This window comes from Salvelinus fontinalis, unplaced genomic scaffold (assembly GCF_029448725.1).
Source record: "Salvelinus fontinalis isolate EN_2023a unplaced genomic scaffold, ASM2944872v1 scaffold_0225, whole genome shotgun sequence".
In the NCBI taxonomy this organism is placed as follows: domain Eukaryota; kingdom Metazoa; phylum Chordata; class Actinopteri; order Salmoniformes; family Salmonidae; genus Salvelinus; species Salvelinus fontinalis.
The window spans coordinates 135,313-202,060 of NW_026600434.1; the positions used below are offsets into that span (position 1 = coordinate 135,313).

The following is a 66,748-nucleotide window of genomic DNA, read 5'->3' on the forward strand; positions in this document are numbered from 1 at the left end:
GACAGCAGATGATTGAATAATGCATAATTACCTAAGCCTGTCCATCATCCTCTTGGCACGTACTTGAGATCACACATGCATCACACACTCTGTATCTCTCACAAGACAGAACGTGTTCGTATACAGTAGTGTAGACCCTGCCTCTCTATTACACAGATATTTGACATTTGTACATTCCGGTTCATCCTATTTCCAAACACAGACATGACATTTACCTACCCCATGTGGACACATGCCATTTTTACATAGAGTATACCCTGGCTTCCACACACAGCACGTGAGGTGATATATTCACATGATATGACATATCCCTCACACGAAGACTTGACAATCAAACACAAGACATTTTGACATATCTCTCACATGGTATTTTTACACAGACCACTTTACCTATTTCCTACATGAAGGCATGTCAAATTCAACTAGAGAAGACCGTCTCTAGTTCATACATAAACAAACACAACCTACTATCATCCACTACCTATCCACATCACCCTTACCTATCCACATCACCCACTACCTATCCAAATCACCCTTACCTATCCACATCACCCACTACCTATCCAAATCACCCTTACCTATCCACATCACCCACTACCTATCCAAATCACCCTTACCTATCCACATCACCCACTACCTATCCAAATCACCCTTACCTATCCACATCACCCTTACCTATCCTCTATCCACATCATCCACATCACCCACTACCTGTCTACTATCCACATCATCCACTACCTGTCTACTATCCACATCATCCACGACCTATCTACTATTCACATCACCCACTACCCATCCACTATCCACATCATCCACATCATCCACTACCTATCCACTATCCACATCATCCACTACCTATCCTCTATCCACATCACCCACTACCTATCTACTATCCACATCATCCACTACCTATCTACTATCCACATCATCCACATCACCCACTACCTATCCTCTATCCACATCATCCACTACCTATCTGCTATCCACATCATCCACTACCTATCTACTATCCACATCACCCACTACCTATCCTCTATCCACATCATCCACTACCTATCTGCTATCCACATCATCCACTACCTATCTACTATCCACATCACACACTACATATCTACTGTCCACATCATCCACTACATATCCACATCATCCACTACCTATCCACATAACCCACAACCTATCTACTATCCACATCATCCACTACCTATCTACTATCCACATCATCCACTACCTATCTACTATTCACATCATCCACTACCTATCTACTATCCACATCATCCACTACATATCCACTATCCACATCATCCATTACCTATCCACATAACCCACTACCTATCTGCTATCCACATCATCCACTACCTATCTACTATCCACATCATCCACTACATATCTACTATTCACATCATCCACTACCTATCTACATCATCCACTACCTATCCTCTATCCACATCATCCACTACCTATCCTCTATCCACATCATCCACTACCTATCTACTATCCACATCACCCACTACCTGTCTACTATCCACATCATCCACTACCTATCTACTATCCACATCATCCACTACCTGTCTACTATCCACATCATCCACATCACCCACTACCTATCTACTATCCACATCACCCACTACCTGTCTACTATCCACATCATCCACTACCTATCTACTATCCACATCATCCACATCACCCACTACCTGTCTACTATCCACATCATCCACTATCTATCTACTATCCACATCATCCTCATCACCCACTACCTATCTACTATCCACATCATCCACTACCTATCTACTATTCACATCATCCACTACCTATCTACTATCCACATCATCCACTACCTATCCTCTATCCACATCATCCACTACCTATCCACATCACCCACTACCTATCTACTATCCACATCGCCCACTACCTATCTGCTATCCACATCATCCACTACATATCCACTATCCACTACCTATCTACTATCCACATAACCCACTGCCTATCCACATCACTCTTACCTATCCACTATCCACATCACCCACTACCTATCCACATCACCCTTACCTATCCACATCACCCACTACCTATCCTCTATCCACATCAACCACTACCTATCCACATCACCCACTACCTATCCACATCACCCTTACCTATCCACTATCCACATAACCCAATACCTATCTACTATCCACATCATCCACTACCTATCTACTATCCACATCACCCACTACCTATCCTCTATCCACATCATCCACTACCTATCCACATAACTCAATACCTATCTACTATCCACATTATCCACTACCTATCTATTATCCACATCATCAACTACCTGTCTACTATCCACATCATCCAATACCTATCTACTATCCACATCATCCACTACCTATCTACTATCCACATCATCCACTACCTATCTACTATCCACATCATCCACTACCTATATACTATCAGCATCACCCACTACCTATCTACTATCCACATCATCCACTACCTACCCACTATCCACATCATCCACTACCTATCTACTATCCACATCATCCACATCATCCACTACCTATCTACTATCCACATCATCCACTACCTATCTACTATCCACATCATCTACTACCTATCTATTATCCACATCATCCACCACATATCCAAATCATCCACTACCTATCTACTATAAAAATCATCCACTACCTATCTACTATCCAAATCATCCACTACCTATCTACTATCCACATAATCGACTACCTATCTACTATCCACATCATCCAATACCTATCTACTATCCACATCCTCCACAACCTATCTACTATCCACATCATCCACTACCTATCTACATCATCCACTACCTATCCACATAACCCACTACCTATCTACTATCCACATCATCCACTACCTATCCAAATCATCCACTAACTATCTACTATCCACATCATCCACTACCTATCTACATCATCCACTACCTATCCACATAACCCACTACCTATCTACTATCCACATCATCCACTACCTATCTACTATCCACATCATCCACTACCTATCTACTATCCACATCATCCACTACCTATCCACTATACACATCATCCACTCATTACATAACTTTACACCTACCTTGAAGAAGTTGCATTCTCAGAACAGTGAGACAGTGAAAGTATTGCATCTATAAAATGCAACAGACAAGACTGAGGGACATTATAATAGACTTCTCAAACCTGGGTTTCTCAGCCTCCATTAACCTGACGGAGTCTCATGGTTCCGCTCGGTAAATAGCAGCAATTAATGTCAAACCTGTGTGTTGTTTAATACAGACATAAATTGGAAACAAAAAGGAAATGGGACATATAACTTTCCTGGCGTGAGTTGTATGACGATCATGATATCAAACAGTGAAACTGTCATCTTCACTATCATTACACCATGAGTGGAATTACTGTCATTATATCGAAGAGGTCTATGAAAGAGATATCTGACATGCACGCACACGCACACACACACACACGCGCACACACACACACACACACACACACACACACACACACTTCTATTTGCATATTTCCTGCCTTTGTCAAAATATACACCCTCTTTTGGGTTTACCTAATTCTTGGGAAAACTTATCCCAGTCCCTAACTCCATAAAGTCAAGTCCTATTGTGTCTCCTCTCCACGTTCTAGTAAAAAATAATCCAGGAGAGGAGAGAGCCACAGCCTCACTCTCAGCAGTGACATTTCCCTGTGTGTTGCCGTTCTAATGATCTGTCCTCAGATTAAACGGCAGCAGAAAAGTAATATGAATAATAAATGATAAAGCCGCGGCGGTGTGCTGGAATGGATTTATTATTGAGATAAGGTGGGCGAGGGGACTGGCTTCTCTGTGAAGAGAGATCCCTGGGAGGTTAATAAGGTGGAGAGAGGAAGGCTTTGTTTGAGAATCTTGTGTCGAAATGACACAGTCTGTCGCCCACCGCTAATGGAATCTTATCTTCCCGTTCAGAATGTGACAGGAAAACTAAAGTCCTAAAGAGAAAGATCCTCTTCCCTTAGTTCACCTAACTCTGTGCAACCTCTCCTGCAACGTCAAAGCTGAGCCAAGGTTTGCTTACTTCAGGAAGCCAAGGAACATGTGTATCTGGTGGGCGGTGGTGGGGATGTGTGTGTTTGTGTGGATATTACATCTACAGTTCATTACCAATATTTTATCGTGGAATGATTACATTTTAATAAAGCCATTGTGACTGAAAGGTCTGCTTCCACTGTGGTGTGCCTTTGGCTTGGCAATGGATAAACATGCCTCTCAACTCCTACATTAGGAGGAGTAGTGGTTGTATAGTACAGTACAGTTCACAGTGGGCCCCTGCAACTCAACAGCCATTTACAATAATATAAATCAGACCTTGATTGCAGCAATGGATTCTCTTCACGTAGGGGCTGCCAAAAGCGTGGCACTCAAAACCCTTTTACTTCAGTCTTGAATTAGGCCGATGCAGACAGACCGAAGAGAATCCCTCAATTGCTGAGAGGCAAAGTTGCCCCTTGCGTATTTTGAAAGAGACAGACAAAAAAAACATTTATATCCCTTAAGGCACTTTCCATCAGATCATCCCTCTGGAAAAAACCATGAGAAATAAAAAGCCAGGGATGTGCACACTCGGACAAACCCTCTCAAATGGATTTTGCTTTTTATCGGTCTTGCGACTGGCATTTGACGAGCGGAGGATTGGGCTGCTTTATGAAGAAGAACTTTGGGTTTGACTCCCGAATGGCACACTATTCCCTATATAGTGCACTACTTTTGACCAGAGTGATTTAGGACTCACTCTTGGACACTTCTCCCCAGTAAAATAGACTATTAAATCAGATCATGAAGGCATTCCTCATATGTATTCAGTCCCTCTCTTTATTCACCGACAGGAGAGGTTTCCCTTCTTTAAAAACAACTCATCCTTTGCATTTGTAAATGGTGCCTCGTTTTTTACCTTTTTTAACTAGGCAAGTCAGTTAAGAACAAATTCTTATTTTCAATGACGGCCTAGGAACACTGCCTTGTTCAGGGGCAGAACGACACTTGTCAGCTCGGGGATTTGATCTTGCAACCTTCCAGTTACTAGTCCAATGCTCTAACCACTAGGCTACACGCCTTGTGTCTCCTTTCGTAAACAGCCTGCGTGACCGGGGCCTGTCCTAAATCCCCTCCTTCTGTCCTATGATAGAACCATAGAAATATAATAACTAGAATGAAGTAGAATAGAATTGCGTAATTGTATTTCTATGCGTAGCGTAGGACAGATGGAGGGGGTTTGGAATGGGACTTGCTCCTGAGGAGTTCAGTGGTTCATGAAAACAAAATGTGCCTCATTAAGTCAACCCCTTCAGGGAACATAAACAACCAATGGTGGGACAGTAAGGGAGGTCAGGATTTGGGACAGATGCCCCAACCCCTGAGTTTTTTTATTCAGCTAGTCATCTCCTTCAGGGGATCTATCCCTACGTGCCTTTGCAGGAGACACCAGGGGACACCATGTATCCTGGCAGCCTTACAACAGACTCGTAATTACCTCAAAGCGGCAGGATAAAAAACAATGGTTGTAAAAACAAATGTATGCAATTAAAGTGGGGCGTTCAATAGCTATTATTCCCCCGGCGCACAGCACTGACTGCTGTATCTGACTGCTGATCAAATACGTTCAGGAAATGAGAGAGCGAGCGAGAGAGAAGGGGGGGAGAGAGAGAGATACATAGAGAGGGAGAGAGATGAGACGAAATGTACAGAGTGAGGGAGCGAGAGAGAGAGAGGAACAGAGAGAGGTACAGAGAGAGAGACGAGAGGTACAGACTGAGAGAGTGAGAGAGAGCGAGAGAGAGAGAGACGAGAGGTACAGACTGAGAGAGTGAGAGAGAGAGAGAGAGAGACGAGAGGTACAGACTGAGAGATTGAGAGAGAGAGAGAGAGAGAGAGAGAGAGAGAGAGAGAGAGAGAGAGAGAGAGAGAGAGAGAGAGAGAGAGAGAGAGAGAGAGAGAGAGAGAGAGAGAAAGAGAGAGAGGGGTCTTGATGGAGTGTGCAGCTCTATGGGGTGGGGATAATACAGAGATTAGCATAGTTTTAATTTAGATAAGACAACAACTTGGCGCTGGTTAAGACCCTTGCACTGTTGCTAGGACCGTACAAAGGCAGGAGCGTGGTCGCTGACATCAAAAACACATGAGAGTGGCACGCTGCTCGCCATACCAATTAATTAGGGCCAAACAGCTGGGAAATCAGCCTAGACTTGGCAACGCGGGCACCTCAGAGGAACACAAACAAAAAGGGTCACTTATTTGGCAAATGATCACACAGATTGTTCAGATTGACTCAAAACAAACAAACCTCATTGGTTGACCCCCTCATTAAGATACAGATCTTGTCGTTTTTAAAAGGGATGTGGTATTAGTGGGACATGACTGGGCGGTGTGTGTGTGTGTGTGTGTGTGTGTGTGTGTGTGTGTGTGTGTGTGTGCGTGCGTGCGTGCGTGCGTGCGTGCGTGCGTGCGTGCGTGCGTGCGTGTGTGTGTGTTTGCATGTACAGAGAGTCATGGGGGTTTGGGCACAGCAAACACATTACCCTTTTGCTGGAGGAGTTAGCTCTTTACAGTGCAGAGTGGCTCAGCTGTGTCAGAGTGGGCTCCAGATTCTGTCATTACTCTGTAGGGCCTATGTCAGAGGGTGGGAAAGAGAGCGACTCGTCTCACTTTCCGGAACAGTTTTTCATTTTAGAAACACACTTTCCCATGAGGAAGAACATTAATGCTTAACTGATGTGCCCACAATAAGGGATTACTCAACATAATGTACTGTATCTAGATGACATCACTGTTAGGAGATAGAGTCACTGTAAGAGAGTTTAGGAGAGTTATGGTTGTTACCCAGGCCCTGAGACAAGAGGGCATCATTGGTTCATTGGTTGTCATTTTTGTCCCTCAGTCCAGAGCCCAACCAATCAGATGCTCTTGCGTCATGCAGACAGTACAAGACAGTATAGTGCACCTTCATTTCATATGCTCCATCTGACATCATCGCTCCATCTGACATCATCGCTCCATCTGACATCATCGCTCCATCTGACATCATCGCTCCATCTGACATCATCGCTCCATCTGAGATCATCGCTCCATCTGAGATCATCGCTCCATCTGACATCATCGCTCCATCTGACATCATCGCTCCATCTGAGATCATCGCTCCATCTGAGATCATCGCTCCATCTGAGATCATCGCTCCATCTGACATCATCGCTCCATCTGACATCATCGCTCCATCTGAGATCATCGCTCCATCTGACATCATCGCTCCATCTGACATCATCGCTCCATCTGAGATCATCGCTCCATCTGACATCATCGCTCCATCTGACATCATCGCTCCATCTGACATCATCGCTCCATCTGAGATCATCGCTCCATCTGAGATCATCGCTCCATCTGACATCATCGCTCCATCTGACATCATCGCTCCATCTGAGATCATCGTTCCATCTGAGATCATCGCTCCATCTGAGATCATCGCTCCATCTGACATCATCGCTCCATCTGACATCATCGCTCCATCTGACATCATCGCTCCATCTGACATCATCGCTCCATCTGACATCATCGCTCCATCTGAGATCATCGCTCCATCTGACATCATCGCTCCATCTGACATCATCGCTCCATCTGACATCATCGCTCCATCTGAGATCATCGCTCCATCTGAGATCATCGCTCCATCTGACATCATCGCTCCATCTGACATCATCGCTCCATCTGACATCATCGCTCCATCTGACATCATCGCTCCATCTGACATCATCGCTCCATCTGAGATCATCGCTCCATCTGACATCATCGCTCCATCTGACATCATCGCTCCATCTGACATCATCGCTCCATCTGAGATCATCGCTCCATCTGAGATCATCGTTCCATCTGAGATCATCGTTCCATCTGAGATCATCGCTCCATCTGACATCATCGGTGTGGCCTTCAGGCCTTGTCATAACACTGTCACAAAGCCTGAGCAATGCTGGAACTACCGCAAACGTCTGCGAGATATGATTGTGGACATCATTTCACAGACCCAATTACACACACACACACACACACACACACACACACACACACACACACACACACACACACACACTCCCGGACGATGCAACACTAATACAACATTACGGCGACGTCGCCGGCACATTATGGATATGCAGCAGTTTGCGGCAGCTGCCTTCATTACGCAAACCCGATTAAAGATGCCCCCAGGTGGGAGGGCTAATGATCCCACTGCCTTTGTTATTCACATTGACTGAGGGTCAGCCACTAAGCAGCCATATAGACAGCCTTGTGTGTGTGTGTGTGTGTGTGTGTGTGTGTGTGTGTGTGTGTGTGTGTGTGTGTGTGTGTGTGTGTGTGTGTGTGTGTGTGTGTGTGTGTGTGTGTGTGTGTGTGTGTGTGTGTGTGTGTGTGTGTGTGTGTGTGTAAGACAGATATCCATTTATAATACCCATTCACAGGCCTCATGTATCCCACACTCCACGGTTCAGTTTGCAAATTAGACACCAGGACGCCCCTTACCATGTCACCCCTCTGCAGATGGGTTCATTCCGTGATCGTATTAATGTCCATTTGTATGTGTGACAAGCCGACATATGTTAGCGAGCATTCATCGCAAACGATCAAATTGCCCTTGCGGATGCTCTCGGGCCCCGGCCCTGCGCTCGGCGCTCTCCCTCAAGAATCGGCAATGCACATATTTACATAATTCTGTAATGCAATAAAACAAATGAATAAAGGAGGGAGAATGGGTGGAGGGGGGAGAAAAGCACGTCTCTAACTTACCCGGAGGACGAAGGGAAGCAGCTGCAGCAATAGAAGAGTTTACAGCTTTTTTACACCTTACATGATGACACATTGCATAATTCAGAAAGCTTGACCCCTCGATATCCCACCATGTCTCAGTGATGGTGATTATCTTGCGGGTCACAATTTCAGTTCTCATAAATGGCAGCGCTTCTAACGGAATAGGCCATTAAAACGAGTGTCGAAGATCTGATTCCACAGCCCAGACTTTAAACCACATAACCATACTGTGTAAATCCTATGGAGCTATAAGGTGTGCCCCAAACCGCACACTATTCCCCATGTCGTGCACTAAATAGGGATATAGGTTGCCAGTTGGGACGTAGACCTAGTGTGAATACAGTGGATGTGAGTGTTTTATTCCTGGGCCAGTTGATGAGGGTCATCAGATCAGTTCTGCTTCCAACACCACCAATCCCTGCCACACTGCACTGTTGAATTCAGCCATGATCCATCTATCCTCCAGTTGATGCCCACACACACACACACACACACACACACACACACACACACACACACACACACACACACACACACACACACACACACACACACACAAACACAGGCACACAGAAAACACAATCTGCTGTGACACACCACACACACACTTACACACACGTCAGTTGGGTCAATCCCACCCGGGCACTGGACTCACAGACAATCAGATGGCTTGTGACTCACCCTGCCCACCGCCTAATAAATAATGCATCTGGAAATAAGTCGACATTAAAAATGTAATGATTCACAGAGTTTGGCTCTGTAGAACAAACCGGGGTTACAGAAAATGGGGGATCGATGCACACAGTGGATCTTAATATTTCAGCGTCTGGATATTCGACTAGGCGTGTTTTTAATTATAAAGTGCTTTTCAGAATACAGCAGGTGCTTATAGGAGATTTATGGTAGGCGGGGATATATACGTGTGTGTATTACAAGGAGAATAAGAGAGATGTCAGGAGATACGTCCGTTTCTTTGGCTGAAAGTTATGCTGCCATGAATGCAGATGGTCTGTACAAACTGTCCATTAGTCAGTGTGTGAATACTGATGCAAAGCCAGACTGGTATATGAGAGAGGGGGTTGTGGTGACATCAATCATGGAGGCGAGGGGGAATTCACATGTATTACACTCCAGTTATTACAGGCACCTTCCTGAGCACACACGGCATGCATGCTGGCACACACACATACACACACACACTCACTTTCCCACTAACTCACATAGAGCCTCACACACACACACACACACACACACACACACACACACACACACACACACACACACACACACACACACACACACACACACACACACACACTCGGCATGCATCTGCACCAAAGCAAAATGATTATAATCACTTATGATGTTGAGAAGTAAGCAGGCAAATGAAGACTGCCAACATACATTAGGCAGTTTACATAACCTAAGTCCCAGACTCAACCTCCTCTTCCAGGCCACGGCAAAAATGAGCTGTCACCATGTCACATGGACCCATAAATGTAGACATTCTCCTAACGATGGGCAGTAGGCCCTCCTGCTGGAGACACAGTTACAGACAGACAGCACTTTCAGAGACAGAGGCTCTCATTGAGAAACCCTCTGATGGGGATGATGATGGTTGATGGTTGATGGTTGATGATGAGGATTACGACAACGACGATGATGATGATGATGATGATGATGATGATGACGATGATAATGATGATGATGATGATGATGATGATGATGATGATGATGATGATGATGATGATGATGGTGATGATGATGATGGTGGTGGTGGTGGTGGTGGTGGTGATGATGACGGTGATGGTGATGATGATGGGGTTGGTGATGGTGGTGGTGATGGTGATGGTAATGATGATGGGGTTGGTGGCGGTGGCGGTGGTGGTGATGGTGATGATGGTGATGATGATGGTGGTGATGATGATGATGATGATGATGATGATGATGATGATGATGATGATGGTGATGATGATGATGATGATGATGATGATGATGATGATGATGGTGGGGTTGGTGATGGTGATGATGATGATGATGGTGATGATGATGGTGGTGATGATGATGATGATGATGATGATGATGATGGTGGTGGTGGTGATGGTGATGATGATGGTGGGGTTGGTGATGGTGATGATGATGATGATGATGGTGATGATGATGATGGTGGTGATGATGATGATGGTGATGATGATGATGATGATGATGATGATGGTGGTGGTGATGATGATGAAGATGATGATGATGATGATGATGATGATGATGATGATGATGATGATGATGATGATGATGATGATGATGGGGTTGGTGATGATGATGATGATGATGATGATGATGGTGATGATGATGATGATGATGATGATGATGATGATGATGATGATGATGATGATGATGATGATGGTGATGTGGTTGGTGATGTTGGTGATGGTGATGATGGGGTTGGTTATGATGGTGGTGGTGATGGTGATGATGATAAATATGACAACTACAACAACAATGATGAAGTTGCTGGTGGACGCGGACACTCACATGTTGTACCTCTAGGTTCTGCTGACTGGACTGGGCCCTCGCCTTCAGGGTCTCCAGACCACACCTCCCACGGACCCCGGCAACCTGCTCGGCCCAGGGGGAGAAAGTGTGCCTCGTTAAGGAAGGTCCTTGAGGATGAGAGGTCAAGGGTCGTATAACATTAGCGGGAGAGGTCATCAAACCTACTGAGTATCTGGCTGCATTCCAATGTTGAAGGACACCATAACAGAACGTTTGTCTTATGTTCTGAGTTCTCAAGTATCAAAGTCATGTCCTGCACTCAAACTAGTTGTGCATAATGACTGTTGATAAGTTGAATCTACAATGTCTTCTAGATGTTTCATTTCCATGTAATACATTTGCTGCTTGAGCATCACTGGATCATATGACATATTCTAGAGGTTGTGGTCTGTCTTTGATAGACACATACTGCACATTACGTAGCATGAACCTTCTGCCTGGATCACAAGTATTTCATATGATATTCAAGAGACACTGAACATTTTACACTGTAATGTAAGCCAACTATGGATAACAACGATCAAAATGGGAATCATTACCATTTCATTACAGCAATCTACATGTTGGCTCATATGGATTCATAAAGGAAGTCAGGTGCTTGAGTAAGTATCTGTACTGCACTACATGCTGTACTTGATCTATAATGCAAACACTTTCCATTGACTATCAGAACATCATCTCAGGTGTCGTAGTGAGACAGGGTGGCATGCCAGAACACACTCCTCCCTATCCTTCTCTCCCTCTCTCCCCATCCCTCCATCGCAGCTTCCTTCTCTCCCTCTCTCCCCATCCCTCCATCGCAGCACTACACCTAGGCAGAGTGGAAGCTACAAGCGAAGCAATAACCCTGGTGTGCAAATGACTGCGAATCAATGGACGTTTTAGTCAAGCAGAACACGTAGGCCCCGCACAGACAATTAGAGAAAGGACAGCAGCAAACACACCTCTGATACGTCCTGACCTTTAAAAACAAGAGCCGGTCATACTTTTTTCCCCCTCTCGTCAGCTATTTTCTCCCGCATCACAATTGCATCTCGGGGGCCGAACTAGAAACAGTGTGTGCTGCACATGAACATGACTGAGGGAGAAGAGGCTGGAGCCATCTTGAAATCAGGTAGCCTGGTCCCAGATCTGCTTGCACTGTGTTGCCAACTCTTATGGTCATTGTCATGTCCTACAGCACAAACAGAAACGCACACCTATTCAGACGAGGTGCTGGCTAGCGGAGTAGAACACCTATTCAGACGAGGTGCTGGCTAGAGGAGTAGAACACCTATTCAGACGAGGTGCTGGCTAGCGGAGTAGAACACCTATTCAGACGAGGTGCTGGCTAGCGGAGTAGAACACCTATTCAGACGAGGTGCTGGCTAGCGGAGTAGAACACCTATTCAGACGAGGTGCTGGCTAGCGGAGTAGAACACCTATTCAGACGAGGTGCTGGCTAGCGGAGTAGAACACCTATTCAGACGAGGTGCTGGCTAGCGGAGTAGAACACCTATTCAGACGAGGTGCTGGCTAGCGGAGTAGAACACCTGAAAAGTTAAAGGAGAGCCGCACACTCTAGGAGCTCAGACGTAATCATTTAATAACCAACGTTTCGACAGACAAGCTGTCTTCATCAGGATATAATGACAAACACTGCGGGGTGACTAGTTTATATAGTGTCAAAGGACACACACAGGTGTCTGTAATCATGGCCGAGTGTGGCCTGATATCATTGGTTAATCTTCAGATATAAAAATAACATGCCAAAAATATGAATGGATAGCATACGATCATAGATACAATTTGGCTGCATAGGCCTACAAACATTTACAATAGCAAAATCACAACAATCACAATAATGGCTTCAGATCAAAGCCAGCCTCTCGTTTTAACAAAAAATTGTCGAGGTCACCCCATCTCTTAGGGAGGGTGACATGTTCAATGTCGATATAGCGTAGGGATGAAATCGAGTGGTTTGCTTCCAAAAGGTGGGCCGCAACTGGGTAAGTCGAGTTTTTGCACCTAATGATGCTACGACGCTCCGAAATTCATTCTTTTAATTTGCGCTTTGTTTTACCCTCATAATGTTTACTACAAGGACAAGTTATACAATAAATAACTGCATTAGTGGAGCATGTGATAACAACTTTGATTGGGATGTGTTGCCCTGTTTGGGGGAGTTTAAAGGATCTACATGTATAAGTGCCATTACATTGAGCACAGCCATTACACTGGTAGTTTCCATCCAGTAACACTGGTTTGAGTGTATCAAGAACTGCAACGCTGCTGGGTTTTTCACACTCAACAGTTTCCCATGTGTATCAAGAATGGTCCACCACCCAAAGGACATCCATCCCACTTGACACAACTGTGGGAAACATTGGAGTCAACATGGGTCAGCATCCCTGTGGAATGCTTTTGACACCTAGAATCCCTGCCCCAACGAATTGAGGCTTTTCCGAGGGCAAAAGGGGGTGCAACTCAATATTGGGAAGGTTTTCCTAATGTTTTGTACACTCAGTGTATATAGCGTGTTCTGTAGATGTGCAGGGGGCTGCCACACTGGCCAGTTACCAGCCACACTGGGCACACTGGGCAGTTACTAGCCACACTGGGCACACTGGGAAGTTACCAGCCACACTGGGCAGTTACCAGCCACACTGGGCAGTTACCAGCCACACTGGGCAGTTACCAGCCACACTGGGCACACTGGGCAGTTACCAGCCACACTGGGCACACTGGGCAGTTACCAGCCACACTGGGCAGTTACAAGCCACACTGGGCAGTTACCAGCCACACTGGGCACACTGGGCAGTTACCAGCCACACTGGGCAGTTACCAGCCACACTGGGCAGTTACCAGCTCACTTCCCAACAGATTCTTACAGTCAGACCCAGGATTCAAACTGGCAACCCTCCGGTTGCTGGCTCACCAATCTAACCACTAGGATACTTGCTGTACCATGGAGCCTTTTGTGTTGAATCATGTGTTTATTAAAATAACTAACACTATCAAACACCGTTTATTTTTTAAAGGATTTGGCCAGACACTGTCAGAACTCTGAAAAACAGAGAAGATGGATTACCAGCGTAAAAAAGAGGGGAAAATATGGAAATAAGAGCCATTCAACCTCATAGACGTATGAGTCATAATTTAATGAAGCTCATTAAGTCAAACTGCAAAATATTTCTCCGTTAAGCAACGAGGAGCCATGGGTGTCAAAACAACAGTTTCTTCTACATCTAAAATGATGCGACACTCGAGTCAAAACTTGAGTCAAAATAGGAGTTGGCAGGTAAATCTATTATCGGGCTGTTATTATGCATTATTCAATGATGAGAGCCAAGGTCACAGTGCATGTGCCTGTGTAGTTTGTGACTAATAACATTTTCTGAGAGTTAATCGGTATATAAGAGGATGCCTTACAAGGCTTACTAAACTTTTTGAGCATCTCAAACACGTTAGAAGTTGTTAACACAACAAGTTTAAAACGTATCTGGGTGATGATGTAAGTTGAACACACATGCAGCAAAAAAGTATCCCCACTACTGAATTATCCCCTCAATCTCTTTATGGGAATGGAGGGATGGGGGGGATGAGTGGTCTCATCCCGAAGTCGCCCGCTGAGACAGGAGCAGAGCCCCATAAACCACTTGGATTGTTAGTGTCAGCCACTGAAGGAGAGGAGAGCAGGCTGGGATAGGTGTGTGAGAGAGCGAGGTGTTGGCATCTACAGTCTGTTAGTTGCTATCAGAGTGTTCCCCTATCTCCCTCCTCCTTTCTTTCTGTTACTCCCCTGGTTAGTTTGTCACTTTGCACCGTGCTCGGTCATTACACCTGCAGAGCTGAAATGTCACCCTCTTGAGCAATGGTCGCAGCAGTGACACTCGTGTTAGGGGCGCTCTGGTCCCCTCTCCAAGGCGTTAAATTAAGAGTTCACTGTGGAGACAGAGCGTGCCTCTTTCAGCTCCATCGAAAGCACTTGTTTGGCGGCCAGACATTTTGGAGCAGGTGCCAGGTGGGAACATCTGGGAGGTGTTTTTGGAAAATGGCATCACGGCAATCTGTCTCTCTTTTCCCTCTCTATTCCGCCATCCCCCTCTCCCTCCAGACCACCTCCCTGCTCCTTGCCCTTAACATCTAAGTAAAACCTGCAAGGTGTTTTTGGAAAACTAAACTGAACAAAAATATAAATGCAACATGTAAAGTGTTGGTCCCATGTTTCATGAGCTGAAATAAAAGATCCCAGAAATATTCCATACGCATAAAAAGCATATTTCTCTCAAAGTATGTGCACAAATTTCTTTAAATTCCTGTTAGTGAGCATTTCTCCTTTGCCAAGATAATCCATCCACATGACAGGTGTGGCATATCAAGTAGCTGATTATACAAGTGCACCTTGTGCTCTGGCCAATAAAAGGCCACTCTAAAATGTGCAGTTTTGTCACACAATGCCACAGATGTCTCAAGTTTTGAGGGAGCGTGTAATTGGCATGCTGACTGCAAGAATGTCCACCAGAGCTGTTGCCAGAGAATTCAATGTTAATTTCTCTACCATAAGCTGCCTTCAAAGTTGTTTTAGAGAATTTGGCAGTACGTCCAACCAGCCTCACAACCGCGGACCACGCCAGCCCAGGACCTCCACATCCAGCTTCTTCACCTGCGGGATTGTCGTTTTTTTTTTTTGCTGAGGAGTATTTTTGTCTGTAATAAAGCCCTTTTTTGTGGATAAATTCATTCTGATTGGCTGGGTCTGGCTCCCCAGTGAGTGGGCCTGGCTGCCAAGTGGGCGGGCCTTTGCCCTCCAAGGCCCACCCATAGCTGCACCCCAGCCCAGTCACGTGAAATCCATAGATTAGGGCCTGATTAATATATTTCAATTGACTGATTTCCTTATGTGAACTGTAACTCAGTCAAATCTTTGAAATTGTTGCATGTTGCGTTTAGATTGTTGTTCAGTATACATGGGATCATGGCATACTGGCTTTCTTCCCTCCATCCCTCCCTCCATCCACCATCTACAAGACCTGCCTCTGATAAATACTATCATGAATCTGTAAGTGGGGTTCATTCGCTACATGACATTGCCATTAAACAGGAGAACATCACCTGAAGGATGTAAACCCTAACAGAGGGCTATATATGCACTTAATAGCTGTTTGTCCCTCTCCTTCATCCCCTCTCTCTCTCTCCATTTCTCTCTTTCTCTCTATTTCCATGTCCAGCTCCCTCTCTTCCAGTCCTCCCTGTTTCCATTGACAACAGGAGGTGTGTGTTTGTGGCGGATAAAGGCAGGGCTTTGACTTGGTAGTGCATAACAAATACATGAGATACAAACCTCTCTCCAGCTCTCTCTCTCGCTCGTCCTTTCTGATTGGAAAAATATTTCCTCCATGTGTTCCATGCCAAGGACTTCTGTCTGAGTGAGGAAGGAGACGTGAAACAGAGAAAGAAAAAAAGAGACATGGAGATTAGAGATGATGACAGAAATGAATCTCTCCTTACAAGAGGTTACCACAGAAAACAATAACATTAGATTATTTGATGCAGCTATTTCTCCCTTCCTCACTCATAGTGATAGCTAATTTCACGGGGGAACATTGTGTTTCTATTCTGACGACTCAAATTCCATGGCCACTCGTGAACGGCTACATCCGTCATTATATCGTTAGATGTTAGACATCAACATAGACATGTTACAGGTGTCCACGTAGGGTTAAAGGAGACAAAGTAGATAGTTAAATAGAGTTTGTCTTTCATCTCTGAGATACAACGGCGGCAGGTAGGAACACTTTGAAGTAGGGCAGCCGTCTGGAAACGCTGTCCCTGGTGCAGAGGATGATCAATGGCATATCCATCCTCCATCCACTCATCTGTCTATCGGTGTGTCCATCTATCCACCATGTGTTCACCTCTCCCTCGACCCATCCTATCTCCCATTCAACTGTCTCATCCACTCATCCATCCATCTACTCATGTTCCTCAATGATCAAAATCATGGACAGATGAGGATGCTGGCTGATGCAGTGGTATAAGTTCAAGAGTTAAGACTCATGACTGTGGCCTCACCTTTCATTCACTCTTGTCCATGTTCACAGCTGTTACATAGAGCAGAATGTACAGGGCCCTATGTTTGGGTTAATCATGTAAAATGACCTGTATTTCTTGTGTTTGGGTTAATCATGTCACATGATCTGGATTTCCTATGTTTGGGTTAATCATGTCACATGACCTGGATTTCATGTTTTGGTTAATGATGTCACATGACCTGGATTTCCAATGTTTGGGTTAATCATGTCACATGACCTGGATTTTAACCTTTATTTTAAGCCTTTTTTTTCAAGAAACAGGAATTAGACCAAAAATGAAAGCAATTGTCTGAGGATGATGCTGGACCATCTGAAATAAAATAACATGAAAAAAGCTCAATAATAATGTGATGTAACACTATAACAATATACCTCAAGCTACAATGTAAAACCCATGCAAACTGATGTAGAGTGGATAAACTACAGCCGAAATACATTGTGCCATTTGCCTATCCAGAATAGCCCATCCTATTGATTGGATATCTTTATTTTGAACAGTTACACCGTGGATGTGTTAAGAACGCCCTGCTTATGGGCAACAGATAGATCAAATAGAAGGTGAAAAGTTATGCAACAAAGGAAAGTCACTCAGTACAGACGCCGTACATTCTGCAAGATCCAACAATAAGTTCTGTTTGCAATGCAATACAACTCCTCGAACATGGTCACAATGACCTAGACAAGGATTACAACAATCTGTAATTATTCTCAAAGTAAAATTGCACGCAAATATTGGTGTTTCAAATAAGTCAGTATGACTCTTTAGAGATGCTATTTCAGTTGTTCCCACTCAGCATTTTATTTAGTTTTATATGTGGTGCTTTACTGCCCCCTGTTGTTCATCAAGGGGATGACATTGCACCTGCTCCTCGAAAGCCGTGGGAATCTAACTTGACTTTGAATCTCATCCAAGGTCCTGGGAGGTGCTATTGGAAGACTGCATAGATGGTCAACTAGTTGTGATCCTGCTTGTTTTTTTTATATTTCCTGGGCAGACAACCTGATACAGGGCCTACTCATAGAAGAGATGCCCTACAATGCCTTCATATTAATCAATAACTCTTTTTTTAATGTAACCAGGCAAGTCAGTTAAGGACAAATTAATATTTACAATGACGGTCTACCGTGGCCAAACCCTAACGATGATGGGCCAATTGTGCGTCGCTCTATGGGACTCCCAATCACGGCCGGTTGTGATAGAGCCTAGAATCGAAACAGGGTCTGTAGTGACGCCTTTAGCACTGATATGCAGTGCCTTATACCCCTGCACCACCCGGGCGTCAGTAGGCTCGTAGGTAGGTTAGATACTGTACGATTCATATGGTAAGGCTATTATCTAATAAATCCTATAAGCATATGGTTATTGCGACGAGACAGAGACCGACAGAGACAGTGACCACGTTTGCATGCACACCAATCTCCCGTTATTATTCGGGATACTCAAGTATTCTGTTTTTTAGTTGACACATGTAAACATCATATGCCATTTACTATAACCCGAAAAAGCTTGTATGTCGGTTATGATAAACCCGGATAAGATGCCTGGGACATGCTGATCATAGACGGGATACTGTGGCATGTAAACATCTTATCCCATTTACTGTTGTTTTTCACAGTCTGCGCAGGCTCAGTTTCGCATATCATGGGTGCTGTGTGATGTTTTCATCTGATTGTCAAAAAAGTAGACCTGCGCAGTTCGTTCCAACGTAATTCCATACACATTTATTTTGCTGGTAGACCGTACTGGACTGTAGCCTACTGGCTACTTTCACCCCAGATTTAGACACTTCCGACATTTGGTAGGCCATATTATAATTTCCAATATTTGGTAGTCCATATTATAATTTCCGACATTTGGTAGGCCATATTATAATTTCCGACATTTGGTAGGCCATATTTTAATTTCCGACATTTGGTAGGCCATATTATAATTTCCGACATTTGGTAGAGCATATTATAATTTCCGACATTTGGTAGGCCATATTTTAATTTCCGACATTTGCTATGCCATATTATAATTTCCGACATTTGGTAGGCCATATTATAATTTCCGACATTTGGTAGGCCATATTATAATTTCCGACATTTGGTAGGCCATATTATAATTTCCGACATTTGGTAGGCCATATTATAATTTCCGACATTTGCTATGCCATATTATAATTTCCGACATTTGGTAGGCCATATTATAAATTCCGACATTTGGTAGGCCATATTATAATTTCCGACATTTGGTAGAACATATTATTTTCCGACATTTGGTAGGCCATTTTGTTTGTGAACTATAGTTAGATACATGCAGCTTCTCTTCTGTCATAACTTGTTGCCCGATGACTAAATAAAGTAGTGCTCACCAGAATAATGTCTTACATTGGTATAATGAATGCATTGGTAATCTATTTAACACTGCTAAATGTTAATTTTTATTTTATGTACGAGGGAGAAAAGGCAATAACTCCAAAACAGTGGAAAGGTTGACATTTTACACAGGACCATCAATTTGACTATTGTAAGGAAATTAAAAGTTGACAAAACGATAAAACACGTTTCTGATAAGACTGTCTGCTTGCATAAAAGTGTCAAAGATAACACATTCGCATGTTGTCAAGAGATGCTGAAAGAAAGAAATCATATTTCTCCACACCTGATCCCAAGACAAAATTAACATTTGTTGTATCATTTTACTGCAAGAAAGGCATAATTCTGCAAGAGTTAATATTATATTAAGCTGTAAGAGTTTATAGGCTAACAGTTAGTGTCCACATTTCAGTTACTATTCCATTTAACCCATATGAACTTAAATTAACAATATTCTGTTTACTCATGGTTACATGGATACTCGTGAGTGGGATATCAAAGATGCATGTAAACAGCTTATCCCGAATAAGACCTTAAGTGGGATATGAGCTACTATCCGGAATAGTGTGCTCATGAAAATGTGTTCATGTGGTCAGTGAGAGAAACTGAGAGACAGAGATTTCAGAGGCTATAACTCCTGTGGACATTCAACCCCCACTGGGCGAGCCTCAAACAGATAGTAAGACAGACAGATGGACAGAGCCAGACGGCCAGCCAGCCACACATACACACACACAGACAAGCAGCCAGACAGACAAACATTCAGCCACACGGCCAGACAGACAGATAGACAGACAGCCAGACACACAGACAGAGACAGACAAGAAGCCAGACACAGACAGAGACAGACAGACAGAGACATAGGCTAGCCTAGGACCCATTAACCCCAAAGCCTCTCCTTTCTCCGTCCTCCCCCCCTCACCTCGCCCCTGCTCGGCTACTGGCCCACACAATTACCTACAATTATCCTCACTTCCAGCTAAGCAATTACAGCTCTTATTGATCCCAGCCCCCCAGGCTGCAGGGCTTATCTACACCTCATCACCACAGCCCAGCGGAAGGGGATGGGTACAGGAACAGAATGGGTATTGACGAGGACATGGCTCATTCTTAAGTGTCATACCTTCACTTCAGGTGTGACGTTGAGCTATGACAGACAAACACTGTGTGCCCGAATTTCTGTGTTGGCTGATCTCAGTCGAAAAGTTGTAATGGATTTTTAGTGTCATATTGTACACATACACATTGGACAGTCTCTCTTACACTACTTAGGTTTCAACTGAGTATGCCATTTATTTCCAGTCCTGAATAACCTACTGTACATGTGTCCCTATAGGTCTACTACTGTGATGTGAGATGGGGAGGGGGCGAAGAGGTGCGAAGGTCACAGCATGGGGGCTGTGAAACGTTGAGACAAACTATGAGGCCTGCATCGGCTTTTGAATATGATACTTGCTGACATTTAGTGAGACACAAACATACGCTGTTGTCATCACATACTAATGTAAAACATCCATCATCTGGAATGGATGCCAAGGCACCTGCGGAGAGAAAGGTCCAATGGTCCTTTACTGCCATCTCCTGTTATTGTGAAGTGGAGATGCTGGACTCATGATGTGATTAGTGATGCAACACTGCCCTTTTGTGGGCATGGTAAAGAATAGCAACGCTCAGTTGTGAGGCTGCTTTGGGACAGTGAAAAAGTTGATCTCTTCAGTGGGTTCAAATTCATGGCAGTTATTAGTTTTAGCATGTTGAGACTAAATTTGTCAAACTAAATTTGTAAAGAAGTAAAAGAGTAAAGTTAGAGTTAAGTTGAGCCAACGTTTCTGGTAAGCCTATTTTTACATGTACAGTAACCTAGTTTCTAGGCATTTTTAGGCAAGTACCATTTGCCTTCATTGGGGAATAACTCGTGTAAAATAAAGAATAGAAGCAGGAGAAGGTTGTGTACCATATTAACTGTAGTAGCAGCAGGGTAGGTAATGTACCATATTAACTGTAGTAGCAGCAGGGTAGGTAATGTACCATATTAACTGTAGTAGCAGCAGGGTAGGTAATGTACCATATTAACTGTAGTAGCAGCAGGGTAGGTAATGTACCATATTAACTGTAGTAGCAGCAGGGTAGGTAATGTACCATATTAACTGTAGTAGCAGCAGGGTAGGTAATGTACCATATTAACTGTAGTAGCAGCAAGGTAGGTAATGTACCATATTAACTGTAGTAGCAGCAGGGTAGGTAATGTACCATATTAACTGTAGTAGCAGCAGGGTAGGTAATGTACCATATTAACTGTAGTAGCAGCAGGGTAGGTAATGTACCATATTAACTGTAGTAGCAGCAGGGTAGGTAATGTACCATATTAACTGTAGTAGCAGCAGGGTAGGTAATGTACCATATTAACTGTAGTAGCAGCAGGGTAGGTAATGTACCATATTAACTGTAGTAGCAGCAGGGTAGGTAATGTACCATATTAACTGTAGTAGCAGCAGGGTAGGTAATGTACCATATTAACTGTAGTAGCAGCAAGGTAGGTAATGTACCATATTAACTGTAGTAGCAGCAGGGTAGGTAATGTACCATATTACCTGTAGTAGCAGCAGGGTAGGTAATGTACCATATTAACTGTAGTAGCAGCAGGGTAGGTAATGTACCATATTAACTGTAGTAGCAGCAGGGTAGGTAATGTACCATATTAACTGTAGTAGCAGCAGGGTAGGTAATGTACCATATTAACTGTAGTAGCAGCAGGGTAGGTAATGTACCATATTAACTGTAGTAGCAGCAAGGTAGGTAATGTACCATATTAACTGTAGTAGCAGCAGGGTAGGTAATGTACCATATTAACTGTAGTAGCAGCAGGGTAGGTAATGTACCATATTAACTGTAGTAGCAGCAGTAGAAAATGTACTATATTAACTGTAGTAGCAGCAGGGTAGGTAATGTACCATATTAACTGTAGTAGCAGCAGGGTAGGTAATGTACCATATTAACTGTAGTAGCAGCAGGGTAGGTATGGTACCATATTAACTGTAGTAGCAGCAGTAGAATATGTACTATATTAACTGTAGTAGCAGCAGGGTAGGTAATGTACCATATTAACTGTAGTAGCAGCAGGGTAGGTAATGTACCATATTAACTGTAGTAGCAGCAGGGTAGGTAAAGTACCATATTAACTGTAGTAGCAGCAGTAGAATATGTACTATATTAACTGTAGTAGCAGCAGGGTAGGTAATGTACCATATGAACTGTAGTAGCAGCAGGGTAGGTAATGTACCATATTAACTGTAGTAGCAGCAGGGTAGGTAATGTACCATATTAACTGTAGCAGCAGCAGTAGAATATGTACTATATTAACTGTAGTAGCAGCAGGGTAGGTAATGTACCATATTAACTGTAGCAGCAGCAGTAGTTTATGCACTATATCAACTATAATAGCAGCAGAAGTAGGTTATGTACCATTTTAACTGTAGTAGCAGCAGGGTAGGTAATGTACCATATTAACTGTAGTAGCAGCAGGGTAGGTAATGTACCATATTAACTGTAGTAGCAGCAGGGTAGGTAATGTACCATATTAACTGTAGTAGCAGCAGGGTAGGTAATGTACCATATTAACTGTAGCAGCAGCAGTAGAATATGTACTATATTAACTGTAGTAGCAGCAGGGTGGATAATGTACCATATTAAGTGTAGCAGTAGCAGTAGTTTATGCACTATATCAACTATAATAACAGCAGAAGTAGGTTATGTACTATTTTAACTGTAGTAGCAGCAGGGTAGGTAATGTACCATATTAACTTTAGTAGCAGCAGGGTAGGTAATGTACCATATTAACTGTAGTAGCAGCAGGGTAGGTAATGTACCATATTAACTGTAGTAGCAGCAGGGTAGGTAATGTACCATATTAACTGTAGCAGCAGCAGTAGGTTATGTGCTATATCAACTGTAATAGCAGCAGAAGTAGGTTATGTACCATTTTAACTGTAATAGCAGCAGAAGTAGGTTATGTACCATTTTAACTGTAGTAGCAGCAGGGTAGGTAATGTACCATATTAACTGTAGTAGCAGCAGGGTAGGTAATGTACCATATTAACTGTAATAGCAGAAGAAGTAGGTTTTGTACCATATTAACTGTAGTAGGAGCAAGCATAGGTTTTGTACCATATTAACAGTAATAGCAGCAGGAGGCCTTTTGATATGTGCTTGGCTTTACCCTAGTTGTATTTAATTTCCCCTTGATAAACAGGGCTACTGTTACATTCCCCTTTGAATCAGGCTTTTTTATTTTTTTGACAATTTTGTTGTCAAAAGCGTCATTGTATTGAATTAGACTACAAGCAGACTCATGTTCCCATCAAATAAAATAAAATTGTATTTGTCACATGCGCCAAATACAACAGATGTAGACCTTACCGTGAAATGCTTACTTACAAGCCCTTTACCAACAATGCAGTTAAAAAAATAGAGTTAAGAAAATATTTACTACATTTACAAAAGTAAAAAATAAAAAATAAATTAAGTAACACAATAAAATAACAATACCGAGGCTATATACAAGGGGTATCGGTACCGAGTCAATGTGCGGGGGTACAGGTCAGTCGAGGTAATTTGTACATGTAGATAGGAGTAAAGTGACTATGCATAGAGAATAAACAATGATTGTTCACAAATCAATGTTGTCAACAAGATAAAACAATGCAATTTGATTCAAATAACCCCACTTTAGGCAAAGTCAAATGTTTAAAGAAGAATAATGACTCTGACAAACCTGTATCAGATTGAAATGGCGTCATCCCGTTTGGACCTCCCAAAATATAACATTATTCAAGGCCAGGGTCTTCAACCTTTTCTTGCCCAGGGATCCCCCCTTCCAGGCAAACCGGTAACTAAACATACTGGAATATCCGCGTTTATAAACCCAGGGTCGTTACAATATCTTAGCAAAAATGTTTTCCACATGTCTTATCATCAGGTGAATGATAATCGCAAGAAGTAATCAACATTTTAAAATGAATAGATTTGGTAGATAGTTTTTTCATTACCTCCCACACTATAATTGGAAGAAGTAAACAATAATATACTATTAGCTAAAAAGGTAACTCTAAACACATTTTCGATAAGAGCAGCTGTTTAAAGTTGACATCATTAGAAAGAAGATATTATCCTATTTTGTACAGTAGGTATGTAATTCAAATTGCGTGTATTGTTTTTGCTAGCGATGTTTATAAAAACAACTACTTATTTCAGGGGGGGTTGGCGATACTGTATAATTTTTTTGCGGACAAAATAAACATAGCTATATGGATTATATTGAATGAATAATGAACAATATTTGCCATATGTTTAACTTTTTATCAAATAAGAGAAATCTACTTTTGCCGTGTGGTGATCTTTAACTGAAAAGGGGCGTGGTTAGCCCGGTCTTCTTGTAGATCAGTGGGACCGCCGAGCTTCAGCTTCGGTGTGTTTTCGGGCTGGCTGTTCTTTGTCCTCCATTAGAGCTCGGATTCCCAGGCCCATCGTACGGCGCAGGCCCGAAGTAGCGCAGCCGCTCTGAGGTTAGTGCCCTACCGCGCAATCTCCAGCTATTTCAGCCCCGGCGCAGCCGCACCAACAAACCCGGCAGCATAGGGGCGAAAACATGCAGATTGTTTTAGATACCGATGAGAAAACGAAAAAAACGAATATTTGGCGGTTTTGACGACAATACACTTTGCGCACACTGAGAATAAGTCGAGATAATGCAGCAATAGCGTTGGTGTTGATGTAGGCCGCTAGGCCTGTAATGTATTGTGTTACAGTTGTAGCTCGAGATGGCGGGTTCGGTACTACAGTAGTCGCGTTATTTTAGCTTAACAGTGCACAGCACATGTAATCGCATGCGATGCTTGGTTAGCATGCAATATTTTGGATTCTGATTCCAATAATTGTTATAGTTTTTACACAATTGTCCAGTATGTCGCTAAATACAGCTGCCTGGCCAGCTAATTCTCTAGCGAAATGTGTCTTGGACATTTGTTAGCCAACTGCGTTTTCATGGTTGACTTGCTTGCTAACGTTAACGAGAGGTTTATTTGGGTTCTTGTCATATCTAAAAGCATTGTCGGACCTAACTAACAGTAACCTAGCTAACTATATGGCTAGTAAAATAACCATAACATTTGATCAGAAACGCTGTTAAACAGTGTTAGCGAAACACATTTAACTTAGCCACTAACCAACTAGCTTGTTGTGGTCTACACCGCCATTGAATGGCAGGTTGGGTAGCGTTAGCTAGCTAGTAGTTATGGTCTGTTGTCAATATAGCTCGCATACGTCTCATCTTTCGCGAGTATTTAATAGCAGACAGAGAATGCTTATCAGTGCAACCTAATTTTGAGTTACTATTAGCTAGACAATCTCGATGTCAATTGATAATTTGTCAAGACTAACTGGTTGGCTAGCCAGCCCATTCCTGCCCCTGTCTATCTTGCTGTCTCTCTCCCCCCTCAAATAATTCACAGTAGGGTTATATAACAGTTTATAAAGATGCATCATGCAAGCCTTTCAATTTTTGCATTTCCTGTCTCCCCCCCCACCCCCAAATCTTTTCTGAAATATCATTAATTGGTCACCCAGTGCAATACTCAATTAGCCTTTTGAGTAGTAAAGTAATACATGCCTCTTGAATGAACATATTTGGAATATAGTCAACCTCAACCATTATACATGCTATTTACATTTATTGAACATAAGTACAGAAGCACTGCATCAATGTATCTACACTGACAATATTACTACTGGAAGATCCATATGCATTAGCTATGTCATGTATCACACATTTAGCTAGTACACATTTTCATATATAGCCCCTAGACACAACAAGCTTTATTTCATTGAGCCCTGTTAACATACTTCTGGGATAGTATCACGGTAGAAGTGGGCGGGGGCCTATACACACCCCTGAATGACACGTGTGTGTGCCGGGTTGCTTGCATCAATATCCCATATGCTAATTATTGCCATAAAGCACATAAACACCAACTCTGCTCCAGGAGGCAGGAGCGCTTCACTATGGCTGTCCCAGCATGTTGTGTTGTGTGGTCCCAGCCTGTTGTGGTGTGTGGTCCCAGCCTGTTGTGGTGTGTGGTCCCAGCCTGTTGTGGTGTGTGGTCCCAGCCTGTTGTGGTGTGTGGTCCCAGCCTGTTGTGGTGTGTGGTCCCAGCCTGTTGTGGTGTGTGGTCCCAGCCTGTTGTGGTGTGTGGTCCCAGCCTGTTGTGGTGTGTGGTCCCAGCCTGTTGTGGTGTGTGGTCCCAGCCTGTTGTGGTGTGTGGTCCCAGCCTGTTGTGTGTGTGGTCCCAGTCTGTTGTGTGTGTGGTCCCAGCCTGTTGTGTTGTGTGGTCCCAGCCTGTTGTGTGTGTGGTCCCAGCCTGTTGTGTGTGTGGTCCCAGCCTGTTGTGTGTGTGGTCCCAGCCTGTTGTGTGTGTGGTCCCAGCCTGTTGTATTGTGTGGTCCCAGTCTGTTGTGTGTGTGTGGTCCCAGTCTGTTGTGTGTGTGTGGTCCCAGTCTGTTGTGTGTGTGGTCCCAGCCTGTTGTGTGTGTGGTCCCAGTCTGTTGTGTTGTGTGGTCCCAGCCTGTTGTGTTGTGTGGTCCCAGCCTGTTGTGTTGTGTGGTCCCAGCCTGTTGTGTTGTGTGGTCCCAGCCTGTTGTGTGTGTGGTCCCAGCCTGTTGTATTGTGTGGTCCCAGCCTGGTGTGTTGTGTGGTCCCAGCCTGTTGTATTGTGTGGTCCCAGCCTGGTGTGTTGTGTGGTCCCAGCCTGGTGTGTTGTGTGGTCCCAGCCTGGTGTGTTGTGTGGTCCCAGCCTGGTGTGTTGTGTGGTCCCAGCCTGTTGTGTTGTGTGGTCCCAGCCTGTTGTGTTGTGTGGTCCCAGCCTGGTGTGTTGTGTGGTCCCAGCCTGTTGTATTGTGTGGTCCCAGCCTGGTGTGTTGTGTGGTCCCAGCCTGGTGTGTTGTGTGGTCCCAGCCTGTTGTGTTGTGTGGTCCCAGCCTGTTGTGTTGTGTGGTCCCAGCCTGTTGTGTTGTGTGGTCCCAGCCTGTTGTGTTGTGTGGTCCCAGCCGGTTGTGTTGTGTGGTCCCAGCCTGTTGTGTTGTGTGGTCCCAGCCTGTTGTGTTGTGTGGTCCCAGCCTGTTGTGTGTGGTGTCAGGTTGTTATATACTGAGACAGCAAAAAAATCAATTATTCCATGCAAATGGAATAAGTTATTTTCTATTCTCTTCAGTTAGTGTTTGAGGCTAGCACCACGCCATGGAGGACCACAACGTTCACCAGACCGAGCACATGACCACCATCGAGGAGCACGCCGTGCAGCAGGTACATGTGGCCACGTACACAGATCACAGCATGCTGAGCGCCGACGAGGACTCGCCCTCATCCCCTGACGACGACGTCTATGATGACTCAGACATCCTTCACTCGGCCGGCAATGACGAGATGACCGCGCACCTGGCAGCCGCAGGTGAGCCCTGGCCAATGAGAGGAGGGGTCTTTGGCATGATGGACAGTCTATTATTCATAGTAGCAGAGTGAAATGAGCGCTTTGGTCTCTGTCTTGAAGAGGTTACTGTATTCAGGATCTGCTCTGCCAAAGCCAGGTCATGGGGCCCTTGTATCAGGGTCACGCATTAGGAACATGACAGAATGCTGTGTTTAATAGAAAGACATGGTTGCCTGTCATGTAGAGTAGGCAATCATAACCAGCTCTGTACATAACATGTCTATATACACCAGGGGTACTCAACTCTGACCCGATGAGGTCCGGAGCCTGCTGGTTTTCTCTTCTACCTCATCATTAATTGAGGACACACCTGGTATCCCAGGTCTAAATCGGTCCCTGATTAGAGGGGAATAGTGAAAGAAAATGCAGTGGACCTTGATTCCAGGTGCAAAGTTGAGTTTTCGGGTTCTACACTCTTCTGAATCTTTTCCCCAACTACTTATTTCAGACATGACATTGACAAGTCTTTGAACTGATCCACTCACCTAAAAGAGTGGTTGTCTTTCCTATCCATAGATCATTTTTCATATGCATGGTGTAATGTACATAACTGGCCAGCAGATGGTGCTGTCAGACCACTAATGCTAACTGCTCCATTTTAACTGTCTTGTTTCTATTCACAGGCCCAGTAGGCATGGCTGCAGCTGCTGCCGTAGCAACGGGCAAGAAACGCAAGAGGCCCCACATCTTCGAGTCCAACCCGTCCATCCGCAAGAGACAACAGACACGCCTTCTGAGGTGAGCGTCCCAGGAGTGTCTATGACCCCAAAATCTTCCAGAACTCACCCAGGGCACTGTTTTCCTGCCTCTTTCTCTTGTCATTCTGAACAATATCCTATTTGTATCCTACTTCATTTAGTTTTATTTATAATGACAGTCATTTATCACAGCTATTTGTTTTTATAGTCCCCGTGACTAGAAAGAGCACGTTTGAGTGATTTTCGTGGTGTTTTTGTGTCTGTAGGAAACTGCGAGCCACCCTGGATGAGTACACCACCAGAGTTGGCCAACAGGCCATCGTTCTGTGCATCTCTCCCTCCAAACCCAATGCTTTGTTCAAGGTGTTTGGTGCTGCGCCGCTGGAGAATGTGGTGAGTGCAAACATGTCTGCCACACGTCACCCACACAGACGGAGGATGTGTTGCCGCCTCATAATGATTGGCTGAATCTGTAACACAGAAGAAAAAGGAGTTAGTTTCATATAAGGAGTGTTTGTTCACTGTTCCTGCCTTACATTGGGGTTAAATCAATGGCCCAGTTCAACTTTTCTCAGTGCATCCGCTCTTCTGTCCTTCATTGGTTGAAGTAAACGCTGATCTGTGATTGGTGAAAGCAGTAGACTGAAACATCGTCTTCCCTCGACGAGGGCTTTTCCTTTCCTTACTTCAAGGAAAAGAAGGATGCATCTTGAAAATGTCCGCGTCGACAGATAGTTACACCTACACGTTTTTCCTCCTAGTGGTTAAGGTTACAATTTAAGGGGTTGTCTTCTGACCTGAGATTTGTGCCTAGAGTCAACTTTTATCCAGAACATCCATTGCATTGGCCATTCAAGTCGCAGTGTCAACATCCTACCAACAGTAGTCTCAATGCATACTGACTCTATGCCCTGCAGTAGGGCTGGGCGATATGACCATCTATATCGTGTGACGATAGAAAAAACGTCTATCGTTTCATATTATGCTCTTATCGTTTATTTCCTTGTCCCCAAATCACACTCTTTACGGCAATATTTTTATCAATTGGACGACGCTTTGCGGAAGGAAATGTGCAACACTAACAAACGTGGAGGAGCGTGAACGTGACACAGAGCTTGTACCTAAAAGAGGGGCTACTTCTGTCAGATGGGCGTGGTTTGGGTATGAAGTCTGACACGGACCAGAAAACCGTCCTCTGCAAAATATGCCGCAGGCCGGTCCCGACAACAGGCTCAAACACCACTAACCTCTCTTACCATCTACGCAAGAATCATGTGAAACCGTACGGAGAGAGTTTACGGATAAGACCCCAAAAAGTACAGTCGGGTGCTCAAACAAACCCCTGACTCAGACGTTGCAAGAGGCCTTTGTCCATAGCACACCATATGGCAAAGAATCACGAAGATGGAAGGAGGTAACAGCTGCCGTTACAACTTACATCTGCAAAGACATGACCGCAATTTACACGGTTGAGAAACAGGGGTTTCATGAGTTGGCGCTAACATTTGACCCAAGGTACCAAAAGCAAATTGATATTTTTTGCCTATTTAACTGGGCAAGTCAGTTAAGAACAAATTCTTATTTTCAATGACGGCCTATATTTTAGGCCTATATTTATTTTGTTTGCAACTATAGTTGAAGTGTCTTCTATTTACCTTTTTTTTTTTATAGATTTTATACATTAATATTTTATATTTTGTTAAATTTGCACAAAGGTTCTAAATTAAAATAATAAAATATAAGTAGGTACCTTTTTTATTTGTTGAGTTTAATTCAAAATGTAATAAGAAATAGGCCGTTACATGTGGTCATTTTATATCAGCTATTTATTAATTGTATCGTTATCAGGATATGAATTGACCTATGTCAGGATATGAGGTTTTGGCCATATCGCCCAGCCCTAGACTGCAGAGTACCTCACTATGTCACAATGTTTGGTTCTCAGACTGCTTTTACAGGGTTAGGGATAACTTGATCTTTGCCCCCTACTCTGGGTCGTCAACTAACCCATGTTTTTCCTACCCCTCCTTCTCCCTGCAGGTGAGGAAGTACAAGGGCATGATCCTGGAGGACCTGGAGAATGCCCTGGCCGAGCACGCACCCCCCGGGGGGGAACTAACCTCTGAGCTGCCCCCCCTCACCATTGACGGCATCCCCGTCTCTGTGGACAAGATGACACAGGTGAGCCCATAGAGAGATGATACACTGACACACACAGCTATATTTATTCATGTTTATGGGTGAGATGAGAACCCTCGTCTGGCCAGCAGATGGAGCCAGTTGGTTATAAATCCCTCACTGCTCAGACTATGGTTTCATGCGTTGGCTATGCTAGAAAATGACATGCTTCAAGGACAAATGTCCCTTTTGGGTCAATTTCGTCAAGGTTGTCACCTGTTCTCATGATAGTTGCCACTAGTTTATCCAGCATGAGTTGCTCGTTAGAACTATAGATCCTATTTGATGTAGTAGTCTAATGTCTTCATGAGACAGATTTGGAATCCATAATGAGCCAAACAAGGCTTTCCGATATGCCCGTATCGTTTTAAGATGCAGATATCCTCCACCTGGCTGTCAGGGTGTGGTGCCAGTCAGTATGTAAGAGAAAGTAGAGTGAATGCTGTGTCCTGGTCCACACTAGAGTCCTGTTTTGTAGGCACGAAGCGGACTGAAACAGGGAGGTGCTATCTGAACTTATCCAAAAAGTAAGAGGCACTCATTTTTGTTTTTCCATTCCAAAGTGTTTTGCTTCGTTGTGCCCTAATGAACACAGCCCAGAGATGGCTCACAGAGCAGTCTTCATCCCAAGTGGCGCCAGCTTGTTTACTTCACTGCTGACACAGTCATTGGATCGTCATCATCAGAGACTTGGTACCATGGATCGCCCTCAGAGACACTACCCCAGGGAGAGGGAGGGGACAGAGGCAGCCAATCACTGAGCCCACAGGGATAGAAACAGCCAATCACAGGGCCCACCGGGAGAGGAGCGGCCAATCCTGTCTCCTCTGGGGCAGGCATGATAGAACCAGGAAGAATCTCGGCGGTTGTTTTTTTTGTGTGTTTTTTATGAGTTGAGGAGAGGAGGATCTGTTGCCTTACTTCACTCTGCCTAAGCTGGTTGGCAATGGGGTTACGGAAGGTGTGTTTTTATTTTTTTATTTAACCAGGTAGGCCAGTTGAGAACAAGTTCTCATTTACAACTGCGACCTGGCCAAGATAAAGCAAAGCAGTGCGACACAAACAACACAGAGTTACACATGGGATAAACAAACATACAGTCAATAACACAATAGAGAAAAAAGGGGGGGAAACAAAGTATATACAGTGTGTGCAAATGGCGTGAGGAGGTCAGGCAATTAATAGGCCATAGTAGCGAAGTAATTACAATTTAGCAAATTAACACTGGTGTGATTGATGTGCAGATGATGTGCAAGTAGAAATACTGGTGTGCAGAAAAGTACATTAAAACAATATGGGGATATGGTAAGTAGATTGGTTGGGCTATTTACAGATGAGCTATGTACAGCTGATGTTTAAAGTTAGTGAGGGATATATCAGTCTCAAAAATTTGAGATTTGTTCCAGTCGTTGGCAGCAGAAAACTGAAAAGAAAGGTCAGCCAAAGGAGGTGTTGGCTTTGGGGATGACCAGTGAGATATACCTGCTGGAGCGCGTGCTACGGGTGGGTGTTATGGTGACCAGTGAGCTGAGATAAGGCGGGGCTTTACCTAGCAAAGACTTATAGATGACCTGGAGCCAGTGGGTCTGGCGACAAATATGTAGCGAGGGCCAGCAGACGAGAGCATATAGGTCGAAGTGGTGGGTGGAATATGGGGCTTTGGTGATAAAACTGATGGCACTGTGATAGACTGCATTCAGTTTGCTGAGTAGAGTGTTGGAGGCTATTTTGTAAATGACATCGCCGAAGTCAAGGATCAGTAGGATAGTCAGTTTTACGAGGGTATGTTTGGCAGCGTGAGTGAAGGAGGCTTTGTTGCGAAGTTGGAAGCTGATTAATTTTGGATTGGCGATGTTTAATTTGAGTCTGGAAGGAAAGTTTACATTAGCCAGACACCTAGGTATTTGTAGAGTTCCACATATTCTAGTCAGAACCGTCCAGAGTAGTGATGCTAGTCGGGCGGGCGGGTGCGGGCAGCGAACGGTTGAAAAACATGCATTTAGTTTTACTAGCGTTTAAGAGCAGCTGGAGGCCACAGAAGGAGTGTTGTATGGCATTGAAGCTCGTTTGGAGGTTTGTTAACACAGTGTCCAAAGAAGGGCCAGGTGTATACAGAATGGTGTCGTCTGCGTACAGGTGGATCAGGCAATCACCCGCAGCAAGAGCGACATCGTTGATGTAAGCCTGAGAATTGAACCCTGTGGTACCCCCATAGAGACTGCCAGAGGTCCCGGACAACAGGCCCTCCGATTTAGCACACTGAACTCTGAGAAGTAGTTGGTGAACCAGGCAAGACAGTCATTTGAGAAACCAAGGCTGTTGAGTCTACCGATAAGAATGTGGTGATTGACAGAGTCGAAAGCCTTGGCCAGGTCGATGAAGACGGCTACACAGTACTGTCTTTTATCGATGGCGGTTATGATATCGTTTAGTACCTTGGAAACCAGATTGCACAGCGGAGAAGGTACGGTGGGATTCGAAATGGTCAGTGACCTGTTTGTTAACTTGGCTTTTGAAGACTTTAGAAAGGCAGGGCAGTATAGATATAGGTCTAACAGTTTGGGTCTAGGGGGTCTCCCCCTTTGGGGATGACGGCGGCAGCTTTCCAATCTTTAGGGATCTCGGACGATACGAAAGAGAGATTGAACAGACTGGTAATAGGGGTTGCAACAATGGCGGCGGATGGTCTAGCCCAGCTGATTTGTATGTGTCCAGGTTTTGCAACGGGGGGGGGGGGGGTTCTGGAGAGCCAGGTAAAAGCAGTATCCCAGGACACTCACCTGGCTGGGGCCAGAGTGACGGGAGAGTGTGGGCTTTGTGGAGATGTAGTCTGTTGACTGCTACTCTGCTGAATAGGTGTCTCTTTCAAAAGAGATGATCTCAATGAGACAAACCTGTATACATGTAAGGTTAAATATAGTAGTGGAGTGGACATGGTTAGACATGGTTGTGCCAGGAGACAGGCTCAAATAAGAGGTTGTAAGATGGATGTAAGATGGATAGGGATTGAGTGACAACCAGGGGAGGGGAGTCAGCCTGACTATCCCTGGAGAGCCTAATCTGGCTGGGTTTGGGGAGTTCACGACAGGGCCCTGGTGGCTGGTGGTATGGAGAGCCTAGGAGCAGTAGGTGAGTCAAGAGACCAGCCAGGGTGAGCCAGCCCATAATTACAGCTCTTTGGGTTTGGAGTGGCTGGCTGCTGATTGGCTGATAGCCTGCCGGATTAGACCAAAGGGAGGGGGTTAACGCCACACACAGTCACTGTAATTAGGCCATCTGTCCCCCAATCCCCCCCCAATAAACCAGCTACAGGTGGAGAGACAGAGGCACTGAGGAGCTTACTATAGCTGTTGCTACCTGCTACATTAGTAAACTAGTCTTTGTCGGTCTCCATTTTATAAACTCTGACAAATGTGTGTTTCTGTTGTTTTTGAGAGGGTTTCTCCAAACGCTAATTCACTGGCTGCAACTACAGCAGGACGAAGACGGGTCAGAATGGCTTTCTCAAAACATTTTTATAGTATGATTATGTTATCACCAGAGGTTACCCATCCATGTTTCAGACTATCCAGAGCCAGCCAAGGCACTGCCATTTTGTCTACTCTCTCAGAACACAGAGCAAACTGGATAGCTGTGTGGTGATTCTATTTTTAGCTAAATTTACTCAGTGATGTCAATGTGGGTAGATGCTGCAGTGGCCCCATCCCTACCCCAGCCCCAGTATTACCAGGGACACTGAGGACATGGGGACTAAACCCACCCCAGCTGGGGAAGACACACACACAGGGCTAAACATGCCACATGGGACTGGTAAGGCGCGCGGAGGTGTGTGTGTTCCACCCCCTTCGTCTCCCAGGAAGAGGGGGCAAATCAGAATAAATAAATGAGGAGGCCTCTTGTGCAATAGGTTGGATGAGTCCAAGCAATCAGGCTTCATTGTGGTTAGCCGTCAATCCTAAATGTTCAGAGTACAGTACAGAGTACAGCAAACCACTTAAACAGTAGGGAGAATGAATGAAACATCAGCCACCTACTACTTCAATAACATGTTAACAGACTGCTCCTTTTTAGAAATCATATTTCTGGGCCCCGTCCACCTCAGCAAGCTGCAGGTATGTAATCAATACCTCTTTCCTCCCCCTAGTCAAGGGCACGTGCATGTGTACCACTCACCCCCCTGTATCTTGTTTCCTCTGGTCAGGCCCAGCTGCGAGCGTTCATCCCAGAGATGCTGAAGTATTCGACGGGCAGGGGCAAGCCTGGCTGGGGCAAGGAGAGCTGCAAGCCCATCTGGTGGCCAGAAGACATCCCCTGGGCCAACGTGCGCAGCGACGTGCGCACTGAGGAACAGAAACAGAGGGTGAGGTTGAAAACACACTTTCCCTGTGAATCGCCTCCCTGGTATCATTACAATGTTGAACATGGTAGAGAGGTAGGAGGATTGCCTCCCTGGTATCATTACAATGTTGAACATGGTAGAGAGGTAGGAGGATTGCCTCCCTGATATCATTACAATGTTGAACATGGTAGAGAGGTAGGAGGATTGCCTCCCTGGTATCATTACAATGTTGAACATGGTAGGAGGATTGCCTCCCTGGCATCATTACAATGTTGAACATGGTAGAGAGGTAGGAGGATTGCCTCCCTGGTATCATTACAATGTTGAACATGGTAGGAGGATTGCCTCCCTGGCATCATTACAATGTTGAACATGGTAGGAGGATTGCCTCCCTGGTATCATTACAATGTTGAACATGGTAGAGAGGTAGGAGGATTGCCTCCCTGGTATCATTACAATGTTGAACATGGTAGGAGGATTGCCTCCCTGGCATCATTACAATGTTGAACATGGTAGGAGGATTGCCTCCCTGGCATCATTACAATGTTGAACATGGTAGGAGGATTGCCTCCCTGGTATCATTACAATGTTGAACATGGTAGAGAGGTAGGAGGATTGCCTCCCTGATATCATTACAATGTTGAATATGGTAGAGAGGTAGGAGGATTGCCTCCCTGGTATCATTACAATGTTGAATATGGTAGAGAGGTAGGAGGATTGCCTCCCTGGTATCATTACAATGTTGAATATGGTAGAGAGGTAGGAGGATTGCCTCCCTGGTATCATTACAATGTTGAACATGGTAGAGAGGTAGGATGTTGTGGAGGTCAAAGGGTCTTTGAGTGGAGACGGTTAGCCTTTTACGGCTAGGGGTTCCGCTAGCGGAACGTTACCATCAGAATATCATTGCAAGGAAATAACTTATTCAAATGACTTATGTATTGCAACTAAAGCCCAGACTGAATTCAGCTCAGTTTCACTCTTCTATCAATTAGTAAAGTTAAACTATAGTGAAACGTAGTGAAATTCTGTCTGGGTTTCAAGAGTACAGGAAACAACACAAACCAATGTTCCAGTCCCCTTGTATAACATCTCCTTTTGCTGTGGCGCCCCTTGCTAGGTGTCGTGGACGCAGGCGCTGCGGACCATCGTGAAGAACTGCTACAAGCAGCATGGGCGCGAGGACCTGCTGTACGCCTTTGAGGACCAGGTGCCACAGCACACGGCCATGACCACAGCCACCCACAGCATCACCCACCTGGTGCCCTCCCAGACCGTGGTGCAGACCATCAGCAACCCCGACGGCACCGTCTCCCTCATACAGGTCAGGTTTCCCATAGGTACAGATCTAGGATCTCCCTTAACCAATATTTGGTCAAGCTCCGGGGTAAAGTTTCCCCTAGGAACAGATCAGCTTATTTTTTAGTGGGGTAATGCTAAACTGACCCAAGTTCAGCGTCTAGGGGCAACTTAACCCTACTCCACAGATCAGAGGTCACCTAAACGCAGAGTCAAGATTAGGGTCCCAACATTCCGGGAACGTTCGCAAAGTTCCCAGGTTTTTCAGAAATCCCGATTGGAGGATTCCCGGAATCAGAAGGGAATAAGCTGTGAGGGACTTATCAAACTGGGAGTCCTCCAACCGGGATTTTGGAAAGACCTGGGAACTTTGGGTGTGTTTCCGGAATTTTGCAACCCTACTAAGGATCCAGATGGCACAGTCCTCCCCCTCGCTAGACGGCCGCAGGCCTCCACCTCGCTAGGCGGCCGCAGGCCTCCCCCTCGCTAGGCGGCCACAGGCCCCCCCCCATCTCTAGACGGCCGCAGGCCTCCCCATCTCTAGACGGCCGCAGGCCTCCCCATCTCTAGACGGCCGCAGGCCTCCCCCTCGCTAGACGGCCGCAGGCCTCCCCCTCGCTAGACGGCCGCAGGCCTCCCCCTCGCTAGACGGCCGCAGGCCTCCCCGTCTCTAGACGGCCGCAGGCCTCCACCTCGCTAGACGGCCGCAGGCCTCCCCGTCTCTAGACGGCCGCAGGCCTCCCCGTCTCTAGACGGCCGCAGGCCTCCCCGTCTCTAGACGGCCGCAGGCCTCCCCGTCTCTAGACGGCCGCAGGCCTCCCCGTCTCTAGACGGCCGCAGGCCTCCCCGTCTCTAGACGGCCGCAGGCCTCCCCGTCTCTAGACGGCCGCAGGCCTCCCCGTCTCTAGACGGCCGCAGGCCTCCCCGTCTCTAGACGGCCGCAGGCCTCCCCGTCTCTAGACGGCCGCAGGCCTCCCCGTCTCTAGACGGCCGCAGGCCTCCCCGTCTCTAGACGGCCGCAGGCCTCCCCCTCGCTAGACGGCCGCAGGCCTCCCCGTCTCTAGACGGCCGCAGGCCTCCCCGTCTCTAGACGGCCGCGGGCCTCCCCCTCGCTAGGCGGCCGCGGGCCTCCCCATCTCTAGACGGCCGCGGGCCTCCCCCTCGCTAGGCGGCCGCGGGCCTCCCCCTCGCTAGGCGGCCGCGGGCCTCCCCCTCGCTAGGCGGCCGCGGGCCTCCCCCTCGCTAGGCGGCCGCGGGCCCCCCCCTCGCTAGGCGGCCGCGGGCCTCCCCCTCGCTAGACAACCGCGGGCCTCCCCGTCGCTAGGCGGACGCGGGCCTCCCCCTCGCTAGGCGGCCGCGGGCCTCCCCCTCGCTAGGCGGCCGCGGGCCTCCCCCTCGCTAGGCGGCCGCGGGCCTCCCCCTCGCTAGGCGGCCGCGGGCCTCCCCCTCGCTAGGCGGCCGCGGGCCTCCCCCTCGCTAGGCGGCCGCGGGCCTCCCCCTCGCTAGGCGGCCGCGGGCCTCCCCCTCGCTAGGCGGCCGCGGGCCTCCCCCTCGCTAGCCGGCCGCGGGCCTCCCCCTCGCTAGGCGGCCGCGGGCCTCCCCCTCGCTAGGCGGCCGCGGGCCTCCCCCTCGCTAGGCGGCCGCGGGCCTCCCCCTCGCTAGACGGCCGCGGGCCTCCCCCTCGCTGGACGGCCGCTGGCCTCCCCGTCTCTGGACGGCCGCAGGCCTCCCCCTCGCTGGACGGCCGCAGGCCTCCCCGTCTCTAGACGGCCGCAGGCCTCCCCCTCGCTAGACGGCCGCAGGCCTCCCCCTCGCTAGACGGCCGCAGGCCTCCCCGTCTCTAGACGGCCGCAGGCCTCCCCCTCGCTAGGCGGCCGCAGGCCTCCCCCTCGCTAGAAGGCCGCAGGCCTCCCCCTCGCTAGACGGCCGCAGGCCTCCCCGTCTCTAGACGGCCGCAGGCCTCCCCGTCTATGGACGTCCGCAGGCCTCCCCCTCGCTAGACGGCCGCAGGCCTCCCCGTCTCTGGACGGCCGCAGGCCTCCCCCTCGCTAGACGGCCGCAGGCCTCCCCGTCTCTAGACGGCCGCAGGCCTCCCCCTCGCTAGACGGCCGCAGGCCTCCCCCTCGCTAGACGGCCGCAGGCCTCCCCCTCGCTAGACGGCCGCAGGCCTCCCCCTCGCTAGACGGCCGCAGGCCTCCCCGTCTCTAGACGGCCGCAGGCCTCCCCCTCGCTAGACGGCCGCAGGCCTCCCCGTCTCTAGGCGGCCGCAGGCCCCCCCCCCCCCCTCTCTAGGCGGCCTACAGGCCTCCCCGTCTCTAGGCGGCCGCAGGCCCCCCCCTCCCCTCTCTAGGCGGCCTACAGGCCCCCCCCCCTCTCTCTAGGCGGTGATTAAAAGATGCCCTGGATGATGATTTGGAGGGATATAATCCATGGGAAGGATTTGGCTGTTTTGTACTCAAGCCAGGCTGCCCATTGTAATCTCCCTTTCCCCTCTCTCTCTCTCTCTCCACCATCTTCTGTCTGTCCATCTCTTTTTCCATCTCTACACATCAGGTGGGCACAGGGCAGACGGTGGCCACTCTGGCCGATGCTTCGGAGCTGCCAGGCACAGTGACCGTGGCCCAGGTCAACTACACTGTGAACGACGGAGAGGTACACACACCACACACCTCATCAGTCTCTCAGAACACACACACACTTACAAATACACACACTTGTAGAGACACCTGATTCTCCTATCTGATGACTGTATGCGGTTGTAATGGCAGTCCCTCCTGTGTGTAAGGTGTGTTACTACTATTCTGTGAGGAGTGTTAGATGTTACTGTTAAATCTCCAGAGTAGTGAACATAGCGTGTAGCTGAAAGGTTTCTCTAACTGGCTCCATTACACACTTTTAGGCAATATGCCCCTTTACACCCTAACACTTTTATAATAAATAAATACAAAGCGATTTTGATGGCGTTTTAAGCCTGAAGGTCGTTTTTCTGCAGTGTGCGGACAGCGTTTCCTCTTTTTGAGATGCTAATGTTAACCATCTCCTGATTCCTAATTGGCATATATCATTCCTCACCTCTCCTCGGCAATAGTTGATGTGTGGTGAGCTTTCTGGCGCAAAGGGGCAGTCCAGACCACACCCAGGTGGGTTCTACACATTGGTCATGGATGAGGTGATTTCCCCCTTACTATTTAAAGCGCTGACAGGGATTTTTCTGCCATTGAAATCCTTGGGCGGGCCGCCTAAACGCTTTATCGGGTCACCTAAGTCCATACAGTGAGGGAGAAAAACGTTTTTTTATAGATTTTCGGGATGGAAAAACACTTTTCAGTGTAAACTGAAACGACAGATATATAGGATGTAGAAAAGACAAATATACATATATATATTAGAATATGATCTTTGAGAACTAACAATCACCAAAGTAAAAACAATAAATTTAGCAGTATTGATTTTGTTATTATGCTTGAACAAAATAACATCGCATTAGCCATGGCAGAACTGCAGGAAATTTGCTTTAAAACTGCAAAATCTTCTCTCAGCTCCATGGAGAAATATGTAGAACTGCAGAAAATTAACTTTTAAAACCCCCTGAAAATGATCTCCGCTCCATGGAGAAATGTGAGCGAGCACTGCAGGAAATTAACTTTTAAAACCTCCTGAAAATGATCTCGGCTCCATGGAGAAATGTGTAGAACTGCGGGAAATTGGCTTAAAATGCAAATAATACTGTACACCATCAAGATGAGGGCCTCTTAAATTCAGCTGCGCCTACGGGCTGACTGCGCCCGTTGCCGCGCCCGTTGCCACGCCCACCACCTAAGCCCTTTTTTGATCCAGAAAAAACCCTGCGCTGATGTAAAAAGCGCCATAGAAATCAGTCTTGTTTTTGTTTCATTATGTTAAGTGTTGTGGAACATGCAACACTCTGTGGTGTACTTTACACTCTGGGATCCGGCGATACTGCTAGCCATAGATGTGCACGCATGGATGAATCATCCTGTTGGTTTATAGTCCTATTTCATTTTCAAGAGATGATCATCACAAGGCTTTGGTTTTAAACAGAATTTTATATTACTCAAAACTTTAGTGCGTTCCGGCCTACCAGGTGCGCAGCGGTCTAAAACACTGCATCGCAGTGCTAGAGGCGTTCCCTACAGACTCGGGTTCGAACCCGGGCTGTGTCGCAGCCGGCCGCGACCGGGAGACCCATGAGGCGGCGCACAATTGGCCCAGCGTTGTCCGAGTTAAGGGAGGGTTTGGCCGGCCCGGGATGTCCTTGTCCCATAGCGCACTAGCGACTCCTTGTGGCGGGCCGGGCGCATGCATGCTGACTTCGGTCGCCAGTTGTACTGTGTTTCCTCCGACACATTTGGTGCGGCTGGCTTCCGGGTTAAGCGAGCAGTGTGTCAAGTAGCAGTGTGGCTTGGCAGGGTCGTGTTTCGGAGGACGCATGGCTCTCGACCTTCGCCGCTCCCAAGTCCATAGCGGAGTTGCAGCGATGGGACAAGGCTAACTACCAATTGGATATCACGAAATTGGGGAGAAAAAAAGCTTTTAATCAACAACAAAAAAATGCTTTTATGCGTTGTCTGAATATGTTAGCCAACAAAACATTTTTTATTGATATGTGCATGATGTGGTATTTGTAGGATTGTCAAATCACTATGCCTTCCTCTCTTGTTGAGGAACATGTCATATTTACTGTTCTGTAACCCTGAAATGCAACTTCATACTCTGTTTCAATATCATTGCTGAATACCAAGTTCTCTCTACTCTTCACCAGAATATGTCGGTGTGTCGCACATTACCGATGGAGGTGTCGCCACAGTTTATTGTAAGTGGCAGATATACGTCACATGTTATGTTAATTGACTACGACAAATGTTTGTCGAAGGATCACAATCATACTTGTTTTTGTTTGTCGTAGTGTAGAAACACCCTAACTCTGCCTCTCTCTGTCCCTTTCCCCCTCTCTTCCTCTCTCATCTCTCTTACAACTTCCTCTCTCCATCTCTCACTTGCTCTCATCCCCCTCTCTCCACCTCTTACCATCTTTTTTCTCTCCCTCTCTCTTACCCTCTTCCTTCTATCATATTTCCCTCCCTCTCCTCCTTCCTCCCTTTCCTTCCTCTTTCCTCCATCCCTCCCTCTCCTCCTTCCTCCATCCCTCCTTCCTCTTCTCCTTCCTCCATCCCTCCTTCCTCCATCCCTCCCTCTTCTTTCCCCCTCCATCCCTCCCTCTTCTTTCCCCCTCCATCCCTCCCTCTTCTTTCCCCCTCCATCCCTCCCTCTCTTGCCCTATTCCCTCCCCCCTCCATCCCTCCTTACTGGCCAGGTTGAGCAGAACTGGGCGACTCTGCAGGGTGGGGAGATGACCATACAGACCACACAGGCGTCCGAGGCCAATCAGGCGGTCGCGTCCCTCGCCGAGGCCGCTGTCGCCGCCTCCCAGGAGATGCAGCAGGGAGCCACCGTCACCATGGCACTTAACGGGTAGGGCGTGTTCATTAGGGCACATCGTCACCATGGCATTTAATTGGGTAGGGAGTGTTCATTAGGGCACATCGTCACCATGGCACTTAACGGGTAGGGCGTGTTCAGGAGGGTTGGGGGTTGGTCTCAAGGGACAAGCAGGGTCGTCCAGCCAGGTGAAGAAAATGTGCAACTCAACAGCATTGTGGACAATCAGGCCAAATGCTGTATCTGCACTGACTCTGGGAGTAGGTGACTATTGTGAGTACTTAGTCTGGGGGACCAGCCTTCATAAGGACAACACACAGATACCACAACCATTGGATGACCCATCCATGTTTACTTAAAGGCCTAGTGCAGTCAAAAATATGACCAACTGGGCCTGGCTTCATGACGTAATGCACAACCTCATACAGACCTTCTGATAGGACAAGGCAGAGCCCTGTTGGTCAGGTGACCAGTGGGCTGTGCCCCTGGTACTTATAAACCATCTCAATTCCCCCAGGCTCCACAGCGAACTGCTATTGGTTCGACTACTGTAGGCTAGTTGGTGAATGATGTCCTCATGACCTGTGGACCCATTAGCTGAATACTGAGAGTAAAGATACTCACTGGCAAGGACTGCAGGACAGCGGCCTTCCTTTGTCAATACTGTGTTTTACCCAAGAGTTACTGACAGTCATCAGTGTGTATGTTTTGAGTTACTGACAGTCATCAGTGTGTATGTTTTGAGTTACTGACAGTCATCAGTGTGTATGTTTTGAGTTACTGACAGTCATCAGTGTGTATGTTTTGAGTTACTGACAGTCATCAGTGTGTATGTTTTGAGTTACTGACAGTCATCAGTGTGTATGTTTTGAGTTACTGACAGTCATCAGTGTGTATGTTTTGAGTTACTGACAGTCATCAGTGTGTATGTTTTGAGTTACTGACAATCATCAGTGTGTATGTTTTGAGTTACTGACAGTCATCAGTGTGTATGTTTTGAGTTACTGACAGTCATCAGTGTGTATGTTTTGAGCTACTGACAGTCATCAGTGTGTATGTTTTGAGCTACTGACAGTCATCAGTGTGTATGTTTTGAGCTACTGACAGTCATCAGTGACTGCTGTCATCTCTAACAGATCTCTCTTGTGAAATAGATTTGATGTCAGTGAGACTAAACTGTATATTTAAATGTTAAATTAAATAAAAACTCTGTAATCATGGTACAATGTTACAGAATGTCATTACCTAACACACTGTGTCAATCTAAAACCATCCAAACTGAATGAAACCTGCAGAAACATTTTGAGATTGGGAGAAATCTAATTCTGTAAACAACGTGCACAATGCACACATCTCCTGCTGCACTGCTTAGGGGTGGGGCTCTCTGTGAGCTTAATGCAGGATGCTGGTACAAGGGTGTGGAGTCAGAATCCTGCTGTCCCAGAATGCCGCAGTGGGATTGAGGTATGGTCACCGCCCAAATGCTCTCTCCTCTCTGTTTATAACGGAGTAGGATGAAGTTGCCCATAGAGGCTGATTTTGGGTCAGTGTAGCATGTCCCCCACTGATGGTTAAAAGCCCAGTGCAGTCAAACGGGTGATTTTCCAGTGTTTTATGTATTTCCACACTGAGGTTGGAATAATACTGTGAAATTGTATAAGTGATGATAATGCCATTTTAGTTTTGGAGCTGTTTGAAAAGACTACCTGAAATTTCGCCATGCAGTAAATTGGTTAATAGACCAATAAGAAAGAGGCTTCCTAACATCTGCCAATAACAGCTGAATTAACATTTTCCCCTGCCCACTCAGACCACTCTGACAGTCCTAGCAAAGTTCTTGCTTGAGAAATTGTCCTTTATTAAGAAGTTATTTTAGTTTAAACCGTTTTAATTGAAAACAATCATGTAAGGTACTTAATATCAAATCATTTCTGGATAACATTTGAGATAAAAACAGCTGCATTGGGCCTTTAAGGACAGTGCTTGCATTGGCAATGAGGCATCTTGCAGCGTGAACAAAATGCATCTAGGTGTATTCATATCAGCAAGTGCTGACACAAGGCCCTGGGGTCTGAGCCGTAACAAGGGAGGGGCAGGCAACTAGGCTGAAGTGTTATTCCCATAGTCTCTAATTGCATAGGTAGTTGTGTTACACCTGTGATGTCAGAAAGAGGGGACGGTTAGAGCAGGAAACTAAGGGTTCCATAGGGACATGGGGTCAGCTGCTTTTTTCTCCCATTTCAGTGTTTCATTTTAGTTAATTAATTAGCCGTTACCTTTGTACTCAACTGCCTCGCCTGGTTTCTGGGAGTGTTAAGTGGTTGCGAACCAACCAATCAGCCACTACATTTATTCCTCATAAAACCACTGCTGAATGAGATTGCGCTTTTCACAAAAGTGTGGTAACGGGTGTTTGAACTAAACAGTAAAACTGGTTTAAAGTAATTTGCTTTTTTGGAACTATTGTGTGTACTAAGTGTGAAGATGCTGGCGGTGCACTTGTTAACACTACGGTAGATGCTGGCGGTGCACTCGGCGACACTACGGTAGATGCTGGCGGTGCACTCGTCGACACTGCGGTAGTTTGGAGTCATTTCCTCCAGTGTCTTGGAGTTCCCATTGGGGCTTGTTACAGGAGTCCTCTTCCCTCCTGGTTACCTCATGTGAGCATGAGGGGGGGATGGGTGTATTGTTTTAAAGAGTCTCCCAAGGCAGAGCCAAATATGTGCAATGGTGCGCTGCCTACTCACCTTCAGATGTGGGGAGTTGACGTGGGTGTTTGGGTGAGAGTGTTGGGCCTCTGGTACCACCATACAGCCAACTGTAGGCTAATGTTGGGCCTCTGGTACCACCATACAGTCAACTGTAGGTTAATGTTGGGCCTCTGGTACCACCATACAGCCAACTGTAGGCTAATGTTGGGCCTCTGGCACCACCATACAGTCAACTGTAGGCTAATGTTGGGCCTCTGGCACCACCATACAGTCAACTGTAGGCTAATGTTGGGCCTCTGGTACCACCATACAGTCAACTGTAGGCTAATGTTGGGCCTCTGGCACCACCATACAGTCAACTGTAGGCTAATGTTGGGCCTCTGGCACCACCATACAGCCAACTGTAGGCTAATGTTGGGCCTCTGGCACCACCATACAGCCAACTGTAGGCTAATGTTGGGCCTCTGGCACCACCATACAGTCAACTGTAGGCTAATGTTGGGCCTCTGGCACCACCATACAGCCAACTGTAGGCTAATGTCGGGCCTCTGGCACCACCATACAGTCAACTGTAGGCTAATGTTGGGCCTCTGGCACCACCATACAGCCAACTGTAGGCTAATGTTGGGCCTCTGGCACCACCATACAGTCAACTGTAGGCTAATGTTGGGCCTCTGGCACCACCATACAGCCAACTGTAGGCTAATGTTGGGCCTCTGGCACCACCATACAGTCAACTGTAGGCTAATGTTGGGCCTCTGGCACCACCATACAGCCAACTGTAGGCTAATGTTGGGCCTCTGGCACCACCATACAGTCAACTGTAGGCTAATGTTGGGCCTCTGGTACCACCATACAGTCAACTGTAGGCTAATGTTGGGCCTCTGGCACCACCATACAGTCAACTGTAGGCTAATGTTGGGCCTCTGGTACCACCATACAGTCAACTGTAGGCTAATGTTGGGCCTCTGGCACCACCACACAGTCAGGGTTGGGGCTTGGGTTGTTGTCCCCTCTCCCTATAATTGTCAATGTCCACCAGTCTGTCAACGTTGTTTGGATGCGTAGGGTGGACAAATAGCCACGCGTCGCCTCCTTTCCATCTCTAAGGTGTGTGTGATTGTGTTGCAGTGAGGCTGCGGCCCATGCAGTGGCGACGCTGGCTGAGGCCACCCTACAGGGAGGAGGTCAAATCGTTCTGGCCGGGGAAACGGCGGCTGCTGTAGGAGCACTGACTGGAGTGCAAGATGGCAGCGGTACGTACCACACAACCCCTCAACAACTATTGTCAGGTAATATACTCACCTGTATAAATCAATGTGAAATAGACCACTGACACTCCTCATATCATTCAAACACACCCCTAACGTTACAACGCACCCCTAACGTTACAACGCACCCCTAACGTTACAACGCACCCCTAACGTTACAACGCACCCCTAACGTTACAACGCACCCCTAACGTTACAACGCACCCCGAACGTTACAACGCACCCCGAACGTTACAACGCACCCCTAACGTTACAACGCACCCCTAACTTTACAACGCACCCCTAACGTTACAACGCACCCCTAACGTTACAACACACCCCTAACATAAAATAATAATCATGCCTTTTGTGAACTAACACTGGCACCCCCCCTTTCTAGCTCTGACTTTGCTGATAGCTACTTAATTGATGGAGAATGTACTTACTGTGATATGTGGTTGTCTCACCTAGCTATCTGAAGATAAATGCAACAGTAAGTTGCACTGGATAAGAGTGTCTGCTAAATTGCTTAAATGTCAATTCAAACAACAGCCCTAACATTGAACCGATGCAGCCCTAACATTGAACCGATGCAGCCCTAACATTGAGCCCACGCAGCCCTAACATTGAGCCCACGCAGCCCTAACATTGAGCCCACGCAGCCCTAACATTGAACCCACGCAGCCCTAACATTGAACCCACGCAGCCCTAACATTGAACCCACGCAGCCCTAACATTGAACCCACGCAGCCCTAACATTGAACCCACGCAGCCCTAGCGTTTGAGCCCACGCAGCCCTAGCGTTTGAACCCACGCAGCCCTAACGTTTGAACCCACGCAGCCCTAGCGTTTGAGCCCACGCAGCCCTGGCGTTTGAGCCCACGCAGCCCTAGCGTTTGATCCCACGCAGCCCTGGCGTTTGAACCCACGCAGCCCTGGCGTTTGAGCCCACGCAGCCCTGGCGTTTGAACCCACGCAGCCCTGGCGTTTGAGCGCACGCAGCCCTAGCGTTTGAGCCCACGCAGCCCTAGCATTTGAGCCCACACAGCCCTAGCGTTTGAGCCCACGCAGCCCTAGCGTTTGAACCCACGCAGCCCTAGCGTTTGAACCTACGCAGCCTTAGCGTTTGAGCCCACGCAGCCCTAGCGTTTGAGCCCACGCAGCCCTAGCGTTTGAGCCCACGCAGCCCTAGCGTTTGAGCCCACGCAGCCCTAGCGTTTGAACCTACGCAGCCCTAGCGTTTGAGCCCACGCAGCCCTAGCGTTTGAGCCCACGCAGCCCTAGCGTTTGAACCCACGCGTTGTTTCATATACGCCATGCATACAAAACGACTACATCACTCAGTTGAACATAATCCTCCCATATCATGATGACCTGTCTGGAGTGTCAGCTACAGGTGAAACAGCACATACAAACACACACCTGTCCCCCTGCTCTCGCTAGGATAACCCAGGTTCCCCAGTTGTGCTGTTTGTGTGTGTGGCTCGTACTCAAAACAAGAAAATAAGTATTTCAAATAGTTAAATAGGCATATGTATTTAAACCCAGGTCTGGACAGTATGTGAGGGAATAGGACAGGAGCTGCCAGTGAGCTTCTCTATTCTAGTCCACTCTGTGTTGATGCCACAGATGGTGGGCGTGGGCACGAGAGACCCATATGAGTATGTCTCTACAACTCTGCAGCAGACCGTTCATACTGTAGATGCACATTTACAATACATACTGATTAGTTATTTAAATTATTTCAGTTCGTATGATACCAGCTCTCATCAGCTGATGGTTACATCATGATCTCAGCAGCAGCTTTTATCCACGTAACATTCCACCTCCATCATTCCAGAAACTCCATCCCTCAACCCAACTCCCATCCTTCAGGCCGTCCCTCTCTGCCTTCAGGGCTAGTTTCCTGTCTCTTCACGTCACTCCCCTGTCCTACAGTTGGTGACAATCCCTACCCCCTTCCCCCCAGGCACGGGGGCGTTGTCATCTCCCTGAAGTGCTCTTGCTAAAGAGGCTTTGATCCACTCCATTATCAGTCTATAGTCTAATCACTGGGCCAGCTGTCATCGCCCTGGGACCGGACAGCAACCGGCCTCATGGTGTCACACACACTGTCCCCTCCTCTACCACTGCCCACAGGCTGCATTAGGAAGAAGGCCACTAGCAAAGGCGTGTCTTTAAACACCCAAAGCTGATTAGCAAGCATTACAACTACATTTAAAGAAATGGACATCGGGAAGCCTTCTTTCCCCCCCACAATGTGCCTGCCCATCATTTTACAGTCGCTGCATTGCATTGCAATGAGAATCTAATGCTTTTCTCTGTGAAGTTAACTAAGTGAAGTTAAAGCTGTCCCTATTGGATGTGGTATGTTTCACAGGAGTGACCGACAGTATGACACACGAAAAACATGTTCCGATTTGGACATGCATCATACTGTCATTTGCAAAATGGCTACCCTTTTTAAGATGCCCATCTGTTGGGTCGTCACTAGTTAACACAGCCACAACGTCGTAATTATGGCTAAACCCACCCCTTTCTGCAATGTATCCTCATCAAATCTGATTTTAAACCTAACTTTAAGACCAAAAACACCATTTAGACTTTGTGGCTGTGTTATCTAGTGAAACCCCATCTGTTGTGGCTTTTTGTGAGCCATCAAAAACTCTGTTTGGTGAATGGACAGGGAGGGAGGCAGCAGAACCCAGGAGACTGGAAAAGGAAAAGGCATTGTGGGATAGCTGGAGCCCCTTCCGTGCCCCATCATTCTACAAGTGGGTTATTTTAGCCAGTTGATAGAAGCCACAGCGCTAAACCTCCCTCCCTTGTAGCTTCTGCTGTTAGGGTGCATCCCAAATGGCACCCTATCCCCTATATATTTCACTACTTTTGTCCAAAGCGGTCACAAGTAGTTCACTGTATAGGGAATAGAATGCCATTTGGAACACATCCTTAGTCTGTTAGCTAGCAGCAGGCCCCACTCAGCTAACAACCAGCCCCTTCACCTGTTGGCCCAGTACTGCTCCTCTCCTGAGCCTGTTGACCTTTACCTAATCACCGTAATGGAGGAGTGGAGGGGCCACTGTTTGAAGTGCTGCCTGATTGGCTAGCTTTGTACCTAGCACACATACACACTCGCACACACTCGTCGACCATGGCCCTCAATGTCACAGTAAGTGAAGTGTGAGCGGCTTGGCCTGGTACTTGACTCAGTAAGCACCGGGCTCTCTCTGAATGCCAGGCTACCTGCCGCATATTGACAACATGTAAACTATATTAGTCTCCAAATGTTTATTGAAAACAATTACATTTGCACAATGAGCGCTTGTCTCTCAAATACAGTGTTACAGTTGTTGGTCAGCTAGCTAGCTAATTGTGCCATATTAGCATTGACTTGAAATCAGTCAAGACATGGTAAACTTACTATGCCAGACTGCCCCCACCACCGTATTGTATTGCCCTGCTACTATACAATCATCACAGCCAGTCAATCAACACAACTTGATTCTGTCATGTAGCTGGACCGAGGGGGCTTATTAGACTACTACAGAGGGGGACCTGTGGCCTCATTTAGAGAGAGCATCATACGAGTCGACCAAATGGATTTACTTGGCATTACATTTAGTGATTTTGTAAATGAAACATAATTGAGACTTTATTAATGTGTCTAGACAGACATTGTTTAAATTGAGTTTCTAACGTTACATTTTAACACTAAAATGTGGTGTTTAAACACATGTTATGGAGGAGGGGTCTGGACCTGGTGGATAAGGTAAAGAGGTGTGGGTTATCATATTGTTGATCACATTTATGCATCATTTTCAAAATGCCCGCATTAGTTATCATTATGCCAGTGTGTCACTAAAATGTGGAATGACCACGAGCATCCGCCCGCCACCATACCCAGCTATGACCTCCTTCCCCTAGCCTGTGACACTGTGACAGCTTGTGGGGCTGGGCAGAGACCCACGTGACTGCAGTAGTAATCCCCAGGCAGAGTCTTTCACACACACACTCACACACAGCTGGGCAGGGAGGAGAGGCAGTCAGGCTCAATTGGACCATTGTTCTGCAATGCAGCCTCTAAAATGGCTGCCTAACGCGGTTTGACTCTAGCATGGCTCTCTCTCAGGCCCTAACCCCACCTTAAAGACCCTCATGGACCAAGGCACAATACAGCAGAACTAAAATGGCCATTTATCCATTTCATCAGTCCCTTTGTCAATACTGCATTGTATGTGTGGCCAAAATATAGAATTGCATAGAAAAATGGATTGTCCTCTCATTCTGGGAAATGAATATTTCACTTCAAGAATTACATTTATAACATCAGACAAGAAAATATGGAATATAAATGTTTATTAGGATCCCCATTAGCTGACGCCATGATGTCAGCTGGTCTTCCTGGGGTCTGACACATAACTAAAAATAAATGTTCAAACAATTACAATTAACGACATTAAACATTGTAGAGGTCCTTGGCTGGCATGGTTACTACACGTGGTCTGCGGTTGTGAGGCTGGTTGAGCGTACTGCATTGAACGACCTCTCTTTCATATCGTCTGAGATCCCTAAAGATTGAAAAGCTGCCGCGGTCATCCCCCTCTTCAAAGGGGGAGACACTCTAGACCCAAACTGCTACAGACCTATATCTATCCTACCCTGCCTTTCTAAGGTCTTCGAAAGCAAAGTTAACAAACAGATCACCGACCACTTCGAATCCCACCGTACCTTCTCCGCTATGCAATCTGGTTTCCGAGCTGGTCATGGGTGCACCTCAGCCACGCTCAAGGTCCTAAACAATATCATAACCGCCATCGATAAAAGACAATACTGTGCAGCCGTCTTAATCGACCTGGCCAAGGCTTTCGACTCTGTCAATCACCACATTCTTATCGGCAGACTCAACAGCCTTGGTTTCTCAAATGCCTGCCTCGCCTGGTTCACCAACTACTTCTCAGAGTTCAGTGTGTCAAATTGGAGGGCCTGGCAGTCTCTATGGGGGTTCCACAGGGTTTAGTTCTCGAGCAGACTCTTTTCTCAGTATACATCAATGATGTCGCTCTTCCTGCTAGAGATTCTGATCCAACTGTACCCAGACGACACCATTCTGTATACTTCTGGCCCTTCTTTGGACACTGTGTTAACAAACCTCCAGACGAGCTTCAATGCCATACAACACTCCTTCCATGGCCTCCAACTGCTCTTAAATGCAAGTAAAACTAAATGCATGCTCTTCAACCGTTCGCTGCCCGCACCTGCCCGCCTGTCCAGCATCACTACTCTGGACGGCTCTGACTTACAATACATGGACAACTACAAATACCTGGGCGTCCTGTTAGAATGTAAACTCTCCTTCCAGACTCATATTAAACATCTCCAATCCAAAATTAAATCTAGAATCGGCTTCCTATTTCGCAACAAAGTATCCTTCACTCATGCTGCCAAACATACCCTCGTAAAACTGACTATCCTACCGATCCTTGACTTCGGCGATGTTATTTACAAAATGGCCTCCAACACTCTACTCAGCAAACTGGATGCAGTCAATCACAGTGCCATCTGTTTTGTCACCAAAGCCCCACATACTACCCACCACTGTGACCTGTATGCTCTCGTTGGCTGGCCATCGCTTCATATTCGTCACCAAACCCACGCCTTATCTCAGCTCACTGGCCACCATAGCAGCACCCACCTGTAGCACGCGCTCCAACAGGTATATTTCACTGGTCATCCCCAAAGCCAACTCCTACTTTGGCCGCCTTTCCTTACAATTCTCTGCAGCCAATGACTGGAACGAATTGCAAAAATCGCTAACGCTGGAGTTTTCTATCTCCCTCACTAACTTTAAGCATCAGCTGTCAGAGCAGCTTACCGATCACTGCACCTGTACATAGCCCATCTGTAAATAGCCCACCCAACTACCTCATATTTATTTTTTTGGTCCTTTTGGTCACCCCGGTATCTCCACTTGCACATTCATATTCTGCACATCCTCCCTAATCTTACTACATTTGCACACACTGTATATAGACTTTTCTATAGTGTTAATGACTGTACTTTTGTTTATTCCATGTGTAACTCTGTGTTGTTGTTTTTGTCGCACTGCTTTGCTTTATCTTGGCCAGGTCTCAGTTGTAAATGAGAACTTGTTCTCAACTGGCCTACCTGGTTAATAAATGGAATAAAAAGACATTTAGGTCGATGGAGAACAGAAGTGCTACTTTTTACTATTTAAACGTGTCTAAGCCTGTATCCCCCCGTCTGTCTCGCTCCAGGCCTGGTGCAGATCCCAGTCAGCATGTACCAGACGGTGGTTACCAGCCTAGCCCAGGGGAACCGGCCAGTACAAGTGGCCATGGCGCCCGTGGCCACACGCATCGACAACACGGTCACACTGGACGGCCAGGCAGTAGAGGTAGTGACTCTGGAGCAGTGACACTGAATCCTCCCTTGGCAGGTGTGTTCCACTGGAACAAAGTCCCAAAATGGCCGCCGCCGGGAGCTGAGGGAGGGATAGTCCGTTTTCACCATAGAGATAGATAGAGGGCTCATCTTTGTATCTGTGCCATTATAGCGTCTATGACAGCATGGGCAGTGCCATTGAGGCCATCTCCATTTTGAATTACTCCATTTTCCTCTTCACAATTGACTGATCCCTCCTGATAACCCGGTTTGACATTACTCCGTCAGTGGAGGATCAGCCAATGAAGTTGGAAGTCCCCCAACAGTTGACTGCATTAAAATGGTGGAAGCCCTAAATGGCGCTGCCCATGCTAATACAGCCTTTTGGCCAGTAGAGGCCTCTATCATTCTCTATGGTTTCCACATGCTGCGCTCTGTACAATGTAAAAAAATATATTTTTTATGTACATCTGCAGGGGAATAAAAAGTGACGGATTTATCAATGCATTGTTTACTATGTGTGTGTATATAGTAGGAGATGTTTTTTGTTTGAATGTCCATTTTTAGCTTTGATGTTGAGCATTGTGTGACATGGGTTAGAGAGTATTTAGTATTTATTTCTGCACACCTTAACATTTACTTAAAGAATAACCAAAAAGCCAAGGAGGACGCCACCACCACCACCAATTCACCTTTCATTCTGAACCTATATCACAGTCCCATTAATGATGTTTTGGTACGATGTGTGTGAGTGTTATTCCATGTTTGTTATAGAATGCGGTTACCAAATCACAATCACTCTCTGCTCTGTTGTCATGGACTTCATATGCAATCAGGTTGTGCTGAAACCCTGGAACCTTTCCACTAATTCCACCCCCTGCTATATTAGTCAATGTTCCTCTTGTACCCTGGATGTCTACGAAGCATCCCAATTATCAACTGTCCACTGTAAGACACTTCACTGCCTAGAATGATTCCAATGAAACATTACTTCTGAAATATGTTACCTGTTGTTGTGTGGTTTATTGTACTGTAGTCCACTCCACACACATACTGGGATTTGTGAAGACTCAGGATTTATTAGTAAGGTATTTTTTTGTGCTGGATATTTGACGACCTGGCTAGGCAGCCATTTTGACTCCAGAGAATATCACAATTGGTGTCTCTAATGCATGAGTAGCTGTCCCTTTGAGTGTTTTTTTTTATTTTAAACAAAGACGCTCCTTTTGATGTCAGTGGTAGGAACGTATTCTAAATAATTTTATAAATTGAGGGGGACTGTACTGTATACTACAGAGCATTCGATGACTTTTGTATTTGTACAGAATACGTGTGCATTTGTCTGGTTTGATATGACGGTATGAATAAATTCAGCTCATTACAGAGAATCCTCTCCGTAGAATTAATGATTTAGGAAATACATGAGGTGACTGAATTACACCAAGCATGCAGTCCATGTGATCGCCCAATAAAGTGACTACTGTTCACCGGTCACACTAGCCAGTGTCATCATTGAACTCTGAAGGTGAAATACTTCCTTTCCAAAACCCTACTATTATTCTTCACATCATACACTATATTGGTTGTTGTGGGACTTGTTGGTCCATGCCCCTCTTTTTCTACATGGTTTACCGATTGGTTGGTTTACCGACCTCTATACACTCCACTGTCATCCCCCTACCCGCCACACACACTCAGAGCCTGTCGTGACGGACGGTCAGGGTCCTGGTTACATCATAAGCTGTATTGCACTGTGCAGCCCTCCCCGTGGTTAAAGCCTGGGATTTGCTAGCTGGGTCCTTCTGTTGCGGAGTGGGAGAGAGAGACGTTGGTTCGGGCCCTAATCCGTCAGGCGTCAACGCACATCCCATTCTGCCTCCCAGATTACAGCAGAGGAAGCAGGTTACAACCTCATGGATGGAAAGATACACCATGTCCTGTTTCCTGCTTTGCTGTCTTCTCTGTATTGAAGCGCTTGTTTATGAGACATTTTAAGGAGATAATTTTGAGAGGATGTCTAAATGGTGTTTGTGTTAATGTGGGTGGGTGATGTTGTGGGTTAGAGGGCAGCTGGCCACTGGGATGATAGGAGCGTGACACGTGTGCATCACCCTGTAGCACCAGATTAAAAAAGCCTCAGAATGCTTTCTGAGAAACAGGCCTTGCCCTCTCTCTCGAAAATATCCACCTATACAGGGAATTTAAAGCCACATTCGTTCTTACCTCGTCTCTCATGACATACTGCTACATAAATGAATGGACTCTAATGGAGTAGCTGGCCAGTGGCAGACACCAGATTTGGTTCTGCGTGTGGAGATTGATTCTTACCATGCCTGTTTGTTGTTTTGTCCATCCAAACATATTCTTGGGATTTATAGAATGAAGTATCCACTACAAAATAGGAATTAACAAAGTAGCAGGAAGTAACCACTAAGTGCACATAGTAACTCAACATGAGCAGCAGTGTACGCGCCCTGACATACACCTAACACCTCTCAGCACCCTGCGTCCCAAACAGCACCTTATTCCCTATAGTGGATGTTCCCTGGTCAAAAGTGATGCACTATAATAGGGAGCCATTTAGGACGCAGCCTTCATGTTAACTGTTTCATGTCCAGGGTCTGATGAAGGCAGGCTCACTGATGAAAGGTTCTGTGGTAAGCCGGTCAATCAGTGAGGTGGGTGCTGGTGATGTAATCAGCTAATGGTGGCAGCAGATGGATCCATGCGGATGCCTGTCGGGGGGCTCGGTGATGCGGTGAGGTGTGTGACCTGACCTGTAAAGGCTGAAGAGAAGGGGGCATCTGTGGTGACAAATCACCTGTCCACCAATCCTGACTGCTCTACATGCCCCCGGAAACCAAGGTCTTTTTCAAAAGGACACACCGTAATAAAGTGATTTGCAACGGAAAGCAAAAACGTGCATTTCTTATTGGATTCAGATAGTACCTCCCTGTTTACCTCTGTTTCTGACCGTTTTTTTGCCTTTTCGTGACAACTGAACACGACCCAGTTATGTTTCAGCACTAAGCTACTCTGTCCAAGGGAATACCACTCAGGACAATACACTGCAGTCAAGCCTTGTAATATCAATAGCATATCATTTTATTACATATGACATCATTGGCTGTGTGTGCTGGTACTCAGTTGTACACAGTACCTACACAGTACCTACACACACAGTAGTAGTAGTAGGAGGCGTATTGATATTGATTCTCTCTGGCTGAGCCAGCTCCATTCTTGTTGCCTGGAGTCGTGCAGACTCTGGGGCAGGCCTTTAATCTCCACTAATCGTTTCTTAATACTCCAGCACAGGGGATAATCTCCACTCCCTCCCCTCGTCCCAGCACCAGCCTTAGGAGATGAGGGGGTGGGGCTGATAGGGCAGGGGGAAGAAGGGGTCGGCTGATAGGAGATGGGGGAGAGGGGGTGGGGCTGATAGGAGATGAGGGGGTGGGGCTGATAGGGTAGGGGGAGAGTGGTGGGGCTGATAGGAGAGGGGGTGAGGCTGATAGAAGATGTGGGAGAGGGGGTGGGGCTGATAGGGGATGGGGGAGAGGGGGTGGGGCTGAGGGGAGAGGGGGTGAGGCTGATAGGAGATGGGGAGAGGAGGTGGGGCTGATAGGAGATGGGGAGAGGGGGTGGGGCTGATAGGAGATGGGGGAGAGGGGGTGGGGCTGAGGGGAGAGGGGGTGAGGCTGATAGGAGATGGGGAGAGGGGGTGGGGTTGATAGGAGAGGGGGTGGGGCTGATAGGAGATGGGGAGGGGGGGTGGGGCTGATAGAAGATGTGGGAGAGTGGGTGGGGCTGATAGGGGATGGGGGAGAGGGGGTGGGGCTGATAGGAGATGGGAGAGATGGGGTGGGGCTGATATGAGATGGGGAGAGGGGAAGGGGCTGATAGGAGATGGGGTGGGGCTGATAGGAGATGGGGGAGAGGGGGTGGGGCTGATAGGAGATGGGAGAGGGGGTGGGGCTGATAGGAGATGGGGGAGAGGGGGTAGGGCTGATAGAATGTGGGAGAGAGTGGGTGGAGATAGGGGGAGACGGGGAGGGGCTGAACAAGACTCCACTGTCCACACTTCTACACACACACAATGTGTTGGATGAACCAGGGAATAATTCTGAATTATAGCAACATTTACTATCAGTATGCTAAGTGCTCTACTCTGTCACATAGTGGGTTATAACTATGATAGTTAGCATATGCTCTACCTGTTTCATCATAGATTAGACTAAATATTTCAATGGAAAGGCATATTTTGCTTAACGTACAGCTGTATAAACTTTGAATTGGGTTGAATTAATTGCACCAACGTGTAACACATTTCATCTATTCTCTAACCTCTCCTTAAGATCACCCAAAGATATTGACAGCCAATCAGCATGTGCTGATGCTGCATCCTCTAGTCTCCCTTCACGCCCCAATAATGGCCTCCACACCTTCCCCAGCAACACTACTAACTCACACCACCTCTGTTACCCTCCCTCCGGCCCAGACACTGGCGTAAGAACGATGGGTCCTAATCTCATTTCACTAATGCCCCTGGGTGCATTAGAGGAGTACAGGCACGGCTGTCTCTGCCCTCAGCCCAACTCTCCCAATCTAACCCTGAGCACCACTCATCACGCCTCTGAGGGAGAGAGAGAGACAGAGAGCAACAGAGCGAGAGAGACAGAGAGAGAGACAGAGAGAGAGACGGAGATTGAGAAGGGCCGGGGTGGGGGGCTGGTGGTAGAGAGAGACACAGAGAGAGAGAGAAAGAGAGAGAGAGAGAAAGAGAGAGAGACAGAGACAGAGTGAGAGAGAGAAAGAGATACAGAGAGAGAGAAAGAGAGAAAGAGAGAGAGAGAGAGAGAGAAAGGGGGCTGAAAAATGTGGTGTAACCTGAGAGGTGCAGCCCATCTGGAGAAGGCCCCTGCATTGACGATGGCTTTCCCACAATGCACTATACTACACCAGAGAAAATCGTTACAGGAGTCTGAGACAATGGGCTAGTCTTTTGAATAAGTTTATTATTTGCATGAGAGAGACTGTGATTTTCTATGGAGGAAAAATGTAAAAGCTAGAATGTCAACAGGTGCACTTACATTACAAAGTCAGGACTGGGTTTCACAAGTCACATAATCATCACATTATCAAGAGATAAAAATGCATTTTCCTTAATAATGAACATGTCGCCCATGCATGTTAAGTTCGGCAATATGAGACTAAAATAGAGTCAAGTGAATCTGAATCTGTTAGTCAAGCAGAAAACAGGTTACACCACTCACCAGAGATTTGTCTATCGAGGCTTACTGGCTGTCTATCGAGGCGTACTGGCTGTCTATCGAGGCTTACTGGCTGTCTATCGAGGCTTACTGGCTGTCTATCGAGGCTTACTGGCTGTCTATCGAGGCATACTGGCTGTCTATCGAGGCGTACTGGCTGTCTATCGAGGCTTACTGACTGTCTATTAAGGGCATACTGGCTGTCTATCGAGGCATACTGGCTGTCTATCGAGGCATACTGGCTGTATTGAAGCATACTGGCTGTCTATCGAGGCTTACTGGCTGTCTATCGAGGCTTACTGGCTGTCTATCGAGGCATACTGGCTGTCTATCGAGGCTTACTGGCTGTCTATCGAGGCTTACTGGCTGTATTGAAGCATACTGGCTGTCTATCGAGGCTTACTGGCTGTCTATCGAGGCTTACTGGCTGTCTATCGAGGCTTACTGGCTGTCTATCGAGACTTACTGGCTGTCTATCAAGGCTTACTGGCTGTCTATCGAGGCTTACTGACTGTCTATCGAGGCATACTGGCTATCTATCAAGGCTTACTGGCTGTCTATCGAGGCTTACTGACTGTCTATCGAGGCATACTGGCTATCTATCAAGGCTTACTGGCTGTCTATTAAGGCTTACTGGCTGTCTATCGAGGCGTACTGGCTGTCTACTAAGGCTTACTGGCTGTCTATCGAGGCTTACTGGCTGTCTATCGAGGCTTACTGGCTGTCTATCGAGGCTTACTGGCTGTCTATTAAGGCTTACTGGCTGTCTATCGAGGCATACTGGCTATCTATCAAGGCTTACTGGCTGTCTATTAAGGCTTACTGGCTGTCTATCGAGGCTTACTGACTGTCTATCGAGGCATACTGGCTATCTATCAAGGCTTACTGGCTGTCTATTAAGGCTTACTGGCTGTCAATCGAGGCTTACTGGCTGTCTATCGAGGCATACTGGCTGTCTATTAAGGCTTACTGGCTGTCTATCGAGGCTTACTGGCTGTCTATCGAGGCTTACTGGCTGTCTATCGAGGCTTACTGGCTGTCTATCGAGGCATACTGGCTGTCTATTAAGGCTTACTGGCTGTCTATCGAGGCTTACTGGCTGTCTATTAAGGGCATACTGGCTGTATTGAAGCATACTGGCTGTCTATCGAGGCTTACTGACTGTCTATTAAGGCTTACTGGCTGTCTATCGAGGCATACTGGCTGTCTATCGAGGCTTACTGGCTGTCTATTAAGGCTTACTGGCTGTCTATTAAGGCTTACTGGCTGTCTATTAAGGCTTACTGGCTGTCTATTAAGGCTTACTGGCTGTCTATTAAGGGCATACTGGCTGTCTATCGAGGCTTACTGGCTGTCTATCGAGGCATACTGGCTGTCTATTAAGGCTTACTGGCTGTCTATCGAGGCTTACTGGCTGTCTATTAAGGGCATACTGGCTGTATTGAAGCATACTGGCTGTCTATCGAGGCGTACTGGCTGTCTCTCGAGGCTTACTGGCTGTCTATTAAGGCATACTGGCTGTCTATCAAGGCATACTGGCTGTCTATCGAGGCATACTGGCTGTATTGAAGCATACTGACTGTCTATCGAGGCTTACTGGCTGTCTATTAAGGCTTACTGGCTGTCTATTAAGGCTTACTGGCTGTCTATCGAGGCTTACTGGCTGTCTATTAAGGCTTACTGGCTGTCTATTAAGGCTTACTGGCTGTCTATCGAGGCTTACTGGCTGTCTCTCGAGGCTTACTGGCTGTCTCTCGACCACAATCTTACCACTTCCCTTCTTTTAAAATTTGAATGGCTTTCAAACACAAAGCTAAAACCACCGCGGTGCAGGTCAAATGACAGCATGCTCACAGAACAGACACAGCCCCCGGCTGAATGAGTGACGATACAAATCATATAAGCCGACGCTGAAGTGTATAGCAAGGATTTATGCAAAAGCAGATGAAGGGTTTTAACCCCCCCCCCCCCCCCCCCCCAATCCCCCTGTCACCTACACTAGCAGATACCCTGACCCTGATCTACTGAGCAGAGCACTGCACTAGCTTTCTGGCTACGGGCTTCTCTAACAACCAAAGTCATTCTCTCTCTGAAAATACAGACTCCTACTCTCTCACTCTTTTCTCAAGCAGGTTGGGATGGGAAGGAAAAAGAGGTGCATTGAAAGAGATTGTAAGACGACACCACACAGTTTGCTAATTCTGTCTGGGACTCCAGAGAGGGAGGCATGGCCCCCTGTTGGCTGGCCATGGGCAGAACAGACAGGGGGCTCATTATACAGACTTGGGAACTGGACTCGCATTCTATTCAACTATGATGGAGCTATAGCCTGGCACTAGATCTGTTTCTGCTGTCTTGCCGTCTTATGGTTGTTTGGCATGACAAGGGCCATTGGGGTTGGCAAAACAGCACAAGCTGATATGGGACCAGGCTAGTAAAGCAAGGCTAAGTGCAACAGCAAGAAAACAGTACTTACTCATTCTAAACACACAGCGATATACAAATACACAGACTTCACAGTGAAATACCAGCAGGCATGACAAATAACATTCTCTATTCAAAAGCTATTTTTTACTAGCATAACTACTCAAGAAAAGTCTGGGTGCATTACATACACAGTCACGTCCAACGGAGGAGAGACCAGATCTTGTCACATTTCCTGACTGATATTCCTGTAGTTGGAACACAAACCCTCTTTTCCTCTGAGACTGTTGCCTGTATGGTTGGATCAATGGAGCTCTGAGACTGTTGTCTGTATGGTTGGTTCAATGGAGCTCTGAGACTGTTGTCTGTATGGTTGGTTCAATGGAGCTCTGAGACTGTTGTCTGTATGGTTGGTTCAATGGAGCTCTGAGACTGTTACCTGTATGGTTGGTTCAATGGAGCTCTGAGACTGTCGTCTGTCTGGTTGGTTCAATAGAGCTCTGAGACTGTTGTCTGTATGGTTGGTTCAATGGAGCTCTGAGACTGTTGTCTGTCTGGTTGGTTCAATGGAGCTCTGAGACTGTTGTCTGTATGGTTGGTTCAATGGAGCTCTGAGACTGTTGTCTGTATGGTTGGTTCAATGGAGCTCTGAGACTGTTGTCTGTATGGTTGGTTCAATGGAGCTCTGAGACTGTTTGTCTGGTTGGTTCAATGGAGCTCTGAGACTGTTGTCTGTATGTTTGGTTCAATGTAACTCTGAGACTGTTGTCTGTGTGGTTGGTTCAATGGAGCTCTGAGACTGTTGCTTGTATGGTTGGTTCAATGGAGCTCTGAGACTGTTACCTGTACGGTTGGTTCAATGGAGCTCTGAGACTGTTGTCTGTACGGTTGGTTCAATGGAGCTCTGAGACTGTTACCTGTACGGTTGGTTCAATGGAGCTCTGAGACTGTTGCCTGTAGGGTTGGTTCAATGGAGCTCTGAGACTTGCCTGTAAGGTTGGTTCAATGGAGCTGTGAGACTGGGGTGTGGAGGGGAGGAATACAGAAGACTCACCCCACCCTTCACCACCAACAGCCACTCACTCAGGGAGGAAGCTATCCCTATCCTAGCCATCCAGAAGGTGTCTTCATTTGGAGAATGTTGAGATACGTTATAGAAACATTGAAGAGTTACACCATAGAGAGTGCCTTGATGTCTTCACCGGTCTCGATGGGCTGAGCTGAAGCTCTGGAGCAGTAGTTGGCAAGTCTAGAACCACCGGATCCAGCTACCTCACCAGTGTGAGTTCTACCATTGCCAAACACCGCCAGAGAGCTGCCTGGCCAATCCAGGCCTGTCCGTCCGAAAAGCGAACCAGTACCTCCGATGGATGGGACATGGATGGTTTAAGGTTGCGTCTAGCATTGTCTCTAAAACCACGGCTATTACAGGGGGAAGAAGGTACAGGCAATAATCAATCTGCTCCTATCTGCTGTCATGCAACATTCCACTCTGCTATTATATTTAATACATATTTTTGAGTTTAGGCAATAAAAACCCATGACTTTCATCTTCATCATTGCCAATGCTAAAAGGAATGGTTTCAGAGGGGATGGCATGCGAGACTCCCACACACTTGCAGTCAGCAGAAAATATTTTGAAAGTGGTCCATTGGTCTATTGAATTTTCTGTTGATCCATTCAGATAATGAGGCTCAGATTCCATTGTACTGAGAATAGAAAATGACCTACACAGGACAGGGGAGCAGGGAGAAGACAGATCAATCAAGTCAAAGTCCTACAATGGTCAATGCAGGAGACAAGACAAGGTAGTATTAGTACACAGTGAATGTTGAATTCCCCCCCAAAAAACGACGTCAATCTATCTTGTCCTATATTGGCACTACACATGATTGCTCAAAGCATATATACAGAAGCAAAAATGTGCTAGTGCCAAAATGGGCGAAGAAGAAAAGCAGAGGCGGAGACGTCCCAATGTAAGTCGATGCGGTTGTCGTGAGGGACGCACCAAAGCTCGATTGACCCACAAAGATCCCAAAGGCCCAAAGGTACCCAATCAAAGATCCATAGCAGTACTCATACCACCCGAAACAGAGACATCACATTCACCCCAAGCAGAAGAAGACAAGGGAGAGTTTAGTTAGCTCTGGGAATGGACGGGCGTCATCCAGTGGTTCTTTCTCTGCTCTGTTTATGGCCCTATGGTAATTCACTGATAGTGTGCTTTCACAGTGAATTCTACCAGTGCCATACACAGAACAGGAGTCATCATCACCCCAACACATATAAGAGAACCAGCCAGCCAGCCAGCCAGTCAGCCAGCCCTGTAAAGCCAAATTCTGCAGGAAACGAGAGACCACAGGAGAGAGAGAGGGAAGAAGAAGAACACTGAAGAGAGACAGAGAGAAAATGTGAGGAGGGAGGGAGACAGGTGAGAGGAGACTGTAGAAAGAGAGATGTAAACCGAGTGAGAGAAAGGTGGCAACATTCCAAAACTCAATGTTTTTCCCACCTGAATGGAGTGACGCAGCTTAGCCAAAGAAGCCCTGCTGCAGTGGATGGAATGGCGTTCGAGGAAATAAATGGATGGTCAGCATGCCTTGGAGATGTGAGACTGACCGTAAGTCCACTTCCTGGGATAGTAGACCGCCACGACTAATTCCTCCCCGCTAATCGCCCTGAGCTGCCATCTTTGGATTTCTGGGAAAGGCTGTGTGATATTGGCAATTCTGGCAATTGTGTGTGAGCAACAGAGCGAGTGATCACACAGTCACTACATTTAGTGCAGTGAAGAGGTAAATGTGTAATAATGTGTAATCCATTCATAACATAAATCTCACTGTTTCCGAGATGTTACAGCACACTTCATTCACTTGAGTTGTAAGTTTGAAAACAGGGCATTTCTTGTGTCAATCATTTGTTACAAAACCGGCATCTTTAGTTTGAATATTTTCAATTTAGCTGGAAGATATGCAGTACTTTTACACAACGTATGAAGAGGACTACGAGATTACCCCAGCCCTTTGGTAAAGATGCCAGATGGTCCTTGGCCAAAGCTAGTCATCTTGTAAATGTTGTAAAAGGCTGTTCAACATCAGTATTCACCCATCTTTATTAGATGTCTGGGATTTGTTTTGGGGTCTTAATATCCTTAGCATTAAAAAATATATATATTACGCTGTTATAACACATTGATATAACAAGGCATCATTATACAACCACAGGATACAGAAACACAAAACCAACTGGGCAAAAACCTGGCTGAATCAACATTGTTTCCATGTCAACCACAAAAAGTCATGTGATGAAGTTGAATCAACATGGAAATTTGATTTGTCTTCAAAGTAAGGGAATTTGGTATTTTTTTAACCCAACTTTTAACCTAAATCCAATGACATGGTAAATGTTTATGTTGATTTCACGTTGAATTCACGTTAGTTGACATCTCAACCAAATGTAAATCAAAACTAGACATTGAACTGATGACATCTGTGCCCAGTGGGAACGACCTTCAGAACGACTTATAACACCATCTTCACCTAATAACACCGCAAGTGAAAAAGATGGCACAACATAAAACTATTAATAAGGACACAGAATATGCCAGTCATCCTCTCACACTAACCACCATTCTAACCTTCCAAAGGGTGTCAATGGCCCAACATTCGGTTATCCAAATAGCATGGCAGTAGCACCAAACCCTGAAGTAACCTGAAGTCTTCCACCTGAATCTAGACGATTACCGTCTGCATGGAGACTCATTGAGAAAGAGCCCGTCTTAGAAGCATCCAACATTTACCTATAAGCCTTTTTCCCTCAAGTTTAAGGGTGGGTCATGCTCATTAAGCACAAAATGGAAGAAAATGTACTGGAAAAGGGAGGGACTACCTGGCACCACGTGCCCTAATGAACACGACCCTGGTTGTGACAGCAGTGGTCCTGAGGACCCTAATGAACACGACCCTTGGTTGCTAGGTGATCTCTTTACATCTACCTCTGTTCCCCTACTCTCTTCTGTCAGAGAAATGCTAATATCGTCCGGTATGACGCCCTCCAACTGACATCTTAATTGGCTATACTGGCCTGGCAGATAGATTACCCATTGATACATTGACACATTAGGGTCTTTGCACAGGCAGGCCAGAGAGAAGGCAAATGTATCATCCATAGAGGCTTACAGGCCTCTTTTAGGAACTGACTGTTCTGCCCAGCAGCTAAAATATTTCCATCATTTAATCTTCACAGATTAAACCAAAATTCAAAATAGAACAATATTGTGGATGACATCCACGGGAGCTGTTGTGCCCTGCCAAACTGCAACTGTTTTCATCAAGGTTGTTGTTGCACCAGCTTTTACACTAGAGACACATGGCTGCAATGGAAAGATCCGGAAAACAGACGATGTCCCTGACTCCCTAACATCCTGCGTTGCTGGATCGAATCCCGACCTGACAAGGTAAAAATCTGTCGTTCTGCCCCTGAACAAGGCAGTTAACCCATTGTTCCCCGGGCGCCGAAGACGTGGATGTCGATTATGGCAGCCCCCCGCACCTCTCTGATTCAGAGGGGTTGGGTTAAATGCAGAAGACACATCTCAGTTGAATGCATTCAGTTGTACAACTGACTAGGTATCCCCCTTTCCCTTTCCATTGTGCCAAATAGGCCCTTATTTCTAAATAGCCTACTGTTCTATGATACCAGCACACTTAAAACCTTTCCCTTGACTATAAAGCACAGACAAACAACATACATATTGCAGCGGTAATCGATTTATAAAGAGAAAACCTCCAGCATAATGTTATCATGCATAGATTCCTTTATAAGGCAATGAGCATAGTCCTTTATGGTGAGTGTGCCGCCAAGCTCAGGACGCTGCAGTGCCCTCTGTCCACAACAGAGACAACGGTCTGTGTGTGTTGACAGCCAGTCAATGGGTCTCACGGTCACCCATGGGTTTCTGGGCTATGCAACACAGTCCCTGTTCGAAACAGAAAATGGCCGCCAGCCTGCCTTTGCACTAGGCGTTGCAGGGAAAGTGCAGCAGTTTGACATCATAACTGCAGTGTCCTCTATCCAATCCAAAGGCTATAGGCTATACACTCTTAGAAAAAACAGTTCCAAACGGGTTCTTCAGCTGTCCCCATAGGAAAACCCTTTTTGGTTCAAGTTAGAACCAAATTTGGTTCCAAGTAGAACCCACGCATAAAATAACCCCCATCAAACAAACCTATATTCCTCCATAGGACATAAACCAAGTTCTTACGAGTCATCTAGCCTGTCTATTTCTCATTTACAGCTTAATATTTCCCTACCATCTGTCTGTGAGTGTGATGTTCCATCCTAAACTCTGCTCCACCCCGATGGGCCCCACACTCAGCCATTAGCTCCCTCACCCTGGGCCCTGCAGTGGAGGAGAGCCCACATTGATTCCAGCTCTCAACCCATGTTCTAAGTGATTTCTCAGACACCCAAATGGCTCCCAGAGCAGGACTCCTGTTGCCATTTCCTGGAGGAATCAATAGCACTAAAAAGCCCAAGTTGAAAAAGCACTGCATCCAGTCAGATTGACCTGTCTTCAGTTCTTTCAGCTGATTAAAGAGCCTAATTTCTGTGTATCATTGGCCATTCATTCTAATTTAAAGAACCTGAGATTTACATACGGTAGCCCCCCCCCCCCCCCCCCTTATTGCTTATCTAAAAGCCGTTTGAAACTCAGAAGATTCTATGAAAAAACAAACAGATTTGAAATGAAATATAGTATGGTAAACAAGTCATTCACAAAATGTTTTATGTGAATGAAGATGAGATTTCAATCATTTCAATAAGATGAGTTCAAATTTTGAAACAGAAAATAAATGACATTTTGGTTAGAGATTGAGTTTTCATTGATTTGAGACATGTTTAAACATAGACATTTTTAAACAAATAACAATTAAATTAGTAAACTGATCCACATGTATTATGTAGCCTAGGCCTATCTATGAATTGAGCTATTTTGAGTACAGAAACAAAACAATCCTTAGCCTACTCAGTACTCACTGCCAACTAAAGGTGCTGTGTGTTGCGTGCCCGTCTCTACCATGGTGTATTCTGGACACCCATCGTTCATTTAACCCCAATGACAGTTGCAAAGCCTTTTCGTCTAATCGCATTTGTCTGATTACGGAGTCTGCAAGTCCTCCAACTTCGGTTATTTTAGGAGAGATTTGACGCGATGTTGCTATGGTCTCTCTCTGAGGTCACGATAGGGTTGACGAAATAGTTGACAAAAAACAAGACTGGAAAAATGGGAAATAAAATCTGAATTAATAATATATATATATAAATGTGCAGCATGATATGGCACATAAA

At 46.4% G+C, this 66,748-nt stretch overlaps 1 protein-coding gene across 6 annotated transcripts; it reads left to right on the forward strand.

Moving 5' to 3' along the window:
* Positions 1–25,256: 25,256 nt before the first annotated feature.
* LOC129844767 (nuclear respiratory factor 1) lies at positions 25,257–54,195 on the forward strand. 6 transcript variants are annotated; one of them, XM_055912862.1, is made up of 13 exons: positions 25,257–25,384; positions 28,085–28,321; positions 28,984–29,098; positions 29,325–29,451; positions 31,099–31,239; positions 35,438–35,596; positions 36,696–36,899; positions 39,428–39,526; positions 39,963–40,043; positions 41,658–41,708; positions 42,210–42,367; positions 46,180–46,340; positions 52,577–54,195. In XM_055912862.1, exons 2-13 carry the CDS (start codon positions 28,111–28,113, stop codon positions 52,735–52,737), a joined length of 1,668 nt encoding a protein of 555 aa, XP_055768837.1. In that variant the 5' UTR covers positions 25,257–25,384; positions 28,085–28,110; the 3' UTR covers positions 52,738–54,195. The 6 variants fall into 6 exon arrangements, with proteins under 6 accessions (XP_055768837.1, XP_055768840.1, XP_055768838.1 ...); XM_055912865.1 differs by having other exon boundaries at positions 46,180–46,304; XM_055912863.1 differs by having other exon boundaries at positions 28,089–28,321.
* Positions 54,196–66,748: the final 12,553 nt, after the last annotated feature.

Excerpts from the sequence above, each read along its gene's own strand:
- LOC129844767 (XM_055912862.1), top strand. The coding sequence starts at position 28,111 with ATGGAGGACCACAACGTTCACCAGACCGAGCACATGACCACCATCGAG. Across the intron at positions 28,322-28,983 it reads CGCGCACCTGGCAGCCGCAG|GCCCAGTAGGCATGGCTGCA; the intron begins GTGAGCCCTGGC and ends TTCTATTCACAG. Across the intron at positions 39,527-39,962 it reads ACACTGTGAACGACGGAGAG|TTGATGTGTGGTGAGCTTTC; the intron begins GTACACACACCA and ends CCTCGGCAATAG.